General features: G+C 44.4%; 5 protein-coding genes and 1 pseudogene across 8 annotated transcripts in view; 4 read left to right on the top strand and 2 right to left on the bottom strand.

Moving 5' to 3' along the window:
- The window catches only part of PLA2G7 (phospholipase A2 group VII), a 16,343-nt gene extending 1,164 nt beyond the window's left edge, over positions 1-15,179 (bottom strand). The window contains exons 1-9 of one of the 2 annotated variants that reach the window (XM_086623750.1): positions 14,912-15,179; positions 7,997-8,121; positions 5,099-5,249; positions 4,359-4,452; positions 3,740-3,808; positions 3,122-3,269; positions 1,542-1,655; positions 1,158-1,249; positions 540-713 (exon numbers count right to left, since the gene is read on the bottom strand). In XM_086623750.1, coding sequence (XP_086479876.1) covers positions 540-713; positions 1,158-1,249; positions 1,542-1,655; positions 3,122-3,269; positions 3,740-3,808; positions 4,359-4,452; positions 5,099-5,249; positions 7,997-8,121; positions 14,912-15,179 — 1,235 coding nt within the window. Of the gene's footprint in view, positions 1-539; positions 714-1,157; positions 1,250-1,541; positions 1,656-3,121; positions 3,270-3,739; positions 3,809-4,358; positions 4,453-5,098; positions 5,250-7,996; positions 8,122-8,753; positions 8,865-14,911 lie in introns of those variants that run through there. The other variant, XM_086623761.1, reaches the window with a different exon arrangement.
- On the top strand, positions 9,124-10,694 carry IMP3 (IMP U3 small nucleolar ribonucleoprotein 3). The gene has a single exon (XM_086623739.1). It carries the CDS (start codon positions 9,124-9,126, stop codon positions 9,679-9,681), a length of 558 nt encoding a protein of 185 aa, XP_086479865.1. The 3' UTR covers positions 9,682-10,694.
- A 2,343-nt stretch (positions 15,180-17,522) lies between the features above and the next one.
- On the top strand, positions 17,523-26,077 carry ANKRD66 (ankyrin repeat domain 66). Its single transcript, XM_009977783.2, has 3 exons — positions 17,523-17,673; positions 19,275-19,503; positions 25,897-26,077. The coding sequence occupies exons 1-3, from the start codon at positions 17,535-17,537 to the stop codon at positions 26,075-26,077; spliced, it is 549 nt and encodes a 182-aa protein (XP_009976085.2). The 5' UTR covers positions 17,523-17,534.
- Positions 26,078-30,578: 4,501 nt separating this feature from the next.
- LOC104370532 (taste receptor type 2 member 9) lies at positions 30,579-31,532 on the bottom strand. The gene has a single exon (XM_009977784.1). It carries the CDS (start codon positions 31,530-31,532, stop codon positions 30,579-30,581), a length of 954 nt encoding a protein of 317 aa, XP_009976086.1.
- A 2,253-nt stretch (positions 31,533-33,785) lies between these two features.
- Positions 33,786-45,981, top strand: LOC104383615 (meprin A subunit alpha-like; annotated as a pseudogene).
- Positions 45,982-47,720: 1,739 nt separating this feature from the next.
- Positions 47,721-62,132, top strand: MEP1A (meprin A subunit alpha). 3 transcript variants are annotated; one of them, XM_009980616.1, is made up of 14 exons: positions 47,736-47,804; positions 47,890-47,914; positions 48,012-48,065; positions 48,916-48,956; positions 49,066-49,144; positions 49,453-49,570; positions 51,091-51,266; positions 54,002-54,223; positions 55,331-55,480; positions 57,876-58,091; positions 59,033-59,491; positions 60,666-60,839; positions 61,415-61,622; positions 61,985-62,132. In XM_009980616.1, exons 1-14 carry the CDS (start codon positions 47,736-47,738, stop codon positions 62,130-62,132), a joined length of 2,139 nt encoding a protein of 712 aa, XP_009978918.1. The 3 variants fall into 3 exon arrangements, with proteins under 3 accessions (XP_086479834.1, XP_009978918.1, XP_086479819.1); XM_086623708.1 differs by lacking the exon at positions 47,890-47,914 and having other exon boundaries at positions 47,721-47,829; positions 48,018-48,065; XM_086623693.1 differs by lacking the exon at positions 47,890-47,914 and having other exon boundaries at positions 47,736-47,829.
- The last annotated feature ends 7,760 nt before the right edge of the window (positions 62,133-69,892 follow it).

The raw sequence follows: 69,892 nt of genomic DNA, 5'->3' as shown, positions 1-69,892 counted from the left end.
TCTTTAGCAGCAGAAAATAAAACAAATTAAACTCATGAGCATGCAAGATTAGCAGTAAATTCTGTCCTGACCGCAGAAGGGAGGAAGTTTTGTACATGCTTACCGTAAGTCTCTACAACCGCAATGGCAGTAAAGAGTAGGCTTGGCAGAACGTCAGGATCAAGTTCTCTCTCTGCTCTGAGTGTGAGGCGGATTATACAGCTGCCTGCTCCCCTGTACGCAGTGCTCTCACTAGGTGGGTGCACAGCTGCACCCGGGCGGCTGTTTAAAGCGTTCAAACACACATGATGCATGAGGCCCAGAGCAAAACGTTTGCCCCAGGGCAGGAATGGACACCTCGGAGTATCTTAAACTTAGGGTTACTGGCTGCTTTGAGAGAGGTCTCTGTCTCCACATATTGCTGTCTAATTTAAACAGGCAGGGAAAACCTGGGCCATGAGGAAGTAGTGACTGAATGTCTGTCTGCAGTTACATGTAACTCCAACAAGATGGTAAAGATTCATCTTCAACCACAGAAATGATGGATCCTGGACACTTACTTGATAGTGATCATTTTCTTGTTTGTGTCATTGGAGCTGAGCTTCTTCATCTTTAAGATATTATCAGCCCACTGGAATTTTTCAGAGTTGATAAAAAGCAGCGGTTGCTGGACACTGTTTTGGTAAATGTCATCACCTACTGGAAGCATCCACGCATCAAGGGCAATGCCACATCTGTCAAAAACAACTGGATATTGTCAGAGAAGCAGAAAGCTTTGTATGGCAGTTCTCAGTATGCTTTGATTCGCAGGAGACACCGGAAAGAGAAACTCACTATGATACTGAACAGGTAAACGGGTTAATCAATCGTTTTGTTTCAAAATTATTTCTACTCTGGGGGAAGTGAATTAATCCATTATGGCATCTGTTGGTCTCCATTGCCAGGTGCAGCTGGGCACAGGAGATTCTGCAGGGTCCCATGTTATCATGATATAATATGATACAGCTATTATGTTCCACCACATCCCCACGGCTGAAAGAAGCATGACTTGAGAAAACAGGACATGCCAAAAAACGCTTTTCTTTAAGAGCTAATTAGTAGTTGGGGGATCTTAGTTGGGTCCCCTGCTCCAGACCTCTCAAGTGCCAAATGTCTCTTGCCTTGTTTTGCATACTTACCTGAATCTTATTTCTTTGCTGAGACTCTCAATAACTGTAGCACCACCAAAAGAGTGTCCCATCACAGCTATTCTGCTAGTATCAACAGAATCCTGTCAAAAAAATCCAGGTGCTGTAAGAGACTTTCTTTCCCAAATGTTTGTGTTGGTTTTTTTTAAAGGGAATAATTTTTTTGGCAATAGATCCTACTGAAGTAGGAAGAGCATCATTTCAGCTCCATTACTATCTAGTCAGTTCGGGATGACCTGAGAATATGTTCATAGCTCTATGGTGTGATCGGTGTGATCTTCAGAATAGTTTACAGGAATGAGGTTAGAGATGGAAGAGGGAAATCAGACACGTTATTAGGCCTTCAACAAAATTCAGTCACCGCCTTTCACTCACCTTTAGGCTATTCCAGTCAAAGTTTGAATTCAGTACGTTCATTACTTCCTCTCCTGAATTGAGTTTAAGAATGAGATTGAGAGCTTTGATACACTCCTGCGCTCTTTGCTGCACCTGAGGAGAAAGAGAAGTTGGGGAGAGCAGTGGAAGGAATTACCAGACACCAGCTAGGCCTGCTGGCCCTATGGACACAAGACAGTCTTATTTTTTTTCACCCCTAAGTGTCTGATACAGTAACAACTATTCTGAACTGCAGAATGGAAACGTAAAATGGAACTCTGACAAAGTCTGACCAACAACAAAACTGACTTTGGAGGTCCAAAGAGTTGAAGCTCTTGTGTAGATGCTCTGGACACAGAGGAATTTATCCCTATAACATGCGCCAAAGACCTTCAACTCCTTCGTTCTGTCACTAATCAGAGAAGGGTTTGTTGGGATATGTGAAGGCTTAAGTTACACAACTAGACAGAAGGTTGACTCGCTGCTGCTCCTCCTCATGCTCACTTTGATGAGAAAATGTGATTACATCACTTGTCCCAGCTGCACAGTAGCTTTGAAACTGTCTTTACACGGGATAAACCCAAAATAAGAAACAGCCAAGAAGTCGATCTCATTTTATATATATACACATTCTTGAAGACTGTAGTAAAGCTCTTGCAAAGAAAGGTTTTCGTTGTTCAGTACAAGAAGTGGTTTTGACTTTGATAGGTCAGTAAAAGAAAAGCTTCAAAAAGAACCAAAGAACAGTAGCGTTGTTGGGAACTGCAGTGTGTAGGCAGCGAGCAAGATGTCTGTGCACCACTGACCCTCAAATAAATGTCAATCTCCTGACTTCTCTACTAGAGAAATTTGCATGCAACAGCTTCTGGAGGTTATTTACAAGCTCACACATTATGTATTTAAACTCATAAGTAGGATGTTGTCTGCCAACAGGAAACGACACTTGTACTGCTGTCTGCATGGCCCAGGGAGATAAAGAGAAACACATCCCTGGCTGAGTTTGCATTAGCTGGAATCCCACATTTTAAAGGTCAACTCTATGCTTGGAGGGACTTGCCAAGTCAAGTGATGGCCCTATCACATCTAGCACGGATGCTGCTTATAATCAGGAATTCTGCATTGTTTACATTGCTATAAAGCATGTTAAAGTGTGTGAGGATGATGAAGCAAACATCCCCCTTAGAGCAGCCATGATTCATCTTGCTATCCAAGAGTAAACAAAAGCTAAAGCAAGCCAAAGGCCACACAAACATTTGAATTCAACTCTGACTGGGCTGGGCAGCAGAAGTGTGAAGACACAGAGAAGAAAGCAAAAGTTGAGTGGAATCAGAGGAGAAACAGCTGACTAAGGTCGAGAGTGCAAGTTCATGAGAAAGCTTTGTTGAGGAAATAGCTTATGCTCTGAAGAAAGCTGTTGTTGGCTTTCCCATCTTCAGCAACACAGGACCTGATGCATTTTTACATATCCTCTGAGTCATAGCAGAAGACTGCAGACACAGCTGAAGGGAAAGAGTCTGCTAGTTAGTCCTAAACGCACCCCTCCTGCCTCGCTTCCTAGAGCACAGACCGAGGATGAGTACCTGCTTATGGCGCAAACAACGCTCTTCCTCTCCAGTTTTTAGTTTTCTGTAGTAGATCCACTCCTTCTGCATGTTTGATGTAGACTCTTCTTGTGGTTCAGAAATGGACTTTTTTTTACAATAATATGTTGCTGAAGCAGACTCATCTCTGTAATATCAACAAAAGGTTATTTCTGGGGATGTATGTCATTTGGTTTGAGATGAATGCAGCAGAAGTTTTAGATTTCACTTATCTCAAGAGATCCAGCTACCAACCAGTGCTGCTGCAACCACAACTGAATGTAGACAGACTTTCTAAATATTGCAGTAACCCCACCAAAACTCCCACCTCCTTTATATTCTCCAGGTTCTAACAATAAGAGAGAGAAAAATAGCATGCCCGAAGAATGACAAACGGTATCTACCCTGGAACTTTTCATTCAAGGGCTTATCTAAGCAAACTCCCTTTGTTCAGATAAGAGTTGAGCTAGAGAAATTGGAGAGTGTGGGCAGGGCTGAAGAAGATATTAGTTTTTCTTTTGAAAAAAAATCCTAAGTTCTTCTTTAGAATAAATAACATTCTATTCAATGTGAGAAAGTTTATTTCCATTAGAACTCAAAAACGTGCAGTATACGTACCTGTGCTCCACAGCAGCCACTATAAAGCCCTGAGAAGCCATCTCTATGCAAATAGCAGAATAGATTGTCCTGCAATCAAAACCACACTCCAGTGAGACACATGCATCCATAATTATTTCAATTACACTGCTCTTTAAACATCGATCTATGTATGAGCTAACCCCCATTCAGTATTTCTTCTGTTTGAATTTGCTAGCCAGTAGAGCAGGCTTTTGTATGGCAGGCACCAAAGCCTGTTCACAAAACCTTGTTACTGTTTTACTATCTCTTCAGAAGGAGAAATGCTAATTGTTCAAAAAAAGTAGCACATACGACACTTTGCATCTTCAAAGAGCTGTCCAAAAATCAACTAGCTAATCTTCACAACATGCTTATGGATTGGTAAGTACTTTCAGCCCTAAAATACAAAGGGAAAACACAAATAAATACATCAACTCTGCTTTTATTTACTGCTGTTGATTTCAGTGGAGCCATACTGATATATAGCAGCCTGTTCTTCAAATCTGTTTCAACCTCAAGAGGATCTTACCCCTCTACTGAAAATCTGTTCAGAACCATCTCTGGAGACTGCTGTCTCCACAGGTGACAAAACCAGTTTGTCAACAAACTGCAGGCTTACCGAAAAGCTCCAAGTCCATGGGAAAAAATGAGGAGTGGATATTTTTCTCCTGGCTTAAAAGCAGCATTTGACTTTGCAGGACAGGTTACTGAACCTAGATAAAAAAAAAATAAAAATCAAAGCATATGTCATTACCACTGAAATAAGAGAAGCATTGTTCCTGTGGGAGACATCCCAAGAGTCCTGAGACCACTGATTTCAGAGTGGTCATCTGAAGATAAGGTACCAAATCTCATCCTTAAAATACTGAAGACAAATATGGATCTGACTCTGAAAACACCTTCTACTTGGCAGAAGACACTTTCCTTCTCATTTCATCCACAGCCTAGCACAAGGCCTACATATCTCTGAAACCCTACAAGAACAGATTTTCAAAAACAGTCAGGCATCCAAATCTTGTCAGTATTCAGAGCTTGGTATCTATCTGACTTTTGCATATTTGCACGTTTCAGTGCGGGATTTAAATCTCAACACACAGGTGCAGCTTACCCAAGCTCTTCCTAGAGCAAATTGCCCAAATACTCCTACTCATCTATGTCAGGGCCTGCCTGAGAACTGCATCACGTTCTGCATTGAGCCTCACTACACAAACCCATCCCAAACAAACATACTTCTTTGGGAAAAACTATTTTTAAGTCCTGCAGCAATAACACACTGCTCAGGGAGCAGTGTGGCAACAACCTGCATACAGAGCTCATGCCCTTGTGCTAGTCAAGGAACAAAACCAAAACCAGTCTTACCAACATAGTATTGGAAAAGCCTTTCTCCTACAACTCGGTACATATTAAGGAAGTCAGAGAGTCCCTGATAATACTCTTTATCTGGAATCCATCGTGCTTCTTCATTATCTGTGGCATCGCATGATGGATAATACAGGCGCAAGAAGCTTCCCTGGGATTAGGAAGAAAAAAAAAAAAACAAACAAAAATAAAGGAAGATGAAAACATTTATGTCAAGGGTTTCCAATGCAAGAATGACAGCTCAAGAGAATTAACAGAACTTCACAAGAAAACTATTATCCTCTACAGGCTTTGATGCCAATCCTATGTCACTGTCTTTTTGTCCCTGCAGTGAATTTAAAGTAGCATGACTGTTGGCATCCAGGTAGAGATGATACACGTCACCTTCTCTAGGTTAGCCTATGGTTAATTCAAAATGCTCCGTTTAATTAAGTTAATCACTACAAACACTCACTACCTATTTGCTCCGTTTCTGCATCTTGCTGGATCTTTTCTTCTGTCTCCCTCACTGTTCTTCCCTTCGGGAAATGGTACAATTTGATCAGTCTAACAGGGGTGACTGTCCCCCCTTCACCCTTCCAGCTAGGAGCTTTCCTTGCACCAGGGAGTCTCATGGAGCTGTTACTGACCCAGTTCAGATTGCTAAACTGGGGAGGGGGAAAAAATGACCCTCCTAGAAGTACAGTTTTCCACTAGGTTAGTGAGACATGTTTTACCCTGACACTAGTTCCTGGAAGTGTGGTTCAGCAGAGGAGATGCGGGTAGAGTCAGGGGCATGCTCTCAGCATGGCTCACCTGAGTAGAAGGCTGTTAGTAAAGCTCTTGGGCAGCTGCACAGCAAAGGAGTGCAATATACTGTTCTTCCTCCTTATCAAGATGTTTACAAGTCTGTAGTGGTCCGTCTTTCTAAACACAGTTTTGTTAACCTGTGTTTTATCTGCCTCCATTTCCTACCACCAGGTTGAATCTTCTTTTACTGTCTGTACTCCAGGTCTTCCAGGAAGCCACTCAAGCTTTCCCCATTCACATGGACCCTCCATAGCCCCTTGCCAGTATTTTTCCTATGCAGACAGAAGTGATGTACCAATGGCACACCTTAAAGAAGATGTCCCAGCAGATGAACTGTGTTTAATTTGCATTCTTACTTCCTGGTTTGCAAGGGAATTTGTGACACGCTTTCGTGACACACTCTTCAAATTCACTGTCTTGCTCCAACTGTACTTTTATTTTAACAAGTTAAGTTTAGGGCCAAAAAGAACATGAGCTTTGGAATGAAGTCTGGTTTCTTGAACACTAATTCATCAGTTTCATACAGTTTCATAAACAACCAAAAGCTTGTTTAATTGAAGCTTGTTTCTATTTACTCATCAAACTTAAATCGAATTTTGACACAAACACCATTAAGGAAGAAATCATCAAACCTTCATCCATACTAGTAATTATATTAATTTGATACCAGAATAGTCTCAGTGACTTCCTCAGGTCATTAACTGCTTACCAGAAAGGGAAAGAGGTTCTCTACCTTTTCCTGATTGCTTGTCTAAGAATGTGCTGGTTTGGGCTGGGAGAGAGTTACTTTTCTTCATAGTAGCTAGTATGAGGCTCTGTTTTGGATTTGTGCTGAAAAGAGCATTGATAACGCAGAGATGTTTTAGTTACTGCTGAGCAGCGCTTACACAGAGTCAAGACCTTTTCTGCCTCTCACTCCACCCCACCCACAAGTAGGCTGGGGGTGCACAAGGAGTTGGGAGGGGACACAGCTGGGACAGCTGACCCCAGCTGACCAAGGGGATATTGCATACCGTATGACATCATGTTCAGCATATAGAGCTGAGGGAAGAAGAAGGAAGAGGGGGACATTCGGAATGATGGTGTTTGTCTTCCCAAGTAACTGTTACTCATGATGGAGCCCTGGAGAAGGCTGAACACCTGCCTGCTGATGGGAAGTATTGAATGTGTAGCATGTGTGGCTTTTGCATTACCCATTAAACTGGCTTTATCTCAACCCACGAGTTTTCTCACTTTCACCCTTCTGATTCTCTCCTCCACCCCACTGTGGTGGAGTGAGCAAGCAGCTGAGTAGGGCTTAGTTGCTGGCTAGTGGTAAACCACGATGAAGAAAAACACCTGGGCTGATTGCAAAGAGAAACGAATCACTTCTTTGTGCTAATACAGAGTAAGCTCAGCAGAGTAAAGGAAAACATGAATAACCACTACGAACCGATCAAGTTCCAGTATACCTGAGGAGTAAAACCACAGTGTAAACGCAGGTGTATTCTCATAGGAAAATTAAAAAGCAAGAGGATTTCAGATGGAAACTCATAAGCGAGCTCATTAGCTGGCTATTCATTGTCTCCAACTTCTTATCATGGCTTCTCTCTGTACTAACCACTTGCAGAATTGACATCCTGCTCTTCTTCAGATAGGTAAAATTTTGAGAAGATATCTCATGCTTTACCCTGCAGCTGAAACACTATGTACCCTCATGACCCAACCCTGACAAATCCCGCTGGGATCTTTGTGATGAGAATGGCTACAGTCACGGAGACTGCATGTGGAGTCTCCCCAGAAGCCCAATGCTGAAGGGAGTGGTGGAGTAGATGGGAAGAACCCAGTGGGTTCCAGGAGGGTATCTTGCATAGCTGAGTCAGGAAGGCAAGGATATTAGGAGGAGGGAGGAAGTAGCCACTGGGAAGGCTTGCAGGTTACATCTGTCTGGCAAATTCCCCACACAAATCCTACATTGGGACAGAGATGACAGAAAGCTCAGCTGTGTCAGCAATGGAGCATTCCTTCACACAAACAAGACCTTCTGTTTGATTTAACTGTAAAACTACAGCAAGTTGTTTCACTAACATTGTGGCTTAAATCCAAAGGAGGAAGAATCGAGAGCTTTACCTCAACTGCATTTTCTGTCATCAGGTCAGTACATCCAACTGAGTGCGGTCCCTTTCCTTCAGGGATCCTATAAAACTTCTCAGTGCTGCTGCTTCCCGTTTCCATTGGTGCCTTCACTAACAAACCTGGGGAAAAACACAAAGAAAAATCAAGAGACCACCATGGCCTGTGCGACCAGATCACCGACCCTGAAAAAAAATTCAGCACGTTGAAGGTCCAGGAGTAGGAAATTCAAGGTTGAGCTGATACAAGAACCTTCTTATATGAGAATTAGAAGCCTGAAGTCCTGAGTCACCAATCCGACCTGCTCTATTAGGTAATTTCGTCGGAGCAGTGTCCTTAGTCCCAAGGATCAGATAGCACTGTGCACTAAACAGAAAGGCAGGGAGGAAACGCTTTGGTTGAGGAGGCCGCAGTGGCACTCGGGAGATGGAGGTGGTGGGGTGCAGAGCCGCAGCGGTCTTACTTGGGGACAAACAGGAAAGCGCAAGGCAAGAGCAGCGAGTTTCAGAGGTGAAGGCAGTTCCCTCCCCGCCAGGCTACGAGCCAGAGCTGCTCCTCCTCATAGGAGCAGCAGAAAGGTAAGTCTTTGCAGCTCCTCCGTTAACAACACCGGCCTACACATCCACAGGAGAAGGGTGTCACGGAGAAAACCAACGCTATAGCCATTTCTCCAAGAGGAATAACGAAGCCGGGATTTGATCCCTGGAGAGAAAAGGAAGGGCTATTGGGAAGGTCTGACCGTCCCTGGCCGTACCTGAGGTGACACTTCCGAGCCAGGCTGGCCCTAGGGGCGAGCCGAGCGCACGAGGAGGCAGCCGCATCCCAGCCTAGGCGGCCGGCGGGAGCCGCATCCCCTGCCCCTCGCTCCGGCACCCGGGCTGGGTTTTATCCGCCAGGTCCTCCTCTCCCGGCAGCAGCCCCGGCACGGCGTGGAAGAGAGCCGGGGCCATCCTAACACCGCAGGGGAAGCTCAGCCAGGCCCGGGAGCCTCCAGGGAGGGCGGAGGGAAGGCGGGGGAGGAACCTCGCCGGGAAGCGGCGGCAGCGGCGGGGCGGAGCGCGGCCGCTCCTCCCCGGAAAGGGCCGTCGGTTGCCGGCGCCGGGGAGCTGCGTGCGTCGGCCAAGATGGTGCGGAAGCTGAAGTACCACGAGAAGAAGCTGCTCCGGCGGCTGGAGCTGGTGAGCTGGGAGGCGGCGGCGGGGAGCCTGGCCGAGGTGAAGGCGCTGCGGCGGTACCGGCTGGGCCGGCGGGAGGACTATGTGCAGTACAAGGCGCTGGCCCGCTCCGTGCGCGCCTTGGCCCGCCGCCTCCGCGACCTGGGCCCGACCAGCGCCGCCTTCCGCGCCCGCTGCACCGCCGCGCTGCTGGAGAAGCTGTACGGGCTGGGGCTGGTGAGCTGCCGGCGGTCGCTGGCCGTCTGCGAGAGCCTCTCGGCCGCCGCTTTCTGCCGCCGGCGCCTGCCCTGCCTGCTGGTGAAGCTGCGGATGGCCCAGAACCTGCGCCACGCCGTCACCTTCGTGGAGCAGGGACACGTCCGCGTGGGGCCCGAGGTGGTGACCGACCCCGCGCTCCTCGTCCCCCGCGCCGTGGAGGACTTCATCACCTGGGTGGACGCCTCTCGCCTCCGGCAGAAGGTGCTCGACTACAACCAGGAGCGCGACGACTTCGACCTGGCTGCCTAGGGATGCGCTGCCCGCCCGGCCGCTGCTGCTCTGCTCCTCGGGAACACGCGTGGGAATGCACAGGCACCAGGAAGACCTCAGCGGTGCCACCGACAGATACTTGCCCTCCTCCAAACGGAACAGAAAGGGGAGCAAGGAGGAAACGTACTCACTGCTAGTAATGTACTGCTCTGCTCTTAGCTCCCCTTCACAACTAATGGATCCGTTCATCCATGCGGAGAAATATCCCTTCCGCAGCCCTCGCTCCGAGAAAACATTCGCTAGCCCAGCTCCGTCATACTGACATCCCGTAAAGCAAGAGCGCTTCGGAAGGATCGCAGGAGAGGACGCGGTCGGGTTTAAGTGCTTGGCTGCTAATAACAGCTGCTGGAAGGGGCTTTAAGCCTGGCTTAGCGGCAGGTTTAGGACTGAGTTTGGCAGCTTCACGGCTGCTTTTCTAAGAGGTTGCCCCAAAAGACTGCCGGTTCCTCCTTCAGCTGACGGGCGCGCAGTAACCGGAGGAGCTGCTTCGGGAAGGGTTTTTCATGATACTGAGGAATGGGTATATGGGGGGCATGCGGGGGTTGTTTGGGGTCAGCAGTAAACAAGGCGGCCAAGTACTGCGTTTCTGGAACTGTAAAAATTTTAGCCAAAACCAGAATTTTTTTAAAAAAAGTAAAGTCAACTTTGTTTTCATGTGAAGTCATAAAAGGAAGTTTGATACTCTGAGTTCAGTCTCTTTGCTGTGAGGAGCTCTAGCTGACAATTGGACATCATTTACGGATGAGGATCTGACTGGAGAGGCATTGGGTCATAGAATCATAGTTGGGGTTGGAAGGGACCTCAAAGATCATCTACTTCCAACCCCCCTGCCATGGTTAGGGGTCCTAACCATAACTGCAAATCCGGGAGGAACTTCTGCATTTAGCACATAAACCAAACAAAAACTGGTACCTGAGGGGAGCCTCTGGCCTTCGGGGGCTGTTGGGAACTTTATTCCCCTTTGAAATAAAGAGCAGAAAAGCAAAAATAAAACAGTTGGTTTAAGTTGCTGAAGAAATGCGTGTGCTATTTTATCATGTGGTTTCTCCGAGAGTTTGTTCTGATTTTTAAATATTCCAGTAAGCCCTGTTTGTCATCTTGCAGAACTCTTTTTTTACTGTAATGTTTTATGTAACTTTTTTTTTGATAGCTACAAGGCTATTATTGAGTTGTAAAGTTTGTTTTTTTTTTTCTAGAAATCCTTTCTTTCCCCTACCCAGGATTGTGAAAGGATTTGGCAGTAGGTGTAAGAGTGGAGCTGTGACTGCCCGTCTGAAGTCCAAAGGGCTGGAGTTCAGCAGCAGCCACCGCTCTGGGTCTGAACGTGTTAGTGTGGCTTTTTTTCGGAACAGAAAAAGGGTTTTGGTGAGGGGTGTTTTGGAGTTATTGAATCAGGACCAGAAACTGTCATCAAATATTATGGCTGTTTTTTAAAAAGCAAACTAAATGTTAAAATTCCTTACCAATCTCTTAAGCCAAATGTATTACGCAGAGCACTGACTTTTAAAGCAATAATAGATATTAACAAAAAGATACAAAAGAGATGAGGAAACTCATTTGCTTATCCTATAAACTAGTCCTGTTTATATTTGAATTTATTTCAGTAAAACGCCTTAACAGCCTTTTTCTCAGGGCACGCACCTTGCTTATGTTAAAAAATACAAATTGAAAAGACCTGAACCGTGACTTTTTGTGAACACCTTTCCAGCTTTTATCTAGAACAATGTCATTATGGTCTCCTTAAGTAAAAATGTTGCATTCGCTCTGCTTTTTTGGGAGAATTTCAGTAGTAGCACAGTGACGTACTCTGTGCAAGGCATTTTACTACTGAGATGCTAAACTGCTGCTCTGCCCAGTTTGTCCAGCCCTCAAAGGAAGGGCAGAAAAGGAAATCTCGACTCTCCAGCCTGTTAGCCTCTGTGGTTTACATCATCAGCCTCTTCTTTTTTGTCCTAGACCAACTTTTCATCATTCATCTGTGCACCTCCAGCATCTGTAGCAGAAGAGAAACAATCCAAAACCCTATAGGCTGTTAAATTAAGTGATGGGAACTGATTTCCCTACAGATACTGTGTGATAACAGCATCCATCACCCTCACTCTCCTCCTGTGATATTGGAAATCAAATCATTACCATCTTTTTAAGAAATGCATCAGGTGCATTTATGTATCTGTGTGTCTTAAGTCTGGAATTCTGCAGCCCTGCTGATTGTACGGTAGATGAGACCTGAGATGAGCATCCTGCTCCTAAATTTTTAAAAGCTGGTGTCCATGGATGCCTGAGACAAGAGCTGGATCCTCTTCAAGTGTGATAAACAGGGCGTCATCTCAGTCAGAGAATGGAAGTTACATCTGCCAGTAGCACGCCCACGCTCTTGCGCACGAACGCAGTCAGGCAGATGATGGCTTCCTTGTGTTTAACGGTGTTTTCACTTCTAGTTCATGGGTTTGAGGTTGTTTGCCAGAGATGATGTGCTGTGGCTGCGGCCGGGCGGTTCCTGCAGCCGGGAATTGAAAAGGTGCAGGAAGTGGCTCCGACAGCCTTTCCTGGCACTTGGATAAACACGGAGGCTTTTTTTAAAATCCAAGGCTGGTTCCAACATTGCTATAAATCGACACCAGCTTCTGTGGGTCCATGTGAGCTGGCATGAGGAGACAATCTGATGTTGTGCTTTTTTGGGCTGGATCATGCAAACTCTCCCCTCCAGCACTCTAGAGACTTGCAGCAGGAGATCTTATGCACATGAGAGTGGCAGGACGAGGTTGTGGGTGTCATTGTGCTTCTTCCCAGCACCTTCTGAAGCGGGTTTGCTGTTCCTCAGGCAGATCAACATCACCGTGAAGCTTGTGGGAAGTTACTGGTGGAGGAGGACAGAGGATGGTGGAGCTGGTGTCGGGGCAAGTTGTCCCCACACCTGACAAAACCTCATCTCTGCCATCTCCACAAGTGTCCATCCCACCAACTGGGGGCTGGAGACATGCCAGCTTCTCCAGAAAGGGAGGAAGAGGCTGCAGGGGAGTCTGGGCAGTGCAGGAGCCATCAGAGCAAATGGCAAGCAGTTCCCCCACAGGAGCTCTCACTTGGATAGTAGGCAGCAGTAAGGGAGGTTTTACCAGAGCCTCTGTTTTCAGTTTGTGGTGGTTTTTTTTTTTCCTCTTTTTTTCCCCCTGGCCTTGGCTTCTCTTTTATTTGAAGGCTGCCAAAGCTGGGGAGCTGAGCCTGGGGAACGTGGGGGAGCTGAAGGAAAGAGTCCTTCACACTGACGCCTTTTGTGTTGCAGGGTGTAAATAGCTGAGGCTGTCACCGAAATGTAAATGTGTGTTTCTCCACTGATCTGAGACGCTTTTTTCTGGAAAACAAGAATGCTGCACTTTTTAAAGACTGCTTCCATCTGACATCTTGGTGTGGCTTAGTGCAGAGGTGATGCTGACCTCAGTAATTCAGTGATAGCACATCACCACGACTACAGATGGCATGCAAGGCTGGGGAAGGACATATATCCCCCTTGCCAAGATGGGGTACCGAGCCTGAGAAAAGCAATGATTGAGCTGAGCGATTCCCAGCCTTTTGGAAGATGCTCCTGCATCCTGGGTTAAGCCAGGGCCTCCCAGCCATGTCTCAGGGTGCTTCCATGTGCTCATCTCAGTAGCACTCCCCAGTGAGATACTCCCCAGTGGATGGAGGTGCTACTGTCGCCACTGTCCCCTTCTTGAGCTCCGAGTACTTTGGTTTAAGTACGTCCCTTGCCTGATTTGGCACTGGAGATTGAGCCTAAGAGCCAGTTCTCATCACTGAGGCATGGGATCACCTGAATTCCTACACCATAACATTTCAACATTCACTGGTCTGGAGGAAAAAGCACCCCTAAGAGTTATGACAGCATTTACCTGAGAGCCCCAGTTCTGGTCCATGCTGTTATATGCCCTTTTTAGGCAGTGAAGCAACTCTTCTCACGCTTTGCTTACTGGTTTGGGCCTGAAGCAGGACCTGGGGGGTAGAAAACCTGTCTGCTGTGTGGTCAGGACATGGAGATGTCAGGTGGAAGCAGCAGGCAGCAGCTTTGGAGTCAGGAGGAGGAGGCACTTGAGTTCATTCTTCCCATAAACCATGGAGCTTCTGGATTCAAGGGCTAAATCCAAGTGTACCTCCCCCAGTGGGAATGTCTCCTCTCACTTCTCTGCAAGCATGACTCCACTGCAGAAAGGTCCCTTCCCCGCTAATAGTAGATGATTTTGAAGAGATAAAGCATTTCACTTTCAGCAGGCAGAGAAAAAGGGGAGGCCAACCACTAACGACAGCCAGAGACGGAGATTTGGGCATCTCCAGTTTCCTCCTAGAGCTGCCCGTTAGAGGATCCTGCATGTCCCCAGCAGTAAGTCACAACAGCTTCTCAGCTGCTGTAAATCATGTCAGCGGGGTTGATACGAGTAAGTCCGGATGGCATTGCCACCCTCGCTTCCCACCCCAAAGAGCCACCGCTTGCTGCTCCTGGAGAGGCTCAGACGGTTGTGTCACGGGGTAAAGTACAGCACAGGCTCTGCCAGCAGGTTCGTCTGACTGACGTTACAGTCCACCACCTTGTCACCTATGTCTGACCTCATCAGGCTTAAACACACCGGGGGCAACCACATCCTAAACCCACCATCCCTCTCCCACCAGCTCCAGCAGGAGCCAGGGCGCAGGGTCCCACACCAGCGGATGCCAAGTTTGGGGGAGATGAATGCCATGCGGGCAGAGCACCCGAAACCTCCTGCTCGGTGTCCCTCAGCCTCCCAGAAGAATTTAGGTTGGGAAGGACTGCTGGAGGTCACCTAGTCCAAACCTTTGCTCATCCCCCATCCCATTCCCCCGTCCGTGTCAGGCGCGGAGTTACTTTTCCCAGAGGGAAAACTCGATTCCCCTTTTCCTCGAGCGCTGGCCCGTACACACAGCAGGGAAGGGACGCGGCCACCGTATCCCCATCCCTGCAACTGACCCGGAGCGAATCCCACCCCTCCGCAGGGGCTTGGGGCCAGATGAGGGGCTGCAAGGGAGGAAGGAGTGGAGCGGGAGCGCTCGAGCAGGGTGTGAGACCCCTCTGCGGGGGACAGGCTTTGGGCTGGAGCCGCCGGAGGGGCTGCGCAGAAGCCTCCCACCTCCTTAAAATCCCCCCGCGTTGTCTCCTCACACCCTTTCTCTCGCCTTTAGCAGCGCCCGGCGCACCACGTACCTGCTGTGCGGTGTCCCGGCTGCCCTCCGCTCCCGTCCCGCTGGCCGGAGGAGTGGGATGGAGCCTTCGGCCACCCGCGGCCCGCCGGAGCCAGGCGAGGGGCGGCTGCTCCCGCCGGCGGAGGAGGACGTCTCTCCGGCGGGCAGGCCGGCTGCCGGGCTCTCCCCGAAGGGGAGGGACCAAACTTTGCCTTAGTTTCCAGACGAGACAATCTTTCCGGGAGAGCTCTTCCCTGGGCTTGGAAAACAAGTTTCCGGCATGGAGCCATCCCATCAAACCACCGCCCGCCCCAGAGGGGCCCCGCGGCTGCTGGGGTGCTGCGCTGTGCCTTTGCGGGGCGGGGACGGGGACGGGGTTAGTTACGGGTTTGTTTGCGTGTGGCGGTCAATTTCGGGCTTTCCTCATGGCGCAGGGCTGCATCCAGCACCGGGATCCCCGGGAGAAAATCCCCCCGCGGGCGGGTTGCGGCGTCCCGCAGAGGAGCTGTGGCGTTTACAGCTGGGAGACTAGGGGGAGAGCTGCGCTTTGGCTCCAGATCCCTCCATGAAAATGCAAATGTTTTCCTCTGGCGTTATGAGAAGGGGATATCAGCCCCCTGAGGAATCTGGTCCCGCTTTTGGCGCGGTTGGCGGTGGATGAAGCGCAGGTCCGTACTGACGGGGCAGAGCTGCACCCAGCCCCGGCGTGTGCCCTCTCGATAAGGCCGAATTTAGGGAATTAACCCTAAGACCAGCGCCAGTAAGAAAAGATGAGTTTTTCTGAGAGAGCAACGGGTTGATGCGGCTGCTGAAACGGCTGTTTGAGATTGGAGGCGAGCAAAGGGAGGTGCGGGGGAAGGGTTTTTGGCTTGGCCCAAATTGCTTCTGAAGCTGCACCTGTGGATTGTCTCTTTGGGAGAGCTGGGGAGCTCCTGGGGTGGGATCATTGGCTTCCTTCCCTCTCCTTTTGCGTGTGTGTGTGCGCGCGCGGGTATGATCTGAAGCTAGCAGAGCACAAAGGTGCTTGAAATTGAATTTATGTTTTTAAACTTTGAATTTTGTTGTCATTTCCTTGGAAAAAAATAAGAACATTGTATGAAAAGTTCCAAGATTTTTTTTTCTTTTTTTCCTGTACTTTTGTCCAGCACTCTTTTCAGTGACTGGCTGAGTGCATAGAAGTGTAACACTTTCAGGAGAAATTTAATGCTGAGGAAAGGTCTTGGAGGGCAACTCTGAAGACCTCTGTTTAAAGGAACAGGTTCTTCAAGGTTAGTGAGAGGTAGCAGTGCACGAGTGGTTAAAGTGACAGAGACAGGCCAAAGCCACTGATGCTCTTCTGGCCCACTGAGGAGCTCCAAAATTTATTATATTTTTTAACACATTTATATATTCCCAGATGCACAGGAGTCAAACTCAGTAGAAGTCATGTATGAGTCTTTCTTTTGAATCTGGTGTACACAGTCCAACCACCTAAGTCAGGAGACCTACTGAAGCAGGCTGTGATTCCCTCTGACCTTTGTATCTCATCTTTTTCTTAAAAGAAAGCAGGTTAGAGATAATGGTGTGTTTTTCCAGCCTGGATTTGGGATGTGGTTGGGATGTTTCTGGGAGTTGGGAGCAGGGAAATGGCCCCATCCACCTCTGGCTCCCAGGATGTAGCCTCTAGGATTGCAAACCTTCACACGTCATCCTCTGCGAGCTCCAATGTTTCCATGTGCTGAACATGGAAATCACACTCTTTTCAACCTGTGACAATTCGTCCATGAAGTAAACACAATGCAAAAGCTGGAGCAAATCCTAAAACTCCTCTTGTCTATGAGAGGGACCAGTCTAATTAACTCAAGGCGAGCTGTTGCTATGGGACTGTAAAAATCTTCTTCCTGTTGTTTTGGCCAGACTGGATAAAATATTGCAGTGTTTCCATCTTCAGGATGATAGGGTAGCATTCCAATCCTTGCAAGCTGCTTAAATTCCCTGCCAGCAAAGCAGCCAGGAAATATACCCTAGCACAGGTATAATCGTTGAAATCTACAGCCTTGCAGGGGCCGAAGATCTGCTTTTGTTTCTTGATGGGGATCTGTTATGTGGGACTGGAAAGTACAAAGGATGACTGTTGAGATGAGATTTTTAAGCAACATGCCATATCTTGGTTATTTGCACCAAGGAATGTCAGAAGGTGCTTGCACAGACATTTCTTTCATTGCAATAAAACACTGCTAATAATGGATCTGCAGCATTGGCAAGGGAGGAGCCAGTTTCCATGGTAAGTGAGTACCAACAGACCCGTGGCAAATGTTTGGCCTGAGCTGGCCGTTTGTTAGCAACATCCTTGAGAAATGCGACGTGGTTTTATCTGCAAGTCCTTTATATAAAGGGCTGCGTTTTGCTCTTGATTTCCGTGACCACAAACCAAAAATCACCATCAGTCTGTGATCACTGGTTTGAAGGTAAATCATAATTTTTTCCCTTCTCATTCCTTTTTCCTTATTTTTGGATAAATCCTCCTTTGTCACAGTGCATGTCTCATTTTTAATCCAGATGCTGCTTGATCTGTTAAAATTGCTCTTGAGAGGAGCTGATACATCAGTGAACACCCACTAAACGACCGTTGCTCTTTTACCAGACACCTTTCTGAATTGTGCAGCATGACAGAGCTCCACGAAGCCGTGGCTGTGGGGGACTATGACCTGGTGGATGAAATTTTGAGGACAGGGCGCTGCAACCCAAATCACAAGGATGTCGACTGGCATGACAGGACCCCACTGCACTGGGCTGCTGCAACCGGTAAGGGCACCCCCTGCTCTGTTACCTTTGCAAACTGGTGACATAAAAGGTGGTACTGATTGTAATTACATCTTGTTGTGATGGCAATTAATGCTGGCGATAGTCCCAGCTTGTATCTGATAATTCATGAGCAAAAAAGAGAAAAATATCAAGTTAAATAGGAACTTTGCCTCCAAAATAATTTATGGGATTTTTTACTTTTTTTTTGGTTCCATCATGTGAAAATTTACATTTTACATGAAAAAATTTACAAATTTACAATTTACATTTTACATGTACGTGTAGCATGCCTCCTTGTCTCCCACATTACTTTTCTAAGAGGTGGCTTCATACCGTGCGGAGGATTTATTTCTCATGTACGCCTACATGAATCAGCAGAAAGTCAAACCCACTGTATTTATACCAGGTATTTATCAAACCCAATAGAACAAAATAATTACAGTGTGTTTTACTTTGCCCTCCCTTTATCCCACATGAGTGAATGAACAGCGCAGGACCAGAGTTGTTTGCAGCTCCCATTTGGTCCTTCATCATCAGAAGTGTCTGGTAAAGTCAAATATCCCTTTGCAGCCCTGAAAAGAGATGAATGCAACAATATATGATGTGTAATTGTCCACAGTGTAGAGTGGGAAACTGGACCTGTACTACTCCATGCTAGGGTGTTTGTTACACGTTGGGATCTCACATCATGGCATCTGTCTTTGCACAGAAATCACGTGTGTGTTTTGCTGGTTTGTATTTGACATCATGCTTTACTTTTGCCCTGATTACTCATTTGAGCAGCAGAAAAGGGAACTGAGCTATTTAAGAAAAGCTGTTTCATGTATATATACATATATATATACATATACATGAACATTATCTGTAAAAAGTTAATGTGATTAAAAATGTGAATCATCAAAGGATGAAATCAGGGAATGAGGATTTATAAATGCTATGACCGTCTCTGATAAACACAAAATGATACACACTGAAAGCCATTGCTGTCAAGAAAACCTCTTTTCCTTAGCAGTAGGTTAATGTGAAATGATGATGGGAGGCTGGCATCTAGATGCCATTGAGAATGATCTAGCTCAGTAAAGACAGTGTGGAGTGGGGTGAAAATAACTTGTTTTTGCTTCTTTAAGTAATTCCACAAGTTATAAAAATGTGAAGGTGAATGAAAACATGTAATTTCTCTATCTCCTATCAGACAAACCTTTGTTTTATTAAAGTGCCTCATAGGTTTTCCAATTTTTTAATGTTTAAATTTTATTTTGCATTGAACTAAAAGCCAAAATGAAACAATGAAATATTCAATAGCCATCTGGTCAATGACTATTTGAGATGTATTGTTAGGAAATTAGTAGAAATTTTTTTATTTTATTCTTGTTTTTGTTGTAAAATGCTTCTGGAAGCAGTCTAGTTTGAGAGAAGAAAAATCAGCATTTTCTGCTGAGTATAATTTATTTGATAAATCAAATTACCAGGTCGTGGGTAAAATCCGTTGTTACATGACTGAGGGAATTATCATCAAATGTGTGTGACCGTCTTCTGCATCCTGAAGGTGCAAAGACTAATTCAGGTTCATCTTCTCTCCCTGTTTTGCTGCCCATCGCAAGGGCGATCGGAGCTGGTCAAGCTCCTCGTGGATCATGGTGCCCGGCATTGCCTGCGGACCGACGTGGGTTGGACTCCAGCTCATTTTGCTGCTGAGTCAGGGAGACTGGGGGTGCTTCGCACCCTTCATTCCCTGCACGCTGCCATGGACGCGGCCAACCTCTTCGGCGACACTCCCAAGAGACTTGCAGAAATCTACGGTCACCGAGACTGCTCCAGGTTCTTAGAAATGTGAGTAGCGATGGCCGGTCCCACTGCAGCAGCTGATGGGCCTCCAGCAATAAAAATTAAATTTTGTGCTATGTAGAGGACCAGAAAGAATGCGAGTGTGTTACCTGTCTTTCCACCTAAAGCCTATTGAAGTCATCAAGTTCAAGTAGTGCTTGATAAGCAAATGTGTGTCTTTGTCATGAGGAAGCCATTGGGAAAACATTCATTTATCCTACTGCCTTCTACGGTTTGGCTTGGTAGGTGTTCAAAATCTTTGCCACTTCATGACATCATGGTTTTTATAAGGATATTACAGAGTGATTATTAAGCAATAGAATGAAATGGAAATGAAAGCAAGAACTAACAGGTACTTAGTTCGCCCTTAGAGTGGTGAGTGCTGAATACCCAAGTTGAATTGTTGAAGAACAGCCCTTTAGCAGTTGATATTATTGTATGTACATCATTTGGCTTTTCTTGTAGTAAAGAACATAGCCATCCTTTTTTTTACATAATTATTGAAAATTATATCATTTGATCTGTTAATATTATGGCCGCATATTACTTCCAAACATTGGAAAACTTCTTAACTGTTTACGGTTATCACTCTGGCACCATATGCAACGAGTAATATGTTTTTAAAGGGTTCCCACTTACCATCCCTGTTTTTCAGCCACTGATTTGTCTCACAGATATTCTCCTCCTTGCAAAGCTCTTTGCCTGGATCAAGATACGTCCTCCTGTGTCCCATATCTGCATCTCTAAAGCAATAGGACAGATCACCACAGGCTAACCTGTTTGTTCAGCGCAAACTATAGTCCCATGTGTTACCTGGTATTTAAATACATTGCTTGTGAAACCTGCACTCGCTGGTCCCTGACATGCTGAGAGCACCCAAAGGCTTTTCCTCTCCTGGGTTCTTCTGTGAATTTACAGTCACATCGTAGTCCTTAACTGGCATAATTTTTACCACCGCCACGGTCTCAAGACTGCTTTGCCACGATATCAATCATGGATTTTTTTATAGACACATACCCAATTCAAAGGCTCCAGCTTGCCAGTCCAGTACAAGAGCTGCCACATTCAAAATCAGGCACGGTGGCTGGACAAATGTCTGAGGTGGCCAGTACCTACCAAATACCATGCTTGATTAATCCACGTAAACCTTTCTGTAGCTACTGTTGTCTTTCTTCTGTACTTCTATAGCTTGTTGGTTCCTGCTGAAATGTTCCATGCCCGCCTTTAATCTTGACACATCAGTGTCCTTCCGTAGGTGGACACACACAAACTGTGCAAAATCCCCCTGTATAGAGACCAAAAATCTTTCTAGGGCAGCCATGCCTTTCTGTTTCTAAGCTCTGGCTGTTCTGGCAGCTAATGGGAACTTTACATTTTACGTACTGACCCCACACTCAGGACACCTTACAGCTAAAGCATTGTCCTTTATGGAGCTGACATGCTGCAAACCCTCACTATTCACCACATTCCTTCCACAGGAAAGAATCAGCTCTTATTGAGCTTAGACCTTCAGTTTAAAGCAATGTAAACAACAAGTAGCTGATAACTAAGCTTTACTAATTAGTTTTTTTTACTACCTAGACCCTAGCTGGATAAGCTCAGGTTTGCCAGCTCTTTGAGAATGGGGCACTTTCTTCCATAGGAGAGTTTTCTCTTTATCCTGTTCTCAGTTCTTGACTTGCTTAGTTTCTATATCAGAACAGGTGTCGTGGTTTTTTTTTTTGGACTGAGGGTCGAGACAAGAACCGAGAGGGAGCACCCACCAAACATGGTCTCGGGCAAAACATGACTCAGGCTTTCTTCATAAAAACAAAAACAATTTATTAACAGTTACTAAACAAAAAAAAACAAAAGGGGAACGAAACCGGTTACTTGAGAGGAGAAAGAGAAAACAAGGCCCGATCTTAAAACAACACCTCCCCACCCCCTATTTTCCTTTCGTTCCTGGCTCTGCCTTCCCCCCAGCGGCGCAGGGAGACAGGGAATGGGGGAGTACAGGTCAGTTCATCCATGTTGTTCACTGCCGCTCCTTTCTTAAAGGAGGAGGAGTCTTTACACCATTTTTCCCTTGCTTCGGTGGATCCCCTACTCACAAAGGAAAAAGTCCCCAAACTTTTCCAAAGTAAGTCCTGCCCGCAGGATTGCAATCCTTCCCCATGGATCGCACCAGTTCGGGCTTTACCAGTCTCGGCCTCTTAGGGAGCTGCTGCCACTCGCGTCGGCGTGGGTCGTCCCACGGTCTCCAGATGCCTCCACGACCTCGTCGTGCATTCCATGCCCCATTATCAACAGTACCTGGTCGCGCATCCCCTGCTCCACGACCTCTCCTGGGCTCAGGCATCTCCTTCCCGACGTGGGTTTCTCCACAGGCCGCGAGTGGGTCGCTGCTCCGCCGAGTACACCCTGGCTGCAGGGGGGCCGCCTGCCATCTCACACCGATTGCAAGGGAAACCTCAGCTCCAGTACACCTCCTCCTGCTCCATCTTTGCTGACCCGGTCGTTGTGGTTGTTTTCTCTTAGATATTAATCCTCTCTGGGGAAGCTCGGCCCGGTGGGCACCCCGGGAGTGGGGCGCTTACCGAGTCCCCCATGCGGCTCCCCCGGCGCCATCTTGAGCACATGGCGCCGGCCCGGGCCCGAGCGGCCGCTCGGCCGGGAGCCGGGAGCGAGGGCAGCGCCCTCCTGCTCTCTCCTCGCTCCTGAGCAAAAAGCCCTTTCCCGCCCCTTTGTCCCAACTTAAATAGGGCAATTCGCAGAGGCGCCGATTTGGCTCAACCTCCCCCGGGGGGGATGGGACTCAGGTCTGGTGGCACAGGGAGCAAATCCCCTCCCCTGCCACCAGAACACCCCCCCACACATCAAACTATCACAACAGGTAAATATTGTCTATCCTAGAGTGTGAAAGGTCTTCAGGCTTGTTGCCCTCAGTTAATAATTTATAATTATTGCTTACCTATTCAACACTGTCATTTTTGCACTAATCTCACCATTAAATCCTACTTATCAAGCAGTTGCTGTGCTCTTGGCTGTGCACCAGAGCCACGGGGCTGAGGTGATGCCAAGGGGTGGGGAGCTGCCTGAATGGTGCCGACAGGCGATGTTGGCGGCAGGCAGAGGTGCCTGCGCTGGTGGAGGTGGCTGGGAGAATGAGGATTGACAGGATGATTCACACCCCAGTCTAAGCCACCTAGGCAACAGCCTAGGGCGACTCATGTAGCTGATGGAGGGTTTTCTGAGGTGAATGACTCATTTAAGGTGGAAAACTTGTCTTTCAGAGCCACGTGCTGGCCTGACTCACCCCGTGGCTGCATGGCTCAGCTAGGAGCATGGCTGGGAGAACTTAATAATTGGGAAGATGCTTTGAATGTCCATGTCTTGAACATTTTATAAGACACATGAAGCCTGTATGATCACCTCACAGCAGTAACATAGCCTGTGGGCAGCCAAGAGTTTATCACCAGTGCTCAGGAGTCCTTTTTTTAAGCCCAACCACTATAATTTACAACCACAGCAGATGCCTTCACCCCCATGCAACAGTTTCACCTCCTCACGTCAGCAAACTTGGAGGCAATTAGGAGGAATTACTGGCATTTGTAGTATAATCATGATTACCTTCTGCTCCTTCAGGTGTGCAGAAGGTCCCAGAGGTGATGTCCATAGTCAGGCAGTGCTCTGTGGCTCTGGTGGAACCTGGGCAGTACTGCCCTGCACTGCAGACAGAAAATGAAGTGTGTGTGTCTGCGCGCTCATGCAGTGCAGCATAGAGTAAGTCTGCCCTCCGCTCATGGTGTCTGTGATATTGGTATGTAAATATGAGGGATATTTTGTTACAGAGCATCACCGTCAGTTTTGGATATTTGCCTGTCATGCAAAAAGAGAGAAAAGGCAATTTAAAAAATAACAGTCTGAGGGTCTGTGCCAAATGCAGGGCTGACATGCATATCTAAACGTTGCTATTAGCATCTAAATCCTTCCTGCATCCCAATTCAGCCCCCTCTAACACCATCATGATCCTTGCACGCTATGTGTCTGACCGCAGGTGTTGCCAGCTGCATGAACATACTCCTACCTACCTGGGCTGAGCCCCTGCTCTATGCTGAGGACTGTTTGCATCAACATGGAAATATTACATGTATTGACATGTAAATATTATCAACATGTAAACGTTAGGAATATTCTGCTACAGAGTATCCGCTCCACTCCCTGAGGTTTGCATGGACATGCAAAGGATAGGAAACCGCCTTCAAAACACAGTTGCTTCTGAATAGCAAACACATTCTATGATTATGTGATTTGCATCAGAATATTTTTGCATGCTGTGAGCGCTGCCGAGGACGGTGTCAAGCCAGCGGAGACCTGCGGCCTGTGCCTGCCAACCTCTCTGCAAAGTGTTGAAACTGCACCAAAGACTCCTGCTATCTAAGCTCAGGGCATATATATATATAAATATGTCTGTGTATATACCTATAAAAAAGTGTACAGAAAAAGATTTCTTGCCCTTGGTAGCAGATACTGAATAGCATGGAATAGAATAGAATAGAATAATTCCGTTGGAAGGGACTTGCAGTGATCATCTAGTCCAAGGGCCTGACCGCTTCAGGGCTGGTGGAAAATTAAAGCATGCTATTAAGGACGTTTTCCAAATGCCTCTTAAAACACCAGCAGACATGGGACATTGACCATCTCTCCCAAACACATGTATGTACGTACGTGTGTATGTGTGTATATGTATATATATATATATATAATCATAGAATCACAGATTGGTTTGGGTTGGAAGGGACCTCAAACATCATCTAGTTCCAACCCCCCTGCCATGGGCAGGGACACCTTCCACTACACCAGGTTGCCCAAAGCCTCATCCAACCTGGCCTTGAACACTGCTAGCTTTCACTGTTTTTTGAAAGAGAACCAGTTTATCTTTCAGTGGCTTGAAATTTGGTGGTAGGACTAGATGACCTTCAAAGGTCCCTTCCAACCCAAAATGTTTCATGATTCTATGTTTTATGATGTGGAAGTGAGGGACAGATGTACTCGTCCTTTTAAAATTTCTCAGTGCCTACAAAATGCAGAAAGTAGCTATCTATTTTTTAGCTTGAGGTCACATTTTTTCCAAAATAATAAACTGTGTCCATGCTAGGCATGTGTAAAGATTATAAAGAGAAAGTTAACAATGCTTAGTAAGAAAAAAATATTTAAGAGCTGTGATTAACAAAACCCTAACTGAGATGATAAAAAAAAAAAAATTCTGCTCCTCAAAGGCATATGTTCATCTTGGTCTTGATGAAGGTGGTTTCTAATTTGCTTCGTTTTTTTGCAATTGGAATTGTAATGAAAATCATTAATAATTCAAGGCTATAAGGAAAATTACAGTGAATTGTGTTTATTTTCAGGTTACCAGCTTGTACAATGTCCTTCACTGAAGATCTGGGTCTGTGTTTGTTGAATAGAAAAAATACAAATATCACCAAAACAATGAGGACTTTGGTAAATTACAGATACCAAGAGCAAACTCACTGGTGACTTGGAAATCCCAGGGTTTGGATGGATGTTGGTTCAGTGTCTGACATCCAACAGGTTTCACACACTTGAAATCATAAGGACAACTTGAAAAACACAGCTAAAAACCCAGCAACCAGAGGAGAGTTGTGAATGATTTGCATATGGAGATATTTTGGCTGGGGAAAATAATGTCTTCTACATAATGTTTTCCCACTCAAAATTTGAACCTCCACAGCACAGCCTCATTTCCATGACATTGCTTAATTTAAATTATTATTTAAAAAACAGAATTGAGGATGAATTGTCAAGTTTAGTTCTGGATTTGAATGCAAAGTTTGGCAAAATTTTAGGGCTGAATTGGGTTAGGACTAGATCATTTCTGAAGTTAAAAGGTCATCTATAAAGAATAACTATGTACAAATTGTCCCAAATTCCAGTCGTCTTCAGATGTGATGTTTTGGCATTAACAATTTCTAGTACTTAAGAATGAGCAGTACAAAAAATAAAAGAAAATTGAAGTGTTGTGATTGCAGTGAGTTAATATGCTGTGTACAATTGCATTAAATGTGCTTAAGTCTATTTAATAGCACACAAATTGCCAAGATCAGTCTTTGAGAGCTTTTTATAGTTAAAATTATTATTCCAATGGTGAGTCCGATCTTACCATAAATCCTTACTGAAGGTTTCCTGTTTCATCCCAGCTCTCAGTGAGTACCTGGTCACTTGGGGTGACAAATGCTGTTGGATTTGGGATGAGTCTCAGTGTTTTCTCATGTATTGCTGGCAACAGTGTTTTGACCATACAAATACACAATCCTGCAGATGGGTCACTCCTGAACAGTGGTGTGACTGTGCAGTGCTCAGTATCTGAAGATGCATCCTTGCTTTCTTCCCCAGAGCAGAGGTGGAGAGCAGAAACTATCGCAGGACAGCTGCAATGAAAGGAGTCCTCTTAGATCAGAGAGATGAAGAGTGGGAACTCAAGAAAGAAGAGCTTAAGAGAAACCCACCATGTTCTCGAGAGAACTACGCATCCTCTGCTCCAAAGAAAAATGAGGAAAAAAAGGGGAAGCAGTAGTGTGCCCTGCCTGTTCGGTGCCACTGACAACTCTGAGTGCAGAGCGAAGACACTGGCAGACCTCAGATGTATCTGCAGAGTGAAATATGGATGAACAGCAGACGCAGATGGCTGCAAGAACACATCTTTGTGGTGTACTGTCAATACTGTCATTAACAGGGAACAGACAGAAGTGCTTCTGTCTGTGTGTCTGTATGTATCAGATCTCAAATATCAGAAAACTGCTGAAGATGTTCAAGTATACCAATACGTTACTGAAATGTATAGATTTACAGAAATGACAGCAGTTCCTGGTATTATCCAAGAGGGAATTGAATTTGCTCCTAATTGACTCATGAAAGCATCTGGTTCTGTGGTTCTGCTCACTCTGGTGATGTCTGTGGCTTTTATTTGTTTGCTTCTGGTCCTGAGTCAACCAGGAGGCTCTATAGGGGCTTCTAAGGCTCTGGTGTTGCCTCTCTTTTCTTTGAGAGTGGGGTGTAGTTGCTTCTTCTGTCTGAAGGAGAGACATTGATGTTGACCTTTTACTGGACACATGGGTCTAACAGCCTTTATCTACCATTCCTCGCCCAGCAGAAGGGGAAACATGCTCTCTTGTTACTGCTTTCAGACATCTGTGTCTGCCAAGACAGTTAGAGCACTGCCTTGTTTTTAGCAGTGCCCTCAGGCATTTTTATGTTTATGCTCATAGGAATGCTGTGGATCTGGTTCTGAGCTATCCCTCTGCTCATCAACACTTTCCATGGAAAAAGCATTTTTAACTGTTTCACTTCTCAATCATAAAATTTTGAATTTGACCCAATGCAGTTTTCCATACCATGCCAGCACTGGGTAGCTGTTCATGATTACTTCTGACATCTTTTATGTGTCCACTTCTCCTCCCCTTATGTGTCTGCCTCCCTTCCCCTCTGCTTCCCCTCCACCACCCAAACCTGGTCCTTCTGGAGCGCCTTGGTTACAGGTGTCCTTCACACCCAGCCACAACACTCAGGCATCACAATCGCAACCGACAACTCTCTGATCCATCTCCCTCTTCTAGATATCCAGGGACTAATTCAGCTGTCTACACAGAGGTGCCTAATGCCACTCGAGATGCTCTCGAGTACCCAGGCTGACCCTGCAGGTCTCCAGAAGATCCTGTGCTGTAGCTCCCAACGCCGTGCAGATGTCTCAGATACCCTAGGACTTCTCAGATGACTCAAGATGCCTATGTTTGGGCAAACAAATCAAGATCTAACTTTGTCTTTTGTCATTTGTGCTTTCCAAGCCATATGAAACATCAACTGCACTCACAGTTGGCCTGCCTGTTGAATTAGTGGCCGTGCAAGTGGATACATACGTGGGATGGAGTACCTGTTGCCATGCTGATAAACTAAACAGCCTGTTTCTAGCCCTGAGGCCAGCTGGTGGAGTGTCCTGTAGTTGAGGAACATTTTCCCCAGGGCTAGGCACACCATTGCATCCCTCCAGAGAGCAACTTCTAGCATATGGGCTGTGCACTGTGGCTGTGGTGGTTTATAACCTGTCTCCTCTAGTGCCAGCTGGATGGGGCTGGTGCATGGGAGGAGTGATGCTGTAATGGGCTTTATGTTCATGGGGGTTTCATGAGATGGGAGAAGGTATCTTCAACATAGTATGCTAGGGCTGTATTCTTTTGTATGACAACATCTGCAAGATGTTGGTTTTGCCTGCTCAGTCTTGTGGTGTGTGAGCTTTTGAGGGATGATGTTACATGGGATGTAGAAAGTAAGAAGGATTTTCCATGGTCTTTTTGTAAAGAGATTGGGACTGTCATGCTAAAGGATCAACTGCATTGAGCAACAGCATGGAAAGGAGGCAGGTGTGGTGGTCCCTGTCCTTTAAAGACCTTTCAGCTGTGGACCTGTGTCCAGAGGAGATGTTTTAAGATCTGCCTCCCTTGGGAAATGTGGGTAGTAAAGAGTGTCTCCTCCTGTGGAAGTGAGTGAGACTCAGCAGAGTTTGACGTCTGATCTGAGTTGCAGCTGAAGGCAAAGTGCTCTGAGTGTCTAATTTTGATCAGATAACTCAAACCCTTTCTTTTTAGTGGAACAACATGAATGTAATTTTTTTTTGCTTTACTACTGCAGGAAAAGCCAGAAAAAAAAAGTGAAAGCTAATCGTTCAAAAACACTTTCTTATGCTTTCTTATTAACCTCTTCCCCTTTCATTTTTGTGGAGATGGAGAAGAAGAAGGAAGGGAGTGCTCTTTTGCCCAAGGAAAAGGCAACCCTTAAAATAAAAAACTTACAAACTAAGCTTTTTCACCTTCACTTCAACTTTTCAAATTAGCATCCCAGGGCAACTTGTGTTTTCTGAGCAGAAACTTTTCCTCTGGTTTGATTTCTAATAGAGAGTAGACAGAAATTAGTGAGTCCTTCACGTTGTCCTACAAGATGACCACATCTCCTTTATCGGGGAAATAGAAGACCTGAGAAGCCTTCTGCTAGTAGAAATACACTAAAATTTGTTCTCAAAAATGCAGCAGAGAGAAAGCTCAACAGCTTCTTATAGAGTGAATCCATGTCGAGCAGGGCTGATGCTACACCTAAGATGACTCACTGGGGAGCATTTCAGATATATGTGAATCCTGCAGAGTTTCAGGAGACCTCTGAGGTTTGGGCTCCACACCTAGCAAATGTAATCCTTCTGGGTGTGTTTAAAACAGAAGCAGAAACAAAACCTGCCAAGGCGCATGAAAAATGCGCACTTGGCACTTGACATGAGGTAAGACATCCCTCTGAGCCTGAGCTGATAAAAGAAATGAACAATTCAGGTTCTGCTCTGTTCATGCTGAAACAATTTCATATTTAGGTGATCTGCTGTGGTGGGTTGGCCTTGACCAGCTGCTGGACCTCCACCCAGCTGCTCCCTCACTCTCGCTCCTCAGCGGGACAGGGGTGGAAAATAAGATGGAAAAGCTCATGGGTCGAGATAGAGATCACTCACTAATTACCGTCATGGGCAAACCAGACTTGACTTGAGGAAAACCGATTTAATTTATTGCCAATTGAAAATAGAGTAGGATGGTGAGAGACAAATACAGAACTAAGAAACCTTATCTCCACCACCCCTTCTTCCCAGGCTCAACTTCACTTCTTCACTCCCAGCTCCTCTACATCCATCCCCTGAGTGGTGCAGGGGGATGGGGAATGGAGCTTATGGTCAGTCCATAATGTGTTGTCTCTGCCACTCCTTCCTCCTCAAGCTCTTCCCCTGCTCCGGTGTGGGATCTCTCTCATGGGAGACAATCCTTCAATGTGGGGTCTCCATGAGCTACAGTCTTTCAGGTTTTGTCTACTTACTCCAATGTGGGGTCCTCTACAGGCTGCAGCGTGGATATCTGCTGCATCATGGTCATCCACGGGCTGCAAGGGAACAACCTACATCACCATGGTCCTCTCCATGGGCTGCAGGTAAATCCCTGCTCCGGCAAGCACCTCCTCCCCTTCCTTTTCTGGCTCTGCCTGTTGCAGGACTGTTTCTTACAATTTTCTGCACTCCTTACTGCTGGGCAATGTTTTGGCCCTTTCTTAAGTATATTTTCCCAGAGGAGCCACCAGCATCGCTGATGGGCTGAGCTGTGTCCCGCGGTTTGTCCATTGGAGCCAGCTGGAACTGGCTTTCCCTGGTGCAGGGCAGCCTTGACCTTGCCTCACAGAGATCCTCCCAGACCCTGCAGCTGCCCACCACGTGGCACGAGCACCACATACATCTGCCCATGGGTCACTGTGAGATGAAAGCATAACTTTATTCCACATGGCACTTTACATAAAAACCGCCTTCCTCGGTGTTGTACCGAGCCAGAGTCCATTGGTAAAAGCAGATCTCATAAAAAAGGAAAAGCAGGCTAGGAGAGCAGTCACACAGAGTGGGGAAATAATGTTTTTGCATGAAGTGGGGCAGAGAAAGGACATGTAAGGCTGATGTGGGAAGTGGGCTTTCCACCCTGCCTGTCCACCCTGAGGCCATTTCTCATTGCTGTTTATAAGTCAGCAGCTGCCTCTGGTGAATAACAGTGATCAACATATTCACACATAAGTTACAAACCGATGCAAGATAGCGATACAACTCATAGTATTACAAATTACACAGCCAGAGCAGAAACAAAAGTAAAACAAAATAGATATAAACATGTTGTTTAGTTAAGTAGTGTCGATCGACAAACTCCAAAGCATTTTTAGAAGGTTTGCAGTATCGTTATTCCTCTTTTGGCAGCCAGCCCTTGTACCAGGTCTGAATTACTTTGTTATTGACAATAATTAAACTCAAAGAATTATCTAAATCAAATTATTATAATATTTTCTTTAACTCATAATAATTTAGTTTGAAAAAATTTAATGAAGTTTTCTTAACTTAGATGGTGAAGATAGAACATCTGTATCATTTACACTGTCTGGAGAGTTGCATTAGCGATTAAATTACTTGGGCTTTATAATAAAATACCAACATTTTTAATGGACGCCAGCTTTTATTACATTTCCTACCTCATGAAAACCTTGCACTTCACACAGGACAGAGTCCTTAGCAGTGTCTTTTCCATTTTGGGATTGCTGAAAATCAGCATAAAAGAATGAACAACTGGAAAAACATACTGAAATACTAAAACGAGAAACATCGCAGGATTTTCCTTCTTCCTGTAGTAAACTAGTATCAAGATCAAACATGTAAAGTTAATGCTGTAAATGACGAAAAAGGACAGAATAGATTTCATGGCTTTGATATGGACATCCATGCTGAGGTTCTTCACTGAGTTTTTCTGCATCTTGCGTTTGTGTCTCCAGAGAGAAAAGAGGAGGAGAAGGGCAGAAATGATAACTACCATGAATGCAGTGGCCAATCCAAAGCCAGTGATTAAAAAAATAGTGAAAAAGTGTTCATTCACTTTGACTCTTGGTTTCCAGAGATTTCCCAGGGTGGTGAAATTGAGGTTGTTACAGTGCACTTCATCAATCATGTCGTAGACAAAGATACAGATGACCAGGGATAAAAGCACTGAACCCAACAGTAGCCATGGCACGATCCTGTCAATTTTTACCTTCAAGTAGATGAAGAAGATGTGCCTGAAATTTGCAATTTTTATGCAATAAAAACCACAAAGAAAGGCAGAAACCCACACGTTGACAAAATTTAAAAAGCTTTGAATAGCTACAAGTAGTTGGGGTATGGGGTAAATACAAAAGCACCAGGGATAAATTGCTGAAAGCAAGGAATATACCCATGTGATGCACAAATACCAAAACCTGGAGCATCCCAGAAACAGCAAGATCTTCTCATTAGAGTTAAAGATTTTCTTTTTGACCCAAGCAATACAAAGCACAGAAACAATGAAAGCGTTTATCCACATGCCAGCAAGTGCCTGAACCGTGGTGATGACCATAGCCGTGACATCGTATGAAGTGATGTTAAATTCATCTTGAGAGTAACAAGCTTCCATCCTCCAGGAGGAAAAAGTCGTTTGTTGCACCAATGCTTTACTCAGGCCAGCAGCTGCTGTTCCCTGAGTGTCATGTATGGAAACAGGAGCTTTATAGAGCCGGTGGTGATGAGGATTTTGGTGCTGCTCCTATTCAGAGCAGAGCAGGTGCAGGAATGTAAATGTGCTGGGTATTCACTTACCTGGTATCACTGCCAATCTTCAATATTTAAATTTTGGTTCAAAAGAGCTGTGTTGGGTGACACAAACAAAGCAGATGTTTTTCTGCAGTGGACTGTGTCGTGATTTAGTGACTGTCCTATGTTTGATCGCTGTCAGGATTCATGGTCTGGGTTCTCTCGTCACTTTGTCACCTACAGTGGTCATGTGAAGGGGTGCGCTCAGCAAAGCACAGTGAAGGAGCCACTATCCTTTTCCACTGCAGAGTCCAGGAGCTGCAAAATTCATAGAATCATAGAATCATAAAATCATAAAATCACAGAATGGTTTGGGTTAAAAGGGACCTTCAAGATCACACAGAATCACAGAATGTTAGGGATTGGAAGGGACCTCAAAGGATCATCTAGCCTAATCCCCCTGCCGGAGCAGGACCACCTAGATCAGATCACACAAGAATGTGTCCAGGCAGGTTTTGAACATCTCCAGAGAAGAAGACTCCACAACCTCTCTGGGCAGCCTGTTCCAGTGTTCTGTTACCCTTACTGGGAAGAAGTTCTTCCTCATGTTTAAGCGGAACCTCCTGTGTTCCAGCTTATATCCATTTCCCCTTGTCCTATCATTGGATGCCAGTGAGAAGAGCCTGGCTCCATCCTCATGACAGTCACCCTTTACATATTTATAAACATTAATGAGGTCCCCCCTCAGTCTCCTCTTCTCCAAGCTAAAGAGACCCAGCTCCCTCAGCCTTTCCTCATAAGGGAGATGCTCCACTCCCTTAATCGTCTTTGTGGCCCTGCGCTGGACTCTCTCAAGCAGTTCCTTGTCCTTCTTGAACTGAGGGGCCCAGAACTGGACACAATATTCCAGATGCGGCCTCACCAGGGCAGAGTAGAGGGGGAGGAGAACCTCTCTCGACCTACTAACCACACCCCTTCTAACACACCCCAGGATGCCATTGGCCTTCTTGGCCACAAGGGCACATTGCTGGCTCATGGTCATCCTGCTGTCCACCAGGACCCCCAGGTCCCTTTCCCCTGTGCTGCTCCCCAACAGTTCAGTCCCCAACTTGTATTGGTGCATGGGGTTGTTCTTACCCAGATGCAAGACTCTACACTTGCCCTTGTTGTATTTCACTAAATTTCTCCCCGCCCAACTCTCCAGCCTGTCCAGGTCTCTCTGAATGGCAGCACAGCCTTCAGATGTGTCAGCCACTCCTTCCAGTTTAGTGTTATCAGCAAACTTGCTGACCATGCACTCTATTCCCTCATCCAAGTCATCGATGTATATGTTGAACAATACTGGTCCAAGTACCAGCCCTTGAGGGACTCCACTGGATACGGGCCTGCAACTGGACTCTGTCCCATTGACCACTACTCTCTGGCTTCTATCCTTCAGCCAGTTCACAATCCACCTCACTACCCGATCATCCAGACCACACTTCCTCAGTTTAGCTGTGAGTACCACTCCGGAAGGGGAAGGAGTCTCCTAAACTTCGTATCTACCAGCACATGTGATATTTTGGACACCCTTGTGCATCTCAAATGGCACCAGACACCCATGTTTAGGCAACTGGGTGGACAGATAGCTGAAATGAGATCTGAGACACATAGCATATAGATTTAATTGCTTCAATCTAAGCTTGATTCAGGCTGAACATCTTCCCTCTCCAGAATGATTTTCTCCTTTGATCCCATAGAGAATCTCAGATGATTAGCCTGTGTTAAGCTATAATTAGCTTAATAGCCCTGGTTAGGCTATTAGATGCCTAACTTCTAGACAAATCCATTCCACCTATGTATCAACTTCAATGTTCTGAAGTCCACAGTTGTTTTAGGATACAAGCCTCGGAAAAAGAAAAACCTCCTCTGGGCAGGTGTTATGAAATTGCTATGGAAAACTTAATTCAACCCCAAATCCTCCTTAGCTGCAGACGGAGGACTGGCATGTTTTAATGTGGCAATGGTTATTTGTTTACTTGTTTCTGGGCAGTTCCTGTTTAAAGAGAAATGGGTTGGTTGATGAGGCAGCCTGATAGATTTTATGGTCTTTGAAAAAAACATGTATTATAGTTCTTAATAGGTTACTCTGGCCTAAATGGTTGTTTATCTCATTTCAGAAACAGGAAGGAAGCTGTTTGAAGGTGATATTATCTTACCAGTGTGTGCTGCTGATCTAAACCAGCATCAGCAAGACTGTAGATTTGGCTTAAAATGTCAACACAAGCATGTTGATCTCGTTAACAGCTGGAGAGAAATGCTCTGAGAAACAGCTCCTACAAAAAGAAATTTCCCATCCCTTAAATCCTAGCTGACAGCCTGGGTAATAAGACTTTTTATTATGTATTACTTTTATTAGATATACTCTGGTTTTGTCCAGCTCTCTGGGCTGCTTTTGTTTCATTTGCTGTTGAGTTATGCTGCATTAATCCTTGTTTACTGATGAACAGACAGAGCAACACAACTCGGCCCAGCACATGTTGTTTTCAGTGTAACAGCCCCAGCGACCAGCCGGATGCTGATGAGAAGCCAATTTAACTAATACCAGTGCATCTGGCTGAGATTTCTAGATAAAGAAGTCAGGAAATCCTACTCTCAAGAACATGCATGTAGATCTGCTGCACCCTTCATGTCTTATCACTTCTTAACAGCTCCAGCTCAGTACAGACAGAAAGGAAATGCAGATATAAGTAAAAAACTTCAGAGCATTCTCCCTTCTTGTTTCCATTTAATTTTAGAGACTATTTTAAATTTTGAACAATTTAGGTGTAAAAAGTAATAGCAAATCAGTGTTAAAATCCTATGGCTTTCTCCTGTGTTTATTAGCCCTGAGCTCAAAGTTTACAATACTTCAAATTAGATAATAACATGTGATAAAATTACCCAGCAAAACCTGAGCAATGCCCCAGATGTCCAAAAGTCTGCTTGTTTGTTTTAGCACCATCAGTTTATCCAATAAAAGACATTATCTCTCCTTGTGGCCTCTGCCAAAATTACTTCAGTCAGGGAATTCTGCTAACAGCCTCCTGCTCTATGATCCGAGCAGAAATTTTTTATACATGTTCATATTTTAAATGCATGCTTGTTCATACTTTCTATCTAGAATTATAGATATTTATAATACTATAAAAGCAAAACAGCTGCTATTGTTATCCTCTGCTGTGTGTTTCAGATCTGGACGCTGAAGGTGTTCTCCAGGCATTTGACATGTTCAGGCTGAAGCCTTGCGTTGATTTCAAGCCCTAGGAAGGGGAACAGACTTACCTGAAATTTGAGAAGCTGGACAGGTGATTTTGTATTAACAATCTGGTTTGTACCACCTTGTTTGATATGATAGTTTTTCCAACTCAGGAGACGTTCATTTTCATTCTTGCTTATACAAAGGACATAAATACCTGAGCCGTATTTCTGTCCCAGAGCTTATTTGTATTACGCTGAAGATAAACCCAATGCAAACAGACTAACCAAAGGTATTATCTGCATTTGATGTTTTCTTGATCTAAGAAAACACAATTTTCTTTCCATTTGCATCCTAGCTACTGAAATTAATCCCTTCTTGGCACTCTTTCAGCGAAAACAAGCAAATAACTTCCTCCTGGTGTTGGTTAGGGACAGGGTATGTCACTAGTTCGTTGGCATTAGTATATAGCTTCCTCCTCACTGTCAGATATAGGGTTGGATTTACCTGACCAAATGTCAAAGCCAACAATGCCTGTTGCTGGTCCCCGCAGGTTGCCTTTGCGGTCAGTGGGGAGTTGACGACTCTTCCAAGCCACAAACCACCTCACCTAAAATAGAAGTCTAAAATAAGTCTGGTGACTCACATCCCAAGTGCCTGTCACTGTCCAGGGACTGTAAAGGTGCCAGGGAAGCTAACTCAGCAGCAGATGCCAACACTGTGACTCTAGACTTAGGTCAAGGGATTTCTTTGCTTTACTGGGAAGGACCATTAGGAAGCTGGTGACATCAGCTAGTGTCTGTGTCTAGGAATCCAGCATAGATCTGCCCTTGGGTGTAGGGAGACTGGTGCACGGCAGTTTTGGGCAGCTCTTTTTTTTTTTTTTAAACACACAGCGATGAATTATTTCTGAATAGACATGAAAAGTTAGGATTTAAGTCAGTATTTAGGAATCAAACCAGGAAGCCAATGCAACAGCCTGAGTTCACTGGAGGCTGCTCAGTACCTTTGAAAATTGGGCCACTTGTTTATATACTTTGGTAAACATACACATAAACAACAGGCAATGCAGTGTATGAGGTTATAAGGCACCTGCTGTACTTCTTGGGCTACTCATCTTCTGCTATTCCCCTTCCTATGTTGGTTGAGCTAGGCCTACCCAGAGTCGAAGAGCAATAGCATTTGCTGTTGTCACTTCCTTTACAAGAACTTCAGCGTGGAAGAACATGCATGCATTACCCTCCAGGGAGGGCAAAAGGAAACAAGAACATCAACAGCATCTGGGACAGGGACTCATTGCCAGGTTGTGGTAGGATGCTGAAGGCACACGTTGCTCTGTATTCTGGCTTTGCAAATCTAGTCTGGGCAAAATTGGAAAACTTGGATGGGAAAAACTAAAAAAATTCTTTTATTTGCTTTTACCTTGATCTTGCAGTTGACTCAATATGTAGATACAAATCATAGAAGGTATTACGCAAAACAAGTGCAATATCTGAGTCTTTGCCTTACAGGTGGTGATCTTATGTTGGTGACCTTCAGCATGGCCAGACTGAGAGAGACGTGACTATAAAGCCATAGTGGAACATGAGCTCCTGGATGCCCTGGGATTTTACCATGAGCAATCCAGGACAGATCGCGATGACTATGTTCAGATACAGTGGGATGACATTATTGAAGGTACGATGCAGGCCTGAAATGTTTGAGAATCGTCTATAGATGCATGTCCCTTTTTTAAGAATGCTAAAATGTCTCTGGTTGAGAATGGTTGCCGCATGTTGACAACTGGACCATTATTTAGTCACAGGTGAAGCATTTTGAAAAGATACTATGTGCCAAGTTTTATTTCTGATCTTACCTAATCACTCGTGTATGTTTTTGTTTGAGTTTTGCATATGCCTTTGACAAGCACAATGATATTTTCCTTGATGACCTCAATACCCCATATGATTATGAGTCAGTCCTGCACTACAGACCATATTCTTTCAACATCAATAGCAATGTTCCTTCCATTACAACAAAAATTCCTGAATTTAATGAGGTCATTGGGTAGACATTGGCTTTCAGGAGCATTCACTTACTGAGGCTGAAACACAGGCACAACTGCAGTAAGTCTTTCTTCTCACACATGTATTTGAAAATCCTTACTCACGCTTCTTCATAACATGGATGGAGTCACATGAGAGGAACAGGAACACTTCACCCTTGGCATTCTCTCACAATGCTGGGAGAAACTATAGTTCTTATGCAGCAGCAAGCTCCACGATGGCCAGATCCCCATTTCTTTATAGAATACCATTGAAGTGAATCAAGGGTCTAACACCTTTCATTCGCATGGAATTCCTCGTAATATTACTTGTAATAGTTACTGTTTCCTTCATGGATGATGATAACGTCTTCAAGTAGCAGTAATCTGGAATTGAGGTCTACAAAATCGGAGTATTTCAAGGTTTTTTTTCTGCCTATGTGATGTTTGATAAGACAATTTGTGTCAGCAGCACAAATGAGGATAATTGCGCTTTCCAGCTCCACTGGCAAAGCTATGAATGTAAATACTCAACATTCTGTACTGTACTGACATACTGTGTTAATATCCACCTGGATATTTCCACGAGCTTTCTCAGAACTACTTCTGATTTACATCCTGAAGAGAGAAACATGCCACAGAGCCTATCCCAGGCAGGCTTAAAGAAAATGATGGATGTCTGAAAGGGAAAACTAGCACATAGGGACCAAGCTGGTTCACGCGAAGAAATATTCAGCTGAGAATGAGAGAAAGAGATAAGATGTTTCTTTGAGGAGGAAACATCATTTATGTGTGGCAACAGAGACGTAGATGTGAAAGTCTGTGTAGCTTTCGGTTGTATTAAGAGCATATTTCATAGATTTTCTAGGTTGGAAAAAACCTTAGAGATCATCCAGTCCAACCATCAACCGTTAACATATTTCCTGATGTTAAGTGCTTTATGTAAACACTCTGAAATGGGGTTAACAGCGAGAGCCTTATTTAATATTAATGGACATGGTAAAATATGTTACTGTATTCCCAGCAGCTTTGAGCCTCACCTTGTTGGACCACTGCTCCTTTGAATACATCAATATTTGTGGTATGGTGCAAAGTGGACAAGATGGTGCTAATTGGGACCACACATTGGGCAAACCAGGAGATGAAGACCATACTTTGGTGAGGAGCTGTCCACGTAACAGATGTAGTTTTAGATGGTCGTTAGACTTTACCATGCTTTTGTGAGATGTGAGAATGAACATATACAGAGAAAAATAAATCATTAAAAATACTCTTCTGTTAAGGTTAATCACTGTGTACCTGATGCTAAATATGACTCTTGAGTTTTTAGATTGAAAGGCTAATAATTCTAATTTGCAATATTTAACCCTTCTTTAAATCTTCTCCCTACATCGTTATGTCTCATGAAGAAATCACAGTTTGAGACTCGGCTGCTGTAAATTGGTGGTAGCTCCATTCAAATGAAGGAAGGGAGCTCCACTAGATTGCCACAACTGACTTTAGTGAAACTCCATAGAATTTAGTCTGATGAGACTCTCCTCCTTTCATGTGCTTGTTACAGGATTTTTAAGTAATTTTCTAGTTTTTTTTTAAAGCTGAAAGACACTTTCCCTTTGTACAGGAGTTTGCTTGAGACATCCCCACAGAAGGACATGCATAAGCAAATATACACACAGAGATCTTGTTTGTAGACAAATTCTGACATTGAAACCAATCCAGGGTCATCAAAATTAGGAAGCTGAGCTTTAGCAATGTGCCATGGAGCAGGAGGAAACCACTCTCAGTAGACTTCTTCGAGGGAGGGGTTGCCGAGTGATGCAGAGCCGTATCAGGAGGATGTAGCTGCTGGCAATTCAAAGTTTGTTTGAGCCGCAGCACACAGGGAGGCTGAAGGATTATCAGAAGCAAACTCACAGTGATTTCCCCTCTTCCGAGGAGAGTGTTGCATGGGGTCCTTTTGATCGAGGCCTTGGCTCAAGCTGCACTGATTTAAACATATATTAAACAAATATGATTATATTGAGTTCTGCAGTATTTTGATTGCTGCCAGAACATGGGAATTGAGTGGGGTCTGTTGTTTTCAAAGGCAATGGGGAGAAAATTAAACACTGTAGAGGAGTATTACATAGCTAGTTCAAAAATCTTCAAGAAAAAAGTTTCTTTTGGACATCACAGGCATGAACCTAGCTGGTCTGTGTACAAGTGGTCAAAGTTAGGCACATCTGCTTCCCCAAACACAAGTGGTGGTTAGTCACAAAAGCGTCTCAAGGTGCAGGAGAGGAGAAAAATACTGAATAGAAAAGAAAGCCATTTCTGTGGAACCTGCTCCCAGGGAGGAGAGAGGGAGATGGCTTTTTGGCAGTAGCAGGTCATGTTTGCTGCCCAACACTGCGTTTGGTTACGGTTTGGAGATCCTGTGGTTACACCCAATTCGCAGGCAGTGAGGAGGACAGCAGGCGCGCAGCAGGCAGGGTGAGGGGATGCTCATGTTCTGATCACATGTGGGGTTCCAGAGGGCAGAGGTGCGCCCGGCAAAAGGCACAGTGCAAAAACCATCACTTGGAAGACCCTCCAAACAGAGACCAAACTGAACAGGAGGGTTGTTTAGGTCCCATCATTTGCAATTTCACATTTCTAGTAGAATTAGTCTGTTTGGCTGTTGTTTGTCGGGCTGTTTGCTTGCGGTTTGCTGACACTGTAAAGCCTCTGGGTGCGTGACACAGCATGTGGCTGAGGAGCTGACAGCGGCTTCCTGCCTCTTGTGGCTACTGACAGATAATTAACTGCTTGGCTTCACAGAGGGGGAGGAAAAAATGTTTCAAAGTTAAGTAGTCAGGCTTCAGAAGTTTCCTGAGAGCAAACGGGGCAGGAGTTATTGGAAAATAAGAAGCTTTATTGGGTATTTGTAGGGAAGCTTACTGCAGAGGGCCAGCAATGCTTATGGGAGAACATCCAAGCCAAGGCATGTAGCTGGAAACCGCAGTGGAGCTCAGAATGGCATCAGGTGGCAATTCAGAGTCATTGTATCCTGGGCTGCGTCAAAAGAATAGTGGCCAGCAGGTTGAAGGAAGTGATTCTGCCCCTCTGCTCTTGTGAGACCCCACCTGCAGTACTGCGTTCAGCTCTGGGATCACCAACATAAGAAGGACATGGAGCTGTTGGAGCTGATCCAGAGGAGGGCTACAAAGATGATGAGAGGGCTGGAGCACCTCTCCTATGAAGACAGGATGAGAGAGTTGGACTTGTTCAGCCTGGAGAAGAGAAGGCTCCGGGGTGATCTTATAGCAGCCTTCCAGTACCTGAAGGGAGTCTACAAGAAAGCTGGAGAGGGACTTTTTAGCAGGGTGTGTAGTGATAGGACAAGGAGCAATGGCTTTAAACTGAAAGAGGGTAGATTTAGACTGGAAGGAAGAAATTTTTTATAATGAGAATAGCGAGGCACTGGAACAGGTTGCCCAGAGAAGTTAGGGATGCCCCATCCCTGGAAGTGTTCAAGGCCTGGTTGGATGAAGCTTTGAGCAACCTGATGTAGTGGCAGGTGTCCCTGCCCATGGCAGGGAGGTTGGAACTAGATGATCTTGAAGATCCCTTCGAACCCAAACCATTCCATAATTCTTTGATTCTATGATTCTTTACATGATCTCTGCTATTTGCGTCAGTCGGCTCCCAGACAGACAGAAAAGTGCAAACCCATAGATGCAGCCACAGGGTATTTGGAAACCCCCAGTGTGATGTAGCTTGAAAATGTCCTTCCTGTCAGGAGAAGCGCTTCCTATAGAGAGGGGATGTATTGAGGCTGTTAGCTGAAGCTGATGCACTTGCTCAGTTGTCGTCAAGAAGCTGATTTAAAATTTGAATAAAGATAAGGGGGCTGATGTGGATGATGAGGGTGCAGGTGGTCAGCCTTTGTTACCAGGAAGATTGAAGACTTGGAGGAGATATCACTCCGGCCCGCAAATAAAATTGCAGACTACCTATGAAAGAAAGGAAATAGTTATTTCAAACATTAGCTTGAGAGGGCATGAGTTGATACAAAGCAATTGGACTGGAAGTGAATAAATTCTTTACCCATAGCAGAATTCAGGCAAAAATGTCTTCAGCTTTTATAGGGAAGTCTGATCTATTGATAAAAGGTTTACAGGGCATGTGTCCTGGTTTTGACTGGGACAGAGTTTGTTTCTCTTTTCAGCAGCTGGAAGAGCTCTGTGTTTTGGTTTGAGTCTTGGATTCATTATGAGAAGAATGTTTATGGTTGGTACTGAGACAGCAAGGACCTTTCAGCTTCCCGTGTCCTTACCAGCGTGCAGGAGCACAATAGGCTTGCGGGGGGAGCCTGGGTGGGACAAAGGGTCCACAACTCCCCTTATGATTTGAATTTAGACTTAGGATTGAGGGCTAAATTGGCCAGTGGAATATTCCATATCATGCAATGTCATACCCAGTATATAGATGAGGGTTGACTGAGAAGAAGGGCTTTTGCTCTTCTGGAGGCTCTCTTGGGAGGGCTCTCTCTCGGACTCTTGGAGTGCTATCTCCCTCTTGTTGTCTTTTCAGGCCTCTTGACCATCCGGGATTGCAATGTTGGGACTCATCTGTTTTGGGATTGTTTGCTGGGACAGGACAGGCGTTGGTCACTGGTGGCAAGCAATTACACTGTGCATCACTTGTTTGCATATATTATTGTCATTATACACATATATTCTATTGCTATTGCTATTGCTATTGCTATTGCTATTGCTATTGCTATTACTATTATTGTATTGTTCTTCTCAGCTCATGAGACTCCTTCCCTTTTCCCTGTTAATTCTCTTCCCTATTCCCCAGGGTCAGGTAGGGTGAGCAAGCAGCTATGTGGTGTTTAGTTGCTGGCCAGGCTAAAACACGACAGCATAGTTTCCAGGCAAAGCAGAAGACTGAAGGCCTCGACCTAACAGGACCCTTCCAATACTTTCCTAGCTTGTCTTCAAAAAAATCCCTGCCCAAGTGCATCCACTTACATTTGCACACATTGACAGGATTGGCATACGTGCAGTTTGTACTTCATTTCTAAAGAATTGAACCAAATGCGTTGCTTATTTAATCAGCTACACACTACTTTGCAAGCCATATTTAAATGTATTTTCATTTTAATATTGATTTGCAATGCAGGGAGAATTCTTTTCTATTGATTTTGATTCTTTTTTTCTACTTTGAAAATAACTTTCTGGTTCAGGCAAGTGGTAACTGCACTAAAGCTTATTTAGCCCTGGCATTTCATTAGTGAATAGGTCAAAAACCTTTTTCATAGATTCATAGATTCATAGATTTCTAGGTTGGAAAAGACCTTAGAGATCATCGAGTCCAACCATCCCTAATCCCCATTAAACCATATCCTCAAGTAGATCATCCAGCCTATTCTTAAACACATCCAGGGATGGGGACTCAACCACCTCCCTGGGCAGCCTATTCCAGTGGCTGACAACCCTTTCAGAGAAGAAATACTTCCTAACATCCAACCTGAATCTCCCCTGACTAAGCTTATGCCCATTTCCTCTTGTTCTATCACACATCACTAATGTAAAGAGCCCTTCCCCCACCTCCCCACCATCCCTTCTCAAGTATTTATAGGCCGTAATCAGGTCTCCCCTCAGCCTCCTCTTCTCCAGGCTAAACAGCCCCAACTCCCTCAGCCGCTCCTCATAAGTTTTATTTTCCAGCCCCTTGACCAGTTTAGTCGCCCTTCTTTGGACTCGCTCCAGGAGCTCAATATCTCTCTTAAAGCGAGGGGCCCAAAACTGGACACAATATTCCAGGTGCGGCCTCACCAGTGCCGAGTACAGGGGCAGGATCACTTCCCTGCTCCTGCTGGTCACACTATTCTTGATACACGCCAGTATCCCATTGGCCTTTTTTTTCACACCACTGCGTTTTGTACTGCCCAGATAGAGGATACTGCATGCATTTAGATACAAAAACTGGATGTGCTGGTCAGTCAGCTCTTCTGGAATGTCACATCCTTTATCCAAAGAAGAAGGAAAAATGCCTTCAGTTTTTCCACAGGTTAAATAGAAGTCCACAGAATAAGCTAGTTATCTGGATTAAGAAAGTGGAAATGTTTTACGGATGGAAAAGCTGCTCACTGTTACAGGTAAGTGAAAGTTATGTGTGTTTTCACATCTGAAGTGCTGGCAGAATTTGATGGGAGACAACACTGGTGTGGTTTATCATATGAAAGTTTGCTCAAGTGTCCAGTGTAAATCTAACCTTCATTTGCTTCAGTTGAGTAGCTCCAGAGTTAGTGCCCATGAGAACAGAATTTGACTTAGAGGCGGTCTCCTTAAGACTGTTCCCAGATTAGCTAGGTTGCAGGGCATCAGACAATCACCATCCAAACAGGTCACAGAATGCTTGAGGAAGACACAGCTTGACCTGGGATTGTGTCCTCAATGTTCCATTCTCACACATATATATTTCCCCTGTCAGCTGATAGAAAACATCATTGGAAATTGGCCCACATTCCTTTCGGTGTCCATAACAAATTCCAGTATGAGTTTCAAGGCATCAGAGGAGATCCAGCCAAGTCTGTGGGGCACATTGCCATTGATGACACCAGTCTGACGGAAACAAACTGGCACATTAGAATTTTCACATCCCTTTTTAACAGTACTTCAAAAGGTGATTATATCATAAGCCCTGTATTTTACAGCTCGGAAGGCTATACCTTTGCTTTACAGCTGTATCTTCATGGAAGAAATTCGTCACCCTACATGAATTACATGGGGATTACTTTCCATCTCTGCAGCAGTCTGAATGACAGCCTTCTTGAATGGCCAGACGGCAACTGCTACATGAGCCTAGGAGCTGGGTGGACCCAACAGGGAGCTGCACTGGAAAAAAATCCATAAAAATTACAGTCTTTTCATCTTTACTGATTCTGAAGGTAGAGTATTATATTATCAGAATCCTCACTGGAACAGCGTAGGTACATACACTTCTGTTTGTAAGGAAAGCACAAAAGGTGAGGACAATTAGCAAACATCTAGAGAATCACCTAATTCAGGAACAATGTTTTTAAATGCGTAGTGATTTCAGGTCCCTGGATTTTTGAATACTCAATATGAAACTCTGTGGATGACCTTGATTCTCTGGTCCCTGAAAATCAAATTTTCAGGACAGATTGTACTTCCAGGTCTTGAAGATCAGGCTACTTAATGGTGTTGTCATTTGTCACTGTCCCTATATCACTTCTGACTTAAGAAAATTGTGTTTTGAAAATGCAGGGGTTCTTTTCGGACCTTGAAAAAGTGGCAGAAGGAGTTTTTGATCCAAAGCTTCTCGTTGAAGTTGCAATTTTTGTCAGAACTGTGTGCAGCCGCTCTGCTCTGCCAAAGGGGGCAGAGAAGGGGAAGAAGGAGGAAAAGAAGTCTGGTGCAGAGGACAGCCTGGCAGGCACGTATTCCTCTGAGGAGGCCAAAGGGACTGCGCATGCCCATCCTCTGTGACAGCCACATGTCAGATGGCTGTGTTCATCTCACCTCATGTAAGATGTCCAAAAATGAATTTTCTAGACTCTCTGGTGAGTCATTTGAGAGCAATGGGTACCTCTAGAGAGCAGTTGTTAGCCATTATAGTTGTGATGGACTGCTCTTCTGAGTCCCCTTTTCTGGACTGAGACTTCAGATGTAATCAAAGGGATGAGAATCTGAAAGAAAAGGAAAAAAAAGTAATTTAATACATGGAGTATATAGTACCAGTTCTTCTACCGTCTGCAAAAGAATCCATCACTGATGACTAACAGTGGGTGAGATGAATCCTGTCACCCTTTTGAAGTGAGTTTCCTTTGGAAAATGTCAGTGCTGGGAAAGTAGAATCACTTTGTGTAAGTAAATAATCATTAAACCAGACCTGACCCCAGTACAAGAGTCAGAGCACTTGTCTCAGATAGGAGAGGACAAATGAGAGTATGTTGTGATAATCCAGACTCACTCCGCAAAACCGAGGGCTGTGAACACAAGGCTGTGAGCTCTCCTGGCAGGAGGATTTCTCCCTTGCTCATCATGAAAAAAATCCTCAAAGATCTTGTTCTCATTCCAGTAGAGAATGGGGAAACTTTTGAAACAGCAAGAACTTTTGCAAGGTGGGAAAGCTGCTTCCCATGAACGCTTAGCCAGGAACGTGTGCTACCTAATAAAAATGTGAAGAGCAGTCTACATTTCTGGCATACAGAATGGCCCAGCTTTTCTGCAGCTTATGCAGGACATTTGGCAATGCTTCCAAGTCCCCTTTAGCTGTAAGAAAAGCAGCTGAGGGCTCTTTGTGCTTTCCCTGACAGTGTTTTATACCAGGAATAGTTCACTGGGGGAAATTAAGTCCTGCTGTGGCATATGGGTGTCAGTGGTCCTGAAAACATTTGCAGCTGCTACGTGAAATTGTAGTTAAGAAATTGAAAGACTTGTTAGGAGACTGCATTTAGTCTCCAGTTATAAATGAGTTCGACTTAATTTCTAGATATTGAATCTAATATGGTCAGTTTTATAGGGTTACAGTCTCTGCGTTTGAACATTCATTTTGATACCAGGATGCCTGAAAACTCAGAGGCAGTGTTACATTGCGCTCTGATGAAATTCGGAAGTTATCGCTGTATCACCCCTGAGGGTCTGCCCCATGCCTCCCACCTCTCCACAAGCCTTTCCACCCTCCCTCCTCACCTCCCAGCCCTGTTTCAGATCACTTCTGACCCAACATCTCTTGCCCCAGTCTCCTCCAGCTCTGTAATCCCAGGATCCACTGCTGGGGTTGAGAAAGACACAGACTGGAGCTCCATGCACACCCGCAGCTCTCTGCCCTTCCAGTTTCCCCTCCCACCTCTTTCACTGGGTGCTGCTGCAGCCTCTAGAGATATTTAAATGAATTATTGTTGCTTTGTTTCTCACCCCTGGAATCAGTCTGAAAGTCATCCCAAAATACATGATAGAACTGTACTACATATTCCCTGTATTAAATTAATTAACATTTTTCCTTTTTCTTGCAGATCTCACCCCTTTGATTGCATCTGAAGTCCCAGTCCATCCTTTCTGTTTGGAGGAAAATATGTTGCTTAGGTTGGAGGACTGACTCCTTTCTGGGACAGGGTAGTCACCATACACAGGTACACTTCCTACTCTAAAACTACTTGCATTTGAGGCATCTTCACACTGAAGTCCAGTGTTTCCTGCCAACACTGCTGGGAAGCAGTTTTGAAGCACCTTCAGAGCACTTTTTCTTCTCTTCCTACTTAAGCCCTCTGTGACTGTACAGTGGGTGGAGTGGTACAAGCCTTTTCCTACCTAGTTGCTGATCATAGAAGTCGACGTCCTCACCTTCATCACTTGCAATTTCAGATGTGAAATGAGGGAGCAGGATTCAATTGCTGAGGTTTAAGGCAGTGAGATGCTCCAGGGCACACAAGACATTTGCAAGGGTATAACAGGTATGATGCAGGACCTGTGAGAGATCTACGACTTTCTGCGGCCTTGACTCAAGTCAGCCCATGACCCATGTCCTCTGAGAAAGAAGACGGCAAAGTGCAGAACAAAAGATTTTCCTCTGAAACCCACTGTCGTGGTTTAGCCTGGTCAGCAACTAAATGCCATAGAGCCACTCACTCGCCCTACCTGACCCTGTGGAATGGGGAAGAGAATTAACAGAGAAAAGGGAAGGAGATTTGTGGGTTGAGATAAGAACATTTTTAAAATAATAATAATAATAATATATTAATATATGTATACTAATAATAATATATGCAAACAAGTGATACACAGTATAATTGATCACCACTCAGTGACCAATGCCTGTCCTGTTCCAGCAAACGATCCTGAAACAGGTAAGTCCCGACACCGCAATCTCAGATGAGCGAGACAGAGAGCATTCCGAGAGACCAGGAGAGCCCCTGGAAAAGCAAAAGCCCCTTATTTCGAGTCAACTCCCATCTATATACTGGGCATGACGCTGCATGATATGGAATACTTCTTTGGCCAATCCTAAGTCTAAGTTCAAATCATAAGAGGAGTTGTGGGCCCTTTGTCCTGGCCATGCCCCCTGCAGCCTGTTGTGCTCCTGCACACTGGCAAGAACACGGGACGTTGAAAAAGTCCTTGAGGTCTCAATGCCAACTATAAACACCAGTGCGCTATCATCATTCTTCTCATAATGAAACTGAGACTAAAACCAAAGCTCTCCTAGCTGCTAAAAAGAGGAACAAACTCTGTCCCAGTCAAAACCAGGACACCCATCAGCATCAAGCTGGAAGGCCAAGGATCTCCTGATATACGTGACTGTCTCTGGAGGGGAAGGGTGGCATGTTGTGCACTGGGGCATCAGTCCTCAGATCAACTGTGGGAAAACATTGTCAGGGCATTCATAATCATATCTCTTTTATCTAATCTTTACAATATGATGTTAATTATTAATTGAAAACAGCACTGGGCCAAATTCTAATGTCACTGGAATGCTATAAACCCAGAATAGTTCTGCTTAAGCATGTGGCATTCCTCCTATGCAACTGAGATCATGATGCTGACAGATAACAAGCACAGTGCAAGGAGTCAGCAACTTCGGGCCAGATTGAGATCTTCTTACACAAAGTCTGGGTGGGCCTTTCACCAGCTGCACTGAGGACATAAAGTTATCATATTCCTCCAGAGTGGACTTAGGTAATTGATAACAGCAATGCTGTCATGTGCCATTCAGAAAGGAAATCTCACTGTTATAATAATGTTACAAAGGTGGAAAGTTCGAAATGGGTTGGCCGATGTTCTGTGGAACGCTCAGCAGCATTCCCTATATATTGCAAGAGACAAGAGAGACCAGCTTCCTTTTCCATTGCGAAAATGGGCTCCAGCATCTTCTCGCTCTGCCTCGTGCTTCTATTATGTTATGCTTATGGTACTCCAGTCTCTGTAAGTAGAATCATGATTTCTATAGGCTCCTCTCAGTCCAGAGACATCTCCTACCTTATACAGGTTGTATTTTATTCTCTTCCAGGTCGAGTTCCTCTCCAATGAACCTAGTAAGTGACCTGTGAGCTGTTTCAAGTTTTGAAGCATTTTCTTCTGCTTGCTGTGTGCTGCCACATCTGAATACATAATGTTTTCTCTGTCTTGCAGCAACAGATGCTGAGGCTGGTGAGAGAATCAAAGACATTCCAGACATAAACTTAGGTGAGTTCATACCTAAATTCTCATAAGGCCTGAAAAATTGTGAGCAAAATGCTGAATTTTCAGTATTGTAAAATAGATGTAAGTGACTGATGGTCAAGTAGTTCACGGTAACAAGAGAAATAGTAATTAAGTGAGCTCTGAATTACCTTCCTCTGGCTATGACACATGAATCTATCCCAGGATTGTAACCCTATGTAAACAAGGGATGCAGATGTCTTTCACTTCCGAAGTATGGACGGATTCATGGTGTTAAAGCAGTAACACACTGTATCAACTAGAAAGGCTCTGGAGTCCCACCAGCATTATCCACCCCCATCTCTATATGATTTTTATAAAGTTTCACAAAGTGGAAAATAGCTTAAATGTTTTTGAGCTTCTGTATAAGTAGTAAGAAAATCATATGCAAAAGACACAACACACCGTACTGTCTTCCTCTAATTTTTAAATTTTTTTTTGTAATGCAAATTTCCATATATCCTTTGATGGTGCACTATATAATATTCTTCCTGATGCATTACTCAATATTACTGTATTCTCTAGAGCATTATCTCATTGTGTGACTGTTGACACTGCCTGACAGCAAGCAAGAGGTTATCAAACTAGACATGAATAATGGTGGCCAACATTGCCACCACCAAAAATGCAGATACTGCTGAGTAGTAAATACTGAGTAGAAACCTACTGTTACTTTTATGCTTGTCTCTATACTTCAGTGTAAAGAGACTGGTCTTGTTATTTTTCTGTAAATGCCTGAGAATATTAACCTTGTATAAGCAGGCTCAATATGGTTTATGAGGTGAAATACATTTGATATTTCATTTACATTATCTTTCATAAAATTGCTTTTCAGCTGCCGGACTGGATCTCTTTCAAGGTGATATCTTGCTCCCTGTAAGTAATCAGAATTCTGTATCTATCACTTGTACTAATTGTAATTTTGGTACAAATCAGCCCATCTCCCCACAACAGATGCATCACCAGCTATTAATTCCCTTTTCAGCGAAATCAGCGAAATGCCCTAAGAGATGAGACCTACAGATGGAATTTCCCAGTTCCCTATATTCTCGGTGATGACCTAGGTAATGCAGATACTTTATTCAGATTTTAGCTCCAATACTTATTTGCACTGGAGTCACTGTGATAAAAAAGTTTGCCTTTTTTAGCTCTCTCACATTAAAATTCACTAATAATTAGACTGCTTCTTTACATCAAAACCATTATTTTTTCTTCTACAGCCATCATAACAAAACACCATTTAGTCAAATTCAGTAATTTTTCTTTTAATTTTTCTTTTGGTGCCATACTTACACCTGTGCGCATACCTTACCTCTCCAGGGTGAATGACCTGCAGTGTGTTAAAGGTGCTTTCCTGATGTATGTTTTCCAGATCTGAATGCCAAAGCAGTCATTCTCCAGGCATTTGAAATGTTCCGTCTCAAGTCTTGCGTTGATTTCAAGCCATATGAAGGAGAGACAACCTACGTATTCTTTATAAAAGGAAGCGGGTAAGGGTTATATCAATTTCTGTTTAGTTTTTCTGTGTAGAATCAGCTGGGAATTCATTCCATCTGAGTTCAGAAGTCTAAAAGTTCAGTCTAAGTTTGTTGTCGGCAGAGAAAAAGAGGCCACCAAGAAAGCAACCCATCTTACCTTCTTAGACATAGAGCTTGGAAACAGCTGCCTCCCTCTGCTGACTGCACAGGATATTTAGATGATGAACTAGGAACGGACATCTGATGTTTGGATGGTTACTCTTTGAGGAGGTCAATCCCAGCATCACAGGGTTTTCATCAACTGCTTCCACTTTCCTGCTTGGAGTTGTTTGTCCTTTCAGTGGTGGGTGAAAAAATCACCGTATACATTCTCTTAACACACTAAGAATGCACATAACCAGAATTTAGACTTTGGAATCTTTGGAAGACAGATTAAAACCAAAAAGCTGTGGAAAGCCAGTTTATTGTAATATTGCTATTGTTTTGACATGGCTCTTCTTTAATGAAAGGTTCTCAACATTTGAAAGGATTTTATATTCAGACATTCAGGTTTTCAGGAACTGGGAAGATTTATTTTATTTCCTACATCTAAACATGTTTTGAAAAAACATCTGGAAGAGCACAAGTATCTTCTCACTATATCAGCTGTGAATATTTCTTGTTCTCCTAGAACTTCATATAGGCCTATGGGCACTGGTACTTCTACCCTCAGCTCTTCCTTGAGTAATATGTCCTATGACACTTCTCTTACAAGACTGCAAGCACTGTGATTTTTGAAAAGTTGGTGCTGAAGAGCCTGGTACTGGAAACTCCCTGGTAGCAGCTATTCAAGAGATCATGGGCCCAAAGCTCTTTGTTTTCAGTACCCTCATTAGTGTGTTTAGACCTCCTTCAACAAACTTGACCTGACACTGCTTTGCGATGTGCAAATGAAGCTACAGTCCAAGAAGATGCTCTTTAGCATTTGCCTCTCACATCACCCTTGGGCTACCCTAAAAAGTTCCCAGTGAATTGCCTGAGGAGCCACAGATGAGGGGCTGGACCCTCACAGGAAAATGTAATTTCACATTTATGGCCAATGCATTGTATAGTTGCTGTTAAAAAGAATCAAATGCTGCTATTCTAAATCCTCCTAGATCTTTTCTTTAGCTGAAGAGATTGCAAAAAAGCTCAGTCTATCTCAATGAGTTTACTCTTTCAATATGTGTATTATGTTTCTTGACACATTTCTTGGCAAAATGGCTGCTGTCACTGGATCGCCAAGATCAAGAATGAGCTTGTCTAACACAGAGGGTAAGGAAAATGCTGGTTTCGTGCAAGTGAGAGCACGTATGTTTTTGGGTCTTAGTCTTTCAGAGTAGAGTACCTGTAGAGTATCAAGGCATCTGGCAGCATCTAAATAATGATTTATGTTACTCCTTTTATATTTAAACCTTGTTTGATAGTACTTGAAATCCAGTGAGCAAACTGAGAACTTAAATACAGAGAAGAAAACTCTACTTAACAGACCATAAGATCTCTCTCCTTCTCAGGTGTTGGTCCATGGTCGGGGACCTACAGACTGGACAGAACCTCTCTATTGGGTCAGGGTGTGACCACAAAGCAGTTGTGGAACATGAGATCCTGCATGCTTTAGGATTTTACCATGAGCAGTCAAGGACGGACCGGGATGACTACGTGACAATCTGGTGGGATGAAATTATTTCAGGTGGGTTTTGACCTTCAAGTCATATTTTATAAAGTACAGATTCCTCAGTATCTTATTTCCACTCCTAGATTTTAAGACCTTCTTAAAGATACAATTTTAGAAACACTGGGCCACACCTGAGACCACTGTAAATCAATCTGTAGATGTAGCAGGATTTTGATACAAATTCTCTGATCAAAGACCAGGGACTGTCTAAGGCTAGAACAGAGATGCTCTGCTTGGAAGTCAGAGGACTTTATTTCCCCTTGGCTCCAGGACTGGCCTGCTCTCTGATTTTGAGCAAATCACTTCCCCTCTCTATGAGTCTGTTTTCTCTTTCCGTGTAATGCGAATTGCAAACTTGGTGATCTCTGGTGGTGATGGGATCATCACTTTGGAATGGTGATCTTTGAGGTGGCTCTTGTTTAATCAAAGGTCCTCTCAAAATCTGAAAGGTTTTTATACTCAGAGATTCAGACTTTCCTGAAACTGGAAGGAGTTACTTTGTACATGAAGAAGACTCAAAGTGATTAGATCAGATGGAACTCTTGTTCCCAGTGGTGGTGCTTTGTGATGCCAGTGATGGTGCCAATGCAGCAAAGTTGCCCTGCCATTGCTCCTGCTCTGTGTGGACAAACTGATCACTTCAGTCTCCAGGGTTATACACTCACCGTCTTTGCAAATAAGTGAAAAATAAATGAAAAATAGTCATCAGAAAGGAACAAAATTCAGGGAATGCTATATTCTCTTTTGGATAGATAAGAGCTGCTGGTACAAGCAATTTCTGCTGACCTCTAAGACTAGTATCTGATATTTTGAATTGCTCCAAGTTGAATGGCCTTGTGTATTGTTACTTGCCTCTACCCTGTAATTTGCAGTGTCTTCTGGGGTGGCTGAGCAGTAGATGGGATGTGGGTATTGATTTTGCAGACCATTATTTTTATTGTTACGAGCAGCACTAAAACCAATTCATCTTATTACTTACTTAGTCTAATCTCGAATCACGGTGACGAAGATGATTATGATGTTAATAGTACCTCGACTCTGACTTTTGGGCCTCTTTTTGCTGTGCACTGTAACTAACCACCTCCAAAGCAAGAAGTCTTACAATGTACTTATAAAGCACTATTGTGAGCTCCGTGGTGTACAGAGGTATGGAAAAGCTCGACGAAACAGTGCCAGTTCTCTGTGTATTCTTTTTTTTTTTTTTTTCAAAAAAATATATATCATTGAATCCTCTCAACTTATCCGTGGTGGATTCAGTAGCCACAAATCTGGAACAGCAACAAAATGATACAGATGATAGACTTCAGTGTGACACTATTCCGAATGGTGTCCTGGGGCTGGCCTAATATAATTACAGTCAATTCCTATATTCTCTAGGTTTCTATCCATGCTATAAAAGCTCACTTTCCAGTTAGGCAAATTTATTAAGTAGAAAACTTCTGCTTAAGCTGTTTGAAAGATGTCTGCTCTGCTAAAGGGGAATAAGGCTGGTATGACTGTGCTCTGTGTGTGTTTGTGAGCGTCCGTTCCCGCACTAGTGATCTGCAACCCCGTATTTAATAGTATGATAGCAGTTTTTTGCCATAATATGTGTTCATAAACTGCAATGCAGATAGCTGGCTGGTAAGAGATCCTCTGTGCATGTTGCTGTTAACAGAAAAGCTAATAAACCAATTAGGCTTGAGAAAAAACACACAGGGCAGCCTAATGGAACTGCCACCTTGCTGTTTGGTTTATTTCTGTTAAAAAGACATAGAAGTTACCCTTTGCCTGGTAATGATCTTAAAAGCCAGCCTCATTCCTCATGCCCGTGTCCTGCCAAGACTTCTTCCCCAGATATAAAAAGTGATAGCATTTGATTAGAAAGATTCTCACCCTTTTTGATAAAAGGTGCAATTCAAGTATCTGTAAAAAAACAATCCCAAGCTTTTATACAATCTCAAGCCCTGAACTGAAGACCTTTGCACCCAGAATGAACTTGCAGAAGGGAAGGGCAGTCTTTACACAGAGAAGCTGTAATTATCCACCAGCGCAGTCATGTGTTGATTGTTCTTGGAGAAAGAATGCCAAATCTTATGGAAATATTATCTGTTGTTGGAAATGCTGGCAATCTCTCTCTACTTCCATACCAAAGTATGTGAAATGGCTCAATCTCTCTGCCTTAGCAGACACCTTCATAATGAAAAATTTTCTCCAAGGACAACTTATTTCACCAAGAAACCATGAGAAACATGTTTCCAAAAGACATTTCAACAGAGATATCATAGCAATATTGTCAATATCAAGGAAAACCATCTTTTTCTTTTTTTTTTTTTTCCACGAGATTCCTAATGTGTTCTTTGCTTCAAAGAAGAACACAACCTGAGGCACTCCAGGACTGTCATACCTGTCCCCTTAATCACTAGGGGGCTCCAGGGCCTCTCCTTGTCCATGTATGATTTAATATCCTGGGAAATATTTGCATCAATATTCACAGGCTCTGGAATGGAGTACATTAGTCCTTGAGTTTAATCCTTCAGGATGCATACCGATAGACCATCTAATCTGACCTCCTATGTATTCTACTCTTTACAGCTCATTGATATTTGATTTTGAATTTACTGAAGTCACGTGTGAGAGTGCAGATCTGCAATCTAAAGACACTGCTTTGTTGTCCAAATGACTTCATAAGCAAATCTTGATAAGTTTGAATATTTTATTGTAAAGTAACTACTTTCTAAAAATGAAGCGCTTTTATGTTCTTTTACCAGGCATGGAGCATAATTTTGAGAAGTATGATGACACTGTCATCACTGATCTGAACACCCCCTATGACTATGAATCAGTGATGCACTACGCACCGTATTCATTTAACAAAAATGACAGCATCCCCACAATCACAGCGAAGATATCAGCATTTGATGACATAATTGGACAACGTCTAGACCTCAGTGAGATTGACCTGGAAAGACTGAATCGCATGTATAACTGCAGTAAGTCATTATTTAACCATGGCAAACTGTTCCTTTGTTTATACTTGAGCCTTGTTTGTTCACCTCTCTTATGCCTCTAAAACCACAAAAACTCCTCTTAGGTGCTCTTAAGGAGGTATAGGAGAGGACCTGTGGTGTAGACCCTCAAACTGTTTATTCTCGCCTCATCCCTTTCTCTGACTCTGTTAACTGTCATTACTTTTGTAGAAGTTCGATTAGTCAATGAAAGTCAATCCATTCACATCCTTTCTTCTGTGTTGCTCGTAGGGGTTCAGACATTTGGTTGTGTTCTGCTGGTGTGTGAGCAGCTTCATTGTGCTTTTGTGAAGTGAATGCAGCTGTACTTTGTCTTCCTTTACTGACATTTGGTCTTAATTAGATTATAGGTAATAATCTAATAACCACAACCTGGTGTAGTGAAGGGTTTCCCTGCCCATGGCAGGGGGGTTGGAACTAGATGATCTTTGAGGTCCCTTCCAACTCTAACCATTCTATGATTCTATGATTCTATTTTGCACCTGAGATTGGCTAAGTCTAGAGTCCGACACCATCTAGTTGGTTGCTAAGCTGGTTGAAGATATTATCACCACATGTAATTGTTAGCGAGAAGATATTGTGCTCAAGGATCTGTCAACAGAAGCATCAACTTGCTGGCAAACTCAGCTGAACCGGCCTAAGGTAACTGGGTGGACTTTGCTTGAAGTGGAAGAATAGTGCTTATGCTCATCAAGCAGACAAGTGAGCCATGAAGAACAATAATCTCCAGCTGAGGAATGGTTAAATATACCACAACCACTGTTCACAGAGTGACTTGTCTCTCCAAGGCTCACAAGCAGGCACAAAGACAGCCACTATCAGTTGCTGTGTTTCAGCTGCTGCATGGGAATTTGTTAACCTTCTGCAAAGTGGTCAAATGTTGTTACCTTTATTCAGGGAATCCCTCCAGGAATCAAATATTTCCTCTTTTGAGTCTTTGGGCTCACATCTGCTGTGGGTTGTCTTCTCTACATGATGACTATACTTGTGTAAACAAAACCTCCCAAAATTAGAGCAGAAATTTTAATGAGATACTATTTTGGAGGTAACCATATGTGCATTTTATTTCAGCTTCATCTCACACTTTTTTGGACCAATGTTCTTTTGAGCTTGAAAATATCTGTGGTATGATTCAGGGCACCAGTGATGATCTAGACTGGGTCCATCAACAGAGCAGTGCTACAGGGCTGGAAGACCACACATTTTCTGGGCGCTGTACAGGTAAAACAAAGTAACAGAACACTTTCCTATGGAAAAGGGAAAGTAACGATTCCTGTGCATGTTTGTACCGATCTGTGTGCTTTAAATATAGCATCTTTAACAACTTCTCTCAACCTGTCATTGTAGTCAGCCCTTGAGAAAACCCAGCACTGGCTACTCTGGAAACAGGATTAAATGACTATATTTAAGACACTACTCAGTAAACATCCAAGTTGTAATGCTTCCCGTTAAGCAAAAGGCCCTTTTTCTTTTCATGTGTCTTGGCCTTGTGAGCATGAGTTTATGGTTGCACTTGTGCCCTCAGTAAGCTTTTTCAACATAGTGGAATGTTCTCCACACCAGCAAGATAAAAGGGGACAAAGAACAATCTTAGAGACCTTTAAAATATAACCTAGAAAAGAATTTACTGCAACTTCCAAAGTCTGAGTAAGCATTGTTACCCCACAATAAGAATGAAACAGCACTCAGAGCCACTCATAAATCTCAGGTTTGCAAAGCGAATGATAAGTTAAACTCGAGCAGTGCTTGTGCTGGAGGTAGAAGAAAGTTGCAAAGTGTTTTATGATAGGAGTTTAGGGACAATTTTCACACGGTAATTTTGCAATTTTTTAAAGGAAGAAAATCCCAAAAAGGGTGGCGTCAGCCCCAGTCACAGTCTCAGGGTGCTAGTTTACAAGTGAGAATAAATATTAAATCCCAACAGGGAGTTCTGAAAAGCAAGGACCTAATTTGTCATTATTTATACAAGGTAAACTACTACAGACTGCAAAAAAAATAATTACTTTTGTGATAAATTTTGCCTAAGTACAGACTGAAGGAATCCTGGCTTAAAGCACATTCAGTTATGCTTTGTTACTCTTTGAGAAGGGAAAAATTTGACTTGCTGCACTCAGGAGTAGACTATTCCCCTTATGTGACCCACCCACTGGAAAGAACAGATCTTCAACCTCTTATAATGCTGGTACTTGTTGATCAGGTTCAAGAATGCAATATAACCCAGGAAAACCATCTGACAGCTTCTAGAAGTAAATATTTCCAACCCTCATCTGACTTTTTCAATTCTTTCTCTCCTTCTTTGTCCCCATATAATATAATTGTAATGGAAAAATAATTTTGCTGAGTTGTTTGAGATTATCAGATAAAATCCAGTTTGTCGAAAGTAAGCAATTGACTTGCACTTGCACTTTAGCATCTAATGACTCAGTACAAAACAAGTATTGCCGGTATTTGAAGTTAATGGAGAGAGGTAGATGCCTCTGAGGATCTCCAGAGTGTCTAAATGGATTGCATGAGTAGAGAGTGCCTCTTCTTTGGAGACCTTCAAAGGGTTGTTGACTCCACCAGGAATTTAGATGGTTTTGGAGGACTGGTTCTGCAGTTATCTCAAGAGGGGGCAAATTTAAGATTTCCAACACAGATGGGTCGTATTTTGCCCAAACAGTTTGGAGAATATTCCCCTGATATGGTTAGAGTGAACACAATAAACAGCTCGAATAGTTCCACTAACCATGCAGGTGGCCATACTGCATTTATGGAGCCCTAGGTTTAACTGATGTCACCCCAGATGTTAGCTTGGACAAGAGGCCAAGGAATCAGCCCCAAACAGAGGAAGCTTTCACACCATAGCTAAAAGAATTTCACTTGTTAATTTAATCATAAACTGTAATGAATAATGAAAGAGCAATGCAATACAGATAAGACATGACAAGTCCATGTGATACCAAGGTAAGATATGTGTGCAAATGGTGAATCCCCTGTAAATACAAAAATAAAAGTAGACATTTCAAATCTAAAGTAAAGAACACTTCAGAAAATGTTAGTAGGAAATTAAGCCACAGGGACAGAAATTCTTAACTAATTTCCCCAAACAGGGAAGCTGAGTTTTGAAAAGTCTTTGGGCAAGATGTAAAAAAGAGCTTCTTCACATTCAAGGTCAGGAGAGTGCTAGTTCTGTGTCCAACTCTTTTTTTTTTTTAATCTTCACCATTGATAAGAAATTATCTTACTCTTTACAAGGTAACATATGATTTCTAAGATTGCATCTTCAGATTATCTTTAGTATAAATCAAGTTAAAAATATATTTACTAGTTACTTGTAGTCAGCATTGAATCCTCTGTCTCATATCTCTGACATCCCTGAGGAACCACCTTCCGACTAGACCAGCTAATGCAAAATTGACATGAGCTGCCAGCAATGAGTTCCATATATAAGATAAACTACTAGTCCTGCTCTTATCCTGATCTATCTTGGGTGGTTATCATATACTGTTTCATCTACTGTTCATGTTAAGTACTACGCTTGCCTACTAAAGGAGTGGAGTTGAAATGTTAAATTTACACCATGCAGTTAGAAGGAAATCTGGGAAGAGACAGTGACACTACACTTTCTTCACAGATGCTGGCTATTTCATGTACTTCGACACCAGCTCTGGCACGGCAGATGAGGTAGCAGTCCTAGAGTCTCGAATTCTTTATCCAAAGAGAACTGAGCAATGCCTCCAGTTCTTCTATAAGATCACAGGAAGCCTTTCTGATAAGCTGATCGTCTGGCTTAAAGAGGATGATGGCACTGGAAACATTCGCAAGTTGAGGAGAATTCAAACCTTTGAAGGTAATTCTGGAAATACAAGGAATATATAGAATATTGGGGGAGGAAGAGTTGTCTTACTGAGTCCATGAACACAGTGGATTGGCTCAGAAATCAAAAGATTTTCCCAAAGGTACAAGAATATCTTGCAATCCAGCTAAGGATTTTGGTACTACATGAGAGCATTTAGCAGTTAAACTGTGGATTGTAATAATGCAATTTAGGTATTCCACAGCAGAAGTCACAATGTTCCTACTAATGTTCTGTTTCATTCAGTGGTTGATAGTGACCCCAAACTCTGCTGGAGATAGAATGACTAGATATCTACTGGCTGTTGTTATGACAGTGGGCTGCTCAGATGTAAATACTTGTACTCATCTGCAGTCAATAAGAATCCCAGCCTGATTTTTATATGATTGGAAATATAAAACCATATGTAATTTTGGAAATGTGAACTGAGTTCCTGCTTTGGGTCATTTTCAGCCACTGTAGCACTATGTGTTTATGAAACACTGGAACACGTTGTCCAGAGGAGTTGTGGATGCCTCATCCCTGGAGGTGTTCAGAGCCAGGTTGGATGAGGCTTTAAGCAACCTGGTCTAGTGGAAGGTGTTTCTGCCTATAGCAGGGGGGTTGGAACTAGATTGTCTTTAAGGTCCCTTCCAACCCAAACTATGATTCTATGATTCTATGTTGTCAAAACCCAAGACCTGTGATAACCTGCCTATATCAAGCTGCAGCAGTTTGCAGGGAATGATAAGTCCCTGGAAAAGTGGCAGTAACAATACTAACACATTGGGTCATAGACTCCCATCCACCTATTATGTCTTGGCCTTTAGCCTGTTGCCCTTTATACTACAGACAGTCATTCATTAACGTGTGAAGATGACAAGGCAACGGGAGAAGATGTTTCATAATATCACTAATCATGCTGATGGCAATGTTTCGCTTTCCTTTTACCAAAGCGGATAATGACTATGACTGGAAAATTGCCCACGTAACCCTCAACGCTGAGAAGAAGTTCCGTTACCTCTTCCAAGGACTAAAGGGTGACACCAACTCTTCATCTGGTGGTATTGCTATCGATGATGTCTCACTGACAGAGACCCCCTGTCCCACAGCTGTGTGGGTCATTCGGAATTTCAGCCAAATCCTTGAAAACACATCAAGTAGTGTTATTCAAAGCCCTCGTTTTTTTAGCCCTGAGGGTTACGGTTTCGGCATAAGTTTGTATCCCCACGGCAGTGTCAGTGGCTACAGTCGCATTGCCTTTCACTTGTGCAGTGGAGAGAATGATGGTGTTCTGGAGTGGCCAGCTCTGAACCGCCAAGCTGTACTCACAGTGCTGGACCAGGACCCTGATGTTGTGAAAAGGATGTCCTCAAGCAGAAGCTTTACCACAAGTGAAGACCATGTTAGCTCAGGTAAGTGGTGTCTACCTGGAAGAATGATGAAAATGAAAGCCAAAGAATCTGAGTAGGATTGAGGGTAGGACTCAGAGTTGATCAGCTTTGGCTGCATTTCTCAATTCGGGACACTTGCCTGTGTATGACTTTCCTGTGCATGACTCAGAATTCCTGTCTGCAAATGATTATCTAGTATGAAAAGTGACACATAGAAGGTTAATGTTATTATGAACAATCCCTGCGATATCCGAGTTTGACTCTAAATGCAGAGCTCTTCTAAGAGCTGGCAATTCCCATTCTACCTGTGGTTTGCCCATTATGATAGGTGATATGTCACCACAGGATGGTGCAATGCCAGCAGGGTGCTGTATTCCATTACTAAATCAACAATAATTTAAGTTAAAACTGCATTTTGGAGGCTTGGTTAACTTGACATACATGGTCTGAATGCACAGGGTTCACATTGTAGCTGCGTTTAAGAAAAAAATACCTGAAAACACCTGTGGGATCAGTCTGCAGCATTTGAAGCCTGTCTTGCTGGGCTGGGTGTAGACTGCAGATTACGAACTCTTTCACACAGGGACTACCTTTTAAACACAGGTTTATGTAGCATGTAGCACCATAGTTCCACATCCAGCCCTAGGATTTCCCATGAATGTGTTAATTTAAAGAAATAAGAACAACATGACAATACTGAGTTTGGTACAGAATAAAATACTAGGAATGATTCTCCAACCCTCTTGACTTTTTCCAGTGGAAGTTCAGTATGCACTTGTTTAGTAGGAGATTTTAAACCCTAGGTATGAGTATGTTTAATGGAACCATAGCAATGAACAAAATCTGCTAGACTCTAAACCACAGGTACTTAAAAACTGGTGAGGGAGCGTTCTTACGTAGGAGGGACCTCTTAGCTGGTATAACGAGGAGGACACTTGCGTTTGATTAGTCCTCAATGAAAGGAGAGTTGTGGAATTTCAATGCCCTCACGTAGCCTAAGAGTCCTCACTCAGGCCATATCTAGCGATCTGCTGGCACTCATAATTTGTCAGCCCTCTATGACTTATTTGGGCATTTCAGCTCTGAACTTGATTTTACAGCACAAATCTCATTTAACACTGTGATGCACAAAAAAAAGTCATGTCCAGCTGCAGAATTTTGTGATTCTTATTCGTCACTCATATTCTCTTTGCAGCTGCTAACGGATCCTTAATATGGGAGAAACCATCAACTGTTGGACAATTTGATGCCTCATGCAATTGCTATAGAAGCGTAGCCTTGGGGTGGACTAGCTTCATATCTCACAGCCAGTTGAGACGGAGAAACTTCCTGAAAAACGATGACTTGATTATTTTTGCAGAATTTAATGGTAAAGATACTCTTCCTGATTCTCCTTACGAAAGTAAAAGGATGATCCTGTCTATTTTCATACATTCAAGTTGCCACCTGTCTCTGAGTCCTCTTCTAATAGGGATCAACTTTTAAAAGCCTTTCTGTGTCTTAGTTTCAGGTGGGTGACGCTGACTAAAGTGATTGTGAGTTCAGAGGAATCTAAATGGCAATGATGTACTAAAGTTAACTTCTTAGACACCTTTAAGCACCCTAACCAGTAGCTATGTACATTTCTAAGCACTGAACATACTAAGAGGCCTTCCTCATTGTGTTCATTTTCAAACAGAACAGCCACATTTGGCATAATTTTTCAAAGTACAGAATACCACTGGTTTGCCTGACTAGTTTCTTTAATTTCAGTATTATTTTCTATATTGTGCTTTAACTATGCAGAACTTGCTGTGGTATGGCAAGAAATCTGTAAAGGACAAATGGACAAGGGGTACCCTGGAGTCCACAAAGCAGCCTATCAGCCTCTGGTATGAAGAATACTATATATCGCAACACTCACTGTTATCTGATGTCTTTCTCCTCGCTTTCCTTTTTTAAAAGACATAATTTACCTCAATAACACTGAAGTCTCTGTTGAATCTGAACAATCTGCCCTCGCGGAAGGCCTCATTCTTGAACGGAAGAAGAGAGCAGCCCTGGATACGGAGCCTGTCCAAGACCAGCTGTCTTATCTGCAAGACCCATGTGACCCAAACCCTTGCCAGAATGACGGAATCTGTGTGAATGTGAGAGGAAGAGCAAGCTGCAGGTACCATGGACCTCTTCCCTGCTTGCCTTGACTTTTTTCTGAACCAAATGATGCAGCTAATAAGTATTCAGAGCTACAGACCTCAGAGGTCTGAACTGCTAGGATTTCAAGGAACAGTAGGAACAAAACACTTCACTGCAGTGACTGGTTTCTACTGACAGTCATAAGGGGAGGCAAAGAAATCCCATTCTGTGGTGCTTCCAGGGGATGTAAATAGCCTCCAAACAAGGTGGGGATGTTGTGATGTGAACCCATCTAATGGGAACTGCCCATTCAGGATAGTGAGTGTGAGGACCTGGAGGCGGGCCTATAGGGCAGGACAAAACTCCTGATCCATGTGAATCTGTACTTTATTTTCCCAGGTGCTCATCAGGACAAGCCTTCTTCTTTACGGGTGAGAGGTGTCAGTCAAGGCAGGTCAATGGGAACATCCTGGGAATGACAGTTGGTGGAATTGCTGGAACCATTGTCTTAACCATCGTTCTCATTTCCATGATGGCTAGAAGATAAAGAGCTGCAGGAGGATAAATCTCAGCCTGACATTTTTCCATAGTTCATAAGACCTCAGTTTTCAGTGATAAATGATGAATGCAACTTGTAGAAGACCAGCCAGCATATGGATGAAATGCTCTATCCACAGCTTGGCAGCAACCTGCTTACTCTGTAGGACTTAGCAGTTGAAGAACATCATGTAGAACTGCTGTCTAGTGCAAGATCATACACTGCCTTTCTTGTGTATTCTTTGAATGTTTTGTTTCTTCATTCAATAACAAGTGGTAGTGCTCAGAGTCCATGCATTTACTCTCAGCCACAGTTCAAACTTAGATTAAATAACTGGTAGAACCTCTCAAAACACTGGAAAAAGTCACACAAAAGCATATATATTAAGATTCTAGAAATGTTCCTATAGAAATTACTCAAGAAATCTAAAGGGTACAAATCCATAGTTATGTAATTCAGTACATCAACACTCATTTTCCAAGAAGCCGTGCTGGTTTACAAAGGCCGAGTAGCTATTACATGCTGTTCAGAGTAAATGACTATTATGTATTTTTGGCCAATTCTCTAGGAGGGAAATAATTTCATATTAAAGTTAGTCGTCTTTCTAGAAGACCTCACCACATAAGGTTTTCAAATATTCAAGTGTAAATCTATTCTCTGGACATAATCCAGAGTTCTTTTAAACATCTATAAATTTCAGCAGGCGGCAGATGAAATTGGAACAGATCATCAGTTATCATAGGATTGTATCTCTAGCGGTTACCATTAAATTCATATCCCTTTGGAAATCACAAGTCAAGAGCAGGAGTGGGAGTGTAAAAAGATGAAGATTGTGTCTGTGGTACTGGTGGGTACTGGATAAGGTGTTAACACCCTAGAATTTATTGCAGATGGCAGGAAGTAACTGATCTAGTATGTCCCAATATCTCTGCTTCCAAGGGCTCTAACAGTTTCCACACTTCAAACTTTGTTACCCAGGTTTTCTCTGAAGGCAGTTTCTTGCTTTCTGCATATTAGAACAGAAGGAGTTCAGAATGCAAATGGTAAAAAACCGCAGAGGGTGGTGCTACCCTTGTATTTATTAGATAGCTGTCGCAAGGGATGACAGACAAGGGAGAATTCCCTCTTGTGGCAGTAGGTTGTACACAGGGAGACGATTTCTGCTTGTTTTTACACTTGGTTTGATCCTGGTGCTCGAACTCGTCCCATAAGTAAGGACATCCTAATCATGGTGTATTTAATTAAGGCATTATTGACAAGTTAATACTCAATCCCTCTTATGCTCTGCATTCTCTGAAATAAAATCAAAACAAACAATTACATCAGCTTCTCCTGCAACATATCTGACTATCTGGCTAGATCCCACCACAGGTGAAAGATTGTTACAGATCTGATTACCTTCTGCCAGCTGGATTAGAGAACTCTCCCTCGAGTCAAAGGACTCCCCCACCTGAGTTGACAAGCTCGTAAATTATGCAGGATTATGGAAAGATAAGAGATCCGTAAAAATGCACAAAATTACAGGGTGCAGCTTGCTAGTTAATGTATGAGACAGAGAAATGAGAGACAGAAAGGATCCAGGCAAGTCCTAGTTAAGTCATATCCTGCATATAATTTTGGTGTCCCTAGAGTAAAGGGACGCCAAGAAGAAAACTGCAAGTTATCACCACTCACTTCAAAACATGCGTAGGCTCTGACATTGTTCAGTTTTCTTCTGTAAACAGAGCCCACGTCTACACCCCCTGCCAAACCACACACCGGCTCTGCTTTGCCAGGGGAACTTGTCATGGCGTGCAGTCACAAAGGACATCCCAACAGATGATATTGGGTGCACTTGGGCCCTGCTTGATATTCTGGCTTCCTATTGAAACCTGGGAATAAAAGTCTGTCCCCAGGCCCAAGAGAAGGGGATGGAGCTGCTCTCCTCTAGGAAAGAGGAAGCCTCTGTCCAGTCCATGTCCGGGACACATCCTGCCTCCTTGCAGGACCTTCTGGGATCTGCTGGTTGCTGCTGCATGTCCTGCTGAGTCTGGGGCCTTCTGAAATGAGCCTGTGGTGTTTGCCAGACACTCCACATCAGGATGCTGGTTTTAACCTGCTCTCCTGCATCTTTACAGCTTGCTGGCAGCAGAATGTGATGGTTGGGTTGGGAAAGATGACAGGGACTGGCCCCGCTCCCTTTGGATGATGTTTCTTTAAGCCTTTGCACTAGGAGAGGAACACATCCCCGCTGCCAATCAGCTAGACCCTAGCCCCACTAGCTCCTTATCCTGAGAGTAACAGAGCACAGAGCATCTCATCAGTGCAGAAAAAAACACCTCAAGATTGTAGCTGCAGTCACTCTCTACAAACATTCCAATATCTGCTCCTTTTCTGGGAAACTGTACACACAGTCCATTTTTATTGGGATCTGAAGATTGAGAGTGTCAATCTTCCTAAAAAATGCTGAAAAAAAGAAGCCCAAAAGAACCTGTTCAGAGTCTGCTCACTTCCTTGCTCTTCTTCTGTTCTCAATCATAGAATCATAGAATCATAGAATGGTTAGGGCTGGAAGGGACCTTCAAAGGTCATCTAGTCCAACCCCCCTGCAAGGAACAGGGATATCTCCCACTAGATCAGGTTGCTCAGGGCCTCATCCAACCTGGCCTTAAACGTCTCCAGGGATGGAGCATCCACCACCTCTCTGGGCAACCTGTTCCAGTGTTCTACAACTCTCATGGTAAAAAATTTTTTCCTAATATCCAACCTGAATCTACCTCCCTCTATTTTAAAGCTATTACCCCTTGTCCTATCACAACTGGCCCTCCTGAACAGCCTCTCCTCTCTTTCTTGTAGGCCCCCTTGAGGTACTGGAAGACCACTACAAGGTCACCCTGGAGCCTCCTCTTCTCCAGGCTGAACAGCCCCAACTCTTTCAGCCTGTCCTCATAGGAAAGGTGCTCCAGCCCTCTTATCATCTTCGTGGCCCTCCTCTGGACCCTCCCCAACTGGTCCATGTCCTTCTTATGTTGGGGACTCCAGAACTGGACGCAATACTCCAAGTGAGGTCTCACAAGGGCAGAGTAGAGGGGGAGAATCACCTCCCTTGACCTACTGGCCACGCTCCTCTTGATGCAGCCCAGGATGCAGTTGGCCTTCTGGGCCGCAAGAGCACATTGCCGGCTCATATTGAGCTCAATCAAAGTGGTTTGTTTTACTATCCGTTGGGCTTTGTACTGGGTACACTGGGATGCTCAAGTATTTGGATGCAACAAGTGCTCCAAATATCCCCTAAATGCTGTTCAGCTTAATTTCATAGACAGTTTCCAGGAGCTCAGCATCACTGCTCACTCCTTCATTTCCTAGGAGCCTATGTCTCCAAGATACAGTATTTCTCTGTACTAGTAGCAAAATTCATGTTGGGCAGTTACTGTTGCTTACAAATGGATGTCTGGTTACTTCCTAGAAAAAGAGGAAGGTGTTTATGGGCAAAGCATGGCACTGATCAATGTTGGACAAGGCTCTGAATAGAGCAGCAAACTCAACAACAGTTGTTTCTGGGCCAACTGTTGGTTTCACTGCTCTTGAGGAAAATAATCTCACAAAAACTAGGACAGCTCCAGAGAGCAGCTCGGTCTTTCCTGTGTTGGCTTCCAGGCTGAGATAACTCAGCCATTTTTAAAGTAGGCTCGTGGTTCATATCTTTGGCTTCTCCTGCTTCTGAATTGATCCAGGAAACAGGCATGGGAATGGATGAAAGGTGCCTTGGCCACAAGTGAAGTGGAGCTTTCTGGAACTCCTGGAGTTCAAATAAAAGTAATCATCAGGGTGTAAATTGTTTCCCAAGTGCAAATGCTGCATTCAGCCCATGGGATACAAGCTTAGGAACAGACAGCTGCTAAGCACTACAGTTTTAGGTAGTTCCTCTTGTGGGAAAATGACTGAAATTGGAGGGGAATGGGAGAACATTGTTCCCTAGAATTCAGCTAATATTAGAGCAGCTCTGACATGAAACACAGCTGCTGCTCTCAGGAACAAACAAGGCCTCAATATCCTTGAAATGGGGAGGAGAGTGATACGAAAGTATCACGGCTCATCCCTGTTATCAGGGATGAGAGGCGCCTGGTAAAGATAACCATGAAAATGCCATCAAGGAAAGTGAATCACAACCGCTGCCTCAGCAGTGATGGCGAAATTGTGTCCTTCGGCTACTAAGTCACACCTCCACCCGCCTCCGAGCTGCGACCACCCCTCAAACGAGCAATTTACACCAATCCCAATTAGTGAACACCCCTCACGAGAGAAATTTACACCAATCCTAATAAAAGTTATGTATGACTAGAGTCACTTGAGCTCCACCTAAAAGATACGAGAAAGGTATAAAATGGCAGCAAACAAAGGGGATGTTAGGGAGAAGCCCCCCCATCGGAACGTCTGGGATCAGTCGACGGGCTGAACCTCTCTTCTCCCCCCCATAGGGACGCCTATTGGGTAAGATCTCTGTGTTATGTGCACTTACTTAATTACTTACTAACATCTTGCTAGCTATTTAATATTATCACTGATCAGTAATCGTTTTATATTATCACTGCAGTATTTCAATTAAAGTTGTTTTTGTAGTCAGTCACTATCACCGGCTATCCTCGAGCCTGTATTCTGTCACAAATAAAATATATATGCATGTTTCCGGAAACTTTTGAATTATTATAAGGAGCTGGCCCATAGTATTACTAGTGACGATCCCTTAATAAGTGGGCGAATCACCCTCCGACTCACTGAGCTGCCAAGAGAGGGCAGGGGGAGTCGGGCCCAAGGGTCTCGCCTAACTTGGGAGCTGGTATACTGGCCAAATTACCTCCTGTTTGTCTATTAGTGACGGATCCCACGATAAGTCAGACGAATCACCCTCCGACCTGCTGAGCTGCCAAGAGAGGGCAGGGGGAGTCGGACCCAAGGGTCTCGCCTGACTTGGGAGCTGATAGACTGGTCGTTTTGACCTCAAAACGTGACACCTCTCTCCAGTGTGTCTGCTCTGCAATTAACTCATGTACTTTCTGTGTTTAGACACTATAGGATGTAGGTGACAGCCTCTCTTGGCTCTCTTAAACATCATGTCCAATAAAGGCAGCTTTTCCACAGAGGCAGAATATTGAAAGCATGAGTTTCTAAGGCTCTTAAAATCTGTATTTAGGCTCCTTAAATAAACCTGTACTGAAGTTGCCCAGAAGCCTTAACTAAGTGAAGCTTCTAGCCTGAGACCTTGTTTGATCTGTGCCCCTGAATACCAGGCCAGTTCTAACAAGGCCTCCTAACTTGACCCTCCAGAAGGAGGACTAAAATAAGCCTCACCTGCCATCTGGAATTTCTCTAGAGAAGTGTTTTTTGGAAACTGTAGAGCAGATTTTTTTATACTTGTATTGTATGTATTGTATGAAGGAAGAAAATTGCTTTCTGTACAAATACAAACAGTAGCTGAAGAGTTGGTGCTTGTGGCCAAAGCATGTGTAGGTCTTTGTTTTCTGTTCAAACTTGCATGTAGGGGGTTTGTTTTCCTAGAAGTAAAGAGCCATGTTTCCAATTGTTCTTTGCATAACTTTCTTGAAAAGTGGAAATTCTGTTGCGGGATGACAAATCCCTTTCTCTCTGACCTCCACCCACAGGCTTTCAGTGCAGAACATCAGTCTTGCTTGCGTGCCCCAGGCCTGTACAGGTGGTGGAGCTGGGTTACAGAGCTGCAACCCTGGCATGGGGTTGCAGCTGCTGCTATCTTGCTTGCCTTACCCATCTGTTTTATCTTGCAGCATTGAACTGGAAGCGACAGTGGTCAAAGGTAGTGGAGACTGGAGACCTGAATCATAGGGAAGGCAGCCACCACATCCTCTTAGCTTCTGCAAGAGATCCATGTAACCTACAGAAGATCCTTTGGTGACACCAGGTGTTGTCAGCATTGCTTGTAGCTCTTGGCTACATGGAAGAGATGTGAAAGGCATAGCTTAGACTGCTTGAGCAGAGAAGCAAGTAAGGGCAGCTTTGTGAGCTCTAAGCCCTGAGCTTAGGATATCCCTGAGGAAGAGCTGTCACAGCAGTTATTCTCAAGCCACGTGTATGTCCTCTCTCGTGGGATTGGCATCATTCAAGGGTGTGGACTTGTCTCATTCACTTTCTCAGCCAGAGTAAACCAAGATCTGTAGCCCAGGCTCCATGGGGTAGAAAATGTTTCTGCAGCGATTGCTGAAGTGATTTCAGACTTCACCCAAATGACTTGGGTGCTCACAAACCACCCCGTATGCCTCTGCTCCCCCGCCCCACTGCCAGATGTTCTGCTGGTGTAAGGAACGGAGCCCCGCGGTACCGCGGTACCGCCCAGCGCTCAGGCCGGGGGACGTCTGTGTGTGCATGCACGCAGGCTGCCGTTGCCGGCACCGTGTGCGGGAGCGGCCGCGGGCACCTTGGGAATGCAGGCACGCAGCCCGGCCGGGGAGCTCGGCAGCACCGCAGGGAGGTCCGAGTGGGTTGGAAAGGGAAACCTCCTTCCCGCCCAACCAAAAGCCTGACATGCTGAGGTGTGCCCCGATCCTTACCCTGTAAAGAGGGGGGGAAAGGGAGGAGCGATCCAAGAAGAGGCTGTGAGAGGATTGTCACTACTTATCCCAAGGAAAAAGCTAAAAGGAACTTGGAAAGTGTGTAAATCAAACTCAATTACCCTAGATTTTGTGTGGTTTGTATTGTATGCCTTACCCTGGTTTTCTAACCAGACAGTACTCGCGGAATGACGTGGTCCGTGTGTGAGTCTGCCCGTCAGCCCCGTGTCTTCTCGGCAGCATCGAACCCGGTCAGCTGCTGGGGACCAGAAGCTCAGAGAAGTTCTTCTTGTGAGTTCACAAGTATTGGCGGTTGGTAGAGCTGCCTCCAAGGGTGGGCTTGGCAGAACGTGACCATCCCAGCCCCTGGCAAGCCCCAGCCAGACCTTGGTCTCCTCGGTGGACCTGCCCTCCCCACAGCACATCCGATTTCCTGCCAGCTGCTGGCGACAGGGTGGGTGAGGGAGGTTACATCAGCAGAAAGCTCTGTGGGTATGGTGGGGAGTTTTAGGGAGGCCCTGATCTTGGGAGGCAGAGGTATGTGAGGACTGGGTATGTGAGGAAGACCATGGTGTGCTGGGTTTATGTGATGGGGTTTTGGTAGCATGGGAGGGGCTGCAGAGATGGGCCCTCTAAAAAGCTGTGAGAAGCTTCCTGGGCTCTAAAACCAGTCAGACTGGCCTCTGGCCAGGTTGGTCCACTCCTCCGCTCTGGCCAGGGCAGAGCCAATCAGCGCCTCTGCAAATGCCCGATTTAAGACAAGGACAAAGCAACCTGAACAAGGCTGGACCTGCAGTGAAGAGAAGGGGAAGGCAGTAGGCTGGCCCCTTCTCAGCCTCCCAGGTGGGCAGTTGCCCACGCTGGGCTGCTGCCACTTGACTGGAGACAGCTGCAGCAGTGTGGCTTGGAGAGCTCCGAAGCGCCCTGCTCTCAGGGCACCCGCTGGGCAGAGTTCAACCTGCCAGGACTGCCCAAGTTTGCCAGGCTGGTTGAGCCCAGCACGGCTGCAGTGGAGAAAGGAGCAAAATCTGAGAGAAATGGCTATGCAGATATGAAGGTCAGTGAAGATGGAGCGGGAGGAGATGTGCTGGAGCTGACATGCCCCTGCAGCCTGTGGTGAGATGGCAGCAGTCCCCCTGCAGCCCATGGAGATTAACGATGGAGCAGAGATCCACCTACAGCCCACGGAGAACCCCATGCTGAATCAGA

This window comes from Tauraco erythrolophus, chromosome 2 (genome assembly GCF_009769465.1).
Source record: "Tauraco erythrolophus isolate bTauEry1 chromosome 2, bTauEry1.pri, whole genome shotgun sequence".
Lineage (NCBI taxonomy): Eukaryota > Metazoa > Chordata > Aves > Musophagiformes > Musophagidae > Tauraco > Tauraco erythrolophus.
The sequence above is the reverse complement of the archived record's forward strand: the minus strand, read 5'-3'. Positions and strand labels throughout refer to the sequence as shown.

Excerpts from the sequence above, each read along its gene's own strand:
- IMP3 (XM_086623739.1), top strand. The coding sequence starts at position 9,124 with ATGGTGCGGAAGCTGAAGTACCACGAGAAGAAGCTGCTCCGGCGGCTG.
- ANKRD66 (XM_009977783.2), top strand. The coding sequence starts at position 17,535 with ATGACAGAGCTCCACGAAGCCGTGGCTGTGGGGGACTATGACCTGGTG. Across the intron at positions 17,674-19,274 it reads GCACTGGGCTGCTGCAACCG|GGCGATCGGAGCTGGTCAAG; the intron begins GTAAGGGCACCC and ends GCCCATCGCAAG. Across the intron at positions 19,504-25,896 it reads TGCTCCAGGTTCTTAGAAAT|AGCAGAGGTGGAGAGCAGAA; the intron begins GTGAGTAGCGAT and ends TTTCTTCCCCAG.
- LOC104370532 (XM_009977784.1), bottom strand. The coding sequence starts at position 31,532 with ATGGAAGCTTGTTACTCTCAAGATGAATTTAACATCACTTCATACGAT.
- MEP1A (XM_009980616.1), top strand. The coding sequence starts at position 47,736 with ATGGGCTCCAGCATCTTCTCGCTCTGCCTCGTGCTTCTATTATGTTAT. Across the intron at positions 49,571-51,090 it reads TTCTTTATAAAAGGAAGCGG|GTGTTGGTCCATGGTCGGGG; the intron begins GTAAGGGTTATA and ends TCTCCTTCTCAG. Across the intron at positions 58,092-59,032 it reads GAGAATTCAAACCTTTGAAG|CGGATAATGACTATGACTGG; the intron begins GTAATTCTGGAA and ends CTTTTACCAAAG.